At 37.0% G+C, this 72089-nt stretch overlaps 1 protein-coding gene across 1 annotated transcript; it reads right to left on the bottom strand.

Annotated features, from left to right (window-relative positions):
* Positions 1 to 18336: 18336 nt before the first annotated feature.
* LOC120770647 lies at positions 18337 to 54049 on the bottom strand. The gene is made up of 5 exons (XM_040098243.1): positions 53986 to 54049; positions 50580 to 50815; positions 37098 to 37131; positions 33816 to 35069; positions 18337 to 18413 (listed from the first exon to the last, which is right to left on the bottom strand). The coding sequence occupies exons 1-5, from the start codon at positions 54047 to 54049 to the stop codon at positions 18337 to 18339; spliced, it is 1665 nt and encodes a 554-aa protein (XP_039954177.1).
* Between the last annotated feature and the right edge of the window lie 18040 nt (positions 54050 to 72089).

Genomic DNA, 72089 nt, shown 5'->3' with positions numbered 1-72089 from the left:
TCGCCATTTTGTGGGCGTGGCAGTGGGCCGATTTTGCCTATCTTCGAACTTAACCTTCTTATGGAGCCAAGAAATACATGTACTAAGTTTCATTATGATATCTCAATTTTCACACAAGTTAAAGCTTGCACGGACGGACAGACGGACGGACAGACAGACATCAGGATTTCAACTCTACTCGTCTTCCTGTTCACTTTGATATATATAACCCTATATCTGACTCTTTTCGTTTTATGACTTACAAACAACCGTTATGTGAACAAAACTATAATACTCTCCTTAGCAACTTTGTTGCGAGAATACAAAAATTGCATATTAATTGTGGTTAATACTGGACAACCTCGCTGAGTAGTGAAGGCGCCATTATTACGGTAAATGGTTTTATTAAAATATGAAATTTAATATTTCTTTTTACTTAATTTAATATATGTGACCTGATCTACGAAAAGGGGGCTTAGGTGTCAAAAAAAAGGAGAAAAATTAATGAGATAACGAGAAACGGACGATTATTTTTAACAGCTTTTCCCAGAAAACTAGTTTTCGCACGTTAGCCACCTTTTCGTTGACCAGGTCACATATACAACATATATTAACTTTAATGAAATAAGTTCGCTTACCTTAACTAGCCATTTAAGCGGCTGAAGTCGAAAGACTTTACTGCAAAGCCGGGTGCAAAAAACAGCTAACTGTATATCAAGTGCCAACATCAGGCGGCCCGTTAAGGAAAATTGCAACGATAAGAATTAAATATCGCAAGAATACATGACATATGGAAGACATATCGTAAATCCTAACTTAGTCGCTCATTATAATAACGGGTTTTTCAATAAGAGCGCTAGAAACGTTTGTTTAATAAAGCAAGAACGGTTTGGAAAATCATTATGTATGGAACTCGATTTTTTTGCATGACCATCACGGGCACGCTTGCAGAAGTCCAGACGCTGAACCCAATTTTCAAGCATAATTTCGCCGATACTGCTGCAATTTCCGATATTCGTACGAAGTTCATCAATCGACGCTGGCTTGTTGGCATAGACCATAGACTTGACGTAGCCCTACAGGAAATAGTCTAATGTCGTCAAATCGCACGACCGAGGCGGTCAATTGACTGGGACACGTTAACACGTTCACCAAACTTGGTTCTCAATAAATCGAGTATGATATTCGCTGTGTGGCTTGTGGCGCCGTCCTGTTGGAATCACATATTGTCCAAGTCCATATCATACTATTCGGGCCAAAAATATTCGGTTGTCATTAAGGGGTAACAATTCCCATTCACAGTAAAATGCCGGTCTTGATCATCACGGAAGAAGTATCGCCGCCAGCCCATAAACCGCACCAAACCGTAATTTTTTCGAGATGCAATGGTGACTCAAGGAGTACGTACGAATGTATGTTTAAAGGAATGAATAGTTTCATTGATATCCCTACGCGTATATGTTTTATTTAAAACAACTTTTGAAGGGCTCTTATTGAAAAACTGGGTCTTAAAGTTGACTCCACTGACTCCGAATTTCGGTAGTAAATCGACTCGACTCGACTCTAAATTTCGACTCGTTGTTGGATTGTATATCTTTCCATGATGAAATAGCAAATCTTACTGAAGAGAAATGTCAAAAAAGCGCGAAAAAATATGGCGTCGTTTGCTGTCCCCATCGCCCTGCTTTTGTAGCGTCAAGGTATAACTGATGGACTCCACTACCATTTTCAAATTGGTTCAAATTGTGTATTGAGTGAAGCCCTCGTACGTTGTCCCTTAGAAGTCTGGACACGTAACTACCTCCAATTGCGTTGCCAAATTACATCATTATGTGACGCCCAGCAGGTTCTTACTCCCAGGATTACCACTATTTTACCACGACACTTACAACATTTACAATTTAACTGACTTTAGAGCAAGATCGAGGAAATACTTAGTCAATTTTGTAAGAAGGAAAAGCATATCGATAGCGATACAAGAAACCCAACCAAATAGTTGCTCAGATCTCAGTCTTTCGGAACAATCAAATGCGAGAAAATGGTGGCGATGGCGTCATCGATTTCCATACCTATCCGGTGAAATATTGCCGAGATCGAAAAATATAATATATACGTCCGCTCTATTATATATTCCATAACCAGATACCACTCGATTGGTACACCACAATCTTTGGCTCTGGAATATATATATTTGGAATGGTGAAATATATTTTCAATTTGACTTTCTGCACAACGTATGACGAAGTCGACACTAGCATTAAGGGCATTTGTAATGATTTTCTACTGCTAGAGGTAGTCTCATAAATACATAATATCATAAGGCTAGTAAGGCTACCTGTAAATATCGCTTTCTTTATCATCTCGTAATTATTGAAATGTGTATCATATGTATATATGCCTAGTCCTTTCGCTTGGAAGATGCCAGCTGAGTTTGGTAGAAGAAAAGATGAAGAGACGGAAAGATGGAAAAATATCAGAATCCTCGGAATATTCCTCGCAGTCCATTTTGGATACGTCGGTATAATGCGTAATGAATCTAGAGGGTACACTCATCTGAAAGTAACTATTGAAATCTATGCTTGGAAGAACGTAGTCTGATTTATTTAGATTAATATCGAGCTGATTCCGAATTTGGCTATATCCCTAACACGTTGACATTTTCGTAAGAAAACATCTATCGAAAGTAATCCGTATGAAAACGTCTATGAGCAGTTGATGCAAGAACATATAAAACGAATCATTTGGACCTGATTTAACCGTTACGGTAACCTCTACACAAGCTACCCAAAGAAAACAAAGTTTCTTTATTACTTTCATTTCAAAAAAAGGATTTGGCAAGAAGTCGGCTGCACTGAAAACTATTAGGTTTATGGTAAACACTTCAAGCAGTTGCAGGCAAAAGATGCTTCCTGATTTTGCTGAAAATTGACAAACATTTTACTAAGCACTTATAACTTTTCATTTAATAAAGTGACTTCTGTTTCTACTTTTTCCCTTCACTTACGAGAATTTTCTCAACTCTCGAGTGCAGTCAAGCAAACTGTCATTATTTACCCCGTTTTTTTCCAACAGAGGCTGCACTTCTTAATCATATAGCACAAGTATTTCCACCATTTACCTTACCTCTCTCCCGCGCTAAGCTGCTACTCTTATTTATTATTAAGATTTATTAAGTTAACGGTGCTTTTGCATTTAATGCTTTTTTGCACTCTCCCTCTCCACTTCCTCCATTTTTTCTCGAAATAATGAGTGCGCATATGCCATAAATTAGCCTCGCAAGGAAATTGTGAAAACTTAAAGTGTGAGCCGCCTGCTGTTACCGCCACGTCAGTGGGATAGTCCGCATCCAGAAGAAAAGATAAATCCTCATAATTATGCACAAAAATTAAAAACATATTTAAAAAAAAGAGCTGTAAAATGGATCATAAAAAATTTCGCAATTTCTCCTTAACTCAACGAATGCGTTTCTACGTGGCTATTTTCTGTGCAAAAGCTGTTACCTTGGCGATTGAGCAGCGCAGTGAGTCATTAAGTATGTCGATTTGGGTGAATAAAAATAAATTTGAGTGAAAAGCTTTTTTGAATGCATTCAAAGTTGTGAAAAGGGAATAATAATAAAAACTACCAAGTTGAAAGTGAGTACCTAACCACACACACTCACAGAACTTAGTCTCTTGCAACAACTCTCTTCTTTTCTTTCTTAAACTGTGATGTCGGCTAAGGTGTGCGTCTGAAATAAAAAACACTTTTAGCAGAAACACCCATCCTAATTATCGCTGGTTGAAATCTGAGCAGTGGCAAATTTTTTAATTACAAAATCTAGTAAAAAAGAAGTTCTCAGCTCTTGCATTGAGCGAAAGGTTTCATTTAACATAGCTAGAATGTTTCGATTTAGTTTAAACATGTATGTATAAGAACTATCAACCAAGCTCCCGAAGTTTCTGCCAAGTCATTATCGTTTTCTGTAGCCTAGATGCATCAGCTTTAAAGTCTTACTGCGGAATTCTGCAATGAAAATCTTATCTTTACAATCTGCACAATATTACAAGATTTTGAACTCGAGAGGCATGAGTCAGCGATAAATGGCACGAAGCCAGATTTAAGAGGTTAAAAAAGCGGCCGGTAAGTTTTCGATTTTTTAAGTCGGCAAATATTCTTTCGAAATTCTGAACAAACATTGCAAATTTAAATTTCCAAATTCGTAGAAACATGCAAATCCGATATGTTTCTGTAGCGTTTTACAATTTTTTGAGTTTAAAGACTCTTTAGACCTGGACTAATGCGATGTATATCCAGATGTAAGTTGAGAAGTAATCTGAATAAAAAAAACTAAATTCTTAAGAAGTGGAAAGATTCATACTGAGAATCAAAACGATGTTTTTGCTATACGACTATTATTAGCTGTCATCGAGTTTAGATATTCTATTCTAAATAAAAACTATCAAGTTGATTTCAAAACTTGTAGAAACCTGTAGATCTGAGTGAACTTTTGCCACATCGCACAATTTTTTTAGCTAGTTCATACAAAAATGGTAAAGGTAACCACAACGACAACTAATGCAAAAGACTAAAATGAAGTAACTGTTACCGACCGTGTTTATTTCCACGTTCCTCTTTTATACAAGGTGCTTTCCAAAGTAAACAGGACTTTTTGAATCTAGCGCCCCCTGGTAGCGCCATCTATATGTCGACTTGTACGTCAGAATTTGCTATCTTTATCGATTGTCCAGTGAGAATTTCATGATATTTCATTGATCGGAAGTAAAGTTATTACGTTTTAAGTGTCAGTATCTTTGTGTTATCGATGCGAAAATGAGCTCCGAACAAAGTGCTAACATTAAATTTTGTTTTAAAATTGGTAAAACTTTTACCGATGTATGGTATTTTGACCGAACATTTGGGCTTACGAAAGGTGTGTGCACGATTTGTTCCGCGAAGATGAAAGTTGGCGTTTGCTACACGACCGAGAATTACATTTTAACTTTTAACCACTCATCGTATTCACCTTATATGGTACCGTGAGACTTTTTTCTTTTCGGAAAAATGTATTTGCCCATGAAAGGAAAGCGTTATGCAGACGTAGAAGCCATTCCAAATTCTTGCACCGGCATTCTGGCGGCCATACCGGCCAACGAGCTGAAACACTCGTTCGACATGCTTTTGGACAGAGCAAAAAAATTGATTTTGCCGAAAAAAACTATTTGTACTGTTTTTTTTTAAGTCCTGTTTACTTTGGAAAGCACCTTGTATATGAAGCACTTCTATCCACAAAAGCCGAAACTCAACAAATCGGCACGTCACGGAAGATTTTGGCGAACATCCCGCACATCCCCAGATAAGAAAATTGACGAAACTTTGCATTGCATGAGGAACTGAATCAACTAAAGAGCTCCTCCTCTTGATAAGAAAGCTCTTTCAATCAAAAATGACTGCTTAGCTCAAATTCGAGAATTTTTTTTTTCAGCACCTTCACTTTAAACGTTTAAATGTAAATTTATTTCAATGAAAAATACCGCTTAAACGCTTGAGCAGCCTTTGCACTAAAATTAAGCACCACAGGAGGATATACAGCTGGGCTCCACAATGCTTTCGAAGAATAATGTCTTTTTATTAGTGTACACGAATGCATTTGCTTCCGGAATGCATCTCATTAAGGCTCGACAATTAAAGTGTAATGCTGCCATATTAACCGTTTAACGCTTAACTGTAGCGCGAAATGCAAAAGGAAGTAAATGAAAGAGAAAGAGTCAGAAACAGTGTGAATGCGAGCGAGAAAATTGTAGTAAGAAGAGAAAAACAAGAAACAACATTCACTTCGTCTATTCGGACCTTATAATCCTTTTCATAAGTATAAAATATTATTTAGACTAACTTGAATTTGATCGGTTAGTTAGTATGGAAGCTGTATGATCCGATCTGAAAAAATTTCTCAGAGATGGTTTAAGTGCCTCAGCAATAAGACATGTCAAATCTCCTGATGGTATATCTTCACTTCAGAAAGTTTTCCATACGAATGCTTGATTCCAATTGTTCAGTTTGCATGGAAGCTATATCATACAGTAGTCTAATATCGACAGTTCCGACAAATGAGCAGTTTCTTAGAGACAAAAGACATGTTCGAAATTTCAAAATAATATCTCGAAAACTGGGGGACTAGTTCCCGCATATAATGATAGACAGACAGACATATCTAAATCGACACAGCTCGTTACGTTGATCATTTATATATATACATTGTAGAACTTCCGACTTTTCCTACTGGTTATTACAAACTCCTGCCTGTGCAGGGTATAATTTGTAATACAGGACAATCGGGATTTTTTATCTTAAATTTTTATAGCCCAAAGGCATTTTATGGCATCGCTTTGACTTCGGACACATATTCCTCAGAATTGAAGAAAAAATGTACATGAAAAACAAGAAAGGTCAAAGGTTAAAATAGGTATCAATACTTCTTCTCGAGATATTCGGCTTTTTAAGTAAAGCTTTATAGAATTTTCATAGATGGTTTGTAATAAAAAATCTATAAAAATTCCATACAGCCTTACTTAAAAAGCCGAATATCTCGAGAAGTATTAATGATAGCGATTTTGTCCTCGGGCCCAAATTTTCGGGGAATTTGGTTAGGATGTTTCAAAGGAAATTTCATGATGGGATTGAGAAAAATTATTAGTTCAAAAAAAAACCCTAATGTTTACTTATATATAACTGTATATATGTAAATATTTCCATTTAATTTTTACCGCACTCTAGCTTACGGGCAAGGAAATTTGTTAAATATGTAAATAAAAGAAAATCGTGTCAGTTACACTATTTATAATTCAAGAAGGGCTTAACCAATTTGGCTGAATTGGTGGGGAGGTAGCTTAGAATCAGGGTAAGGACATAGCTATAATCATTTGTTCGAAAATCATCTAAGAATCATTTGAAAAATTTAATTATTGAAAAATAGAAAGAAATAAGTAAAAAGTCTTGAACCAGGCAGTTTTTTTAAGGAAGAACCTGTCAAATATATTTAATATCAGAGGCAAAAATAGCATTGATATTCTCCTCGCCAAGGCGTTACGGATATTTTGCTAGATTATGGGCGAAGGACGCAAATGTATTCATAACAAACCAAACGCGATATCTAGCAGAAAAATATAGCAGAATAACTGGAGTATTGATATAAAGGTCTATTATAATTTGAGATATGCAGAAATATTTTCCAAGTATTGCACAGAGCATTGCAATATTTAAACCGGAACGATGAAGTATATGCGTTCAATTTCAAACTGATCCTTCCTAAAAAATAATAAAATTGCTAAATATTGGGAATAGTAGAACAAAACTGCAATCAAATGCGCAGTGCAATGAATTAAAACTAGGTCAGTAATCATTCGATGCATAATATACCACGTGCATTCCAAAAGACTGATGCAATAACCTTGCCAGCTGATTTTTTGTCTTTCCACGCTTGAGAACCGTTTCATAATATGCACTCCACTAGGCTGACTATCAATTGGACTCGGTTGATTTCTCTGGTGCACAGTAGGGTGGGTCGATTTCGGACTTTTTTCGATTCGAGATTTCTAATAGTGCGGAAAAGTTGCCTTAGTACTTCCTGATTCCAATGCAACTTTTTGTTTTGAGATCGGATTGCATCGTCAACCCCAACTCCGGCCTTGAAATTTCGGAAATTCGCCTTAAATCGTGAAATTGTCTACCTAGCGCCTGAAATACGCATCTCATGGCAAAATGTATAAAACAAAAGTTATTTGTCACGTCATTTGCTACCGAAATGATATTTGTGATCATGGCCGTAGGACGCACCGTTCCCGAGATACGAGCGAAAATGCGGCGCGCCACAGCGCAAGGTGAAAATCGGCTTACGGCCCACTTCTTGACGTTGATTTCGCCGAGTGCTATCACTCACATTCATTTACCTACGCCAAAGGATACGTTCGGATAGGTCTCCACACAAATATTTTTTCATCGAGTTCCTTCACTCTTGTCGGTGATTTCGCCGAGGTCTATCACTTACATTCATTTCCCTGCGCCATACGACACGTTCGGACTGGTCTCCACATAAATATTTTTTCAGCGAGTTCCTTCACTCTTGACGTTGATTTCGCCGAATGCTATCACTTATATTCTCTCAACAGAACACAGAACTCAAAATCTCTGTATTTAAATTTAAATTTAGACAGAAATGTCCTGTGTTTGGCATATATTTGTACAATCTCTCTGTGTCCCAGTTACCTACTTACCAGGATGTTCTTTTGTGTTATCAGTTTGAAAGATTTCATATAGTGCGACTCCGCGGCGACAACTAAGAACCTAGGAGTAAAGAGGTTACAGAAATAGTTGCAAAAAAGGTTGAAAATACTTTCAAAAAGTCATCTATTCCGATAGTTTCACACACCAGAGTTGTACAAATGCTCACCACATACCATAAGAAATTTCTGACTCTTAAATAAATGTTTTTAAGGAACCCAATAGGTTTGAGCTCTAAAAGAGACGACTTTGTCTCTTCTGCCGGAAAATTATTTGACATCGCTGCTTGTAAATGCATTTATTTTTCTTCTTGCACCTGTCCAAAGGAAAGGAAAGTTCCTATCATCCATGAACAACCATTTCTCTTGGACCAGAGAACCAGAAGAATTGGTCGCATTGGAAGTGTTGATCTACCTGAAACAAAAAAGATTACAAAGAAAAATGAACGTAAAGGAAAGCTTTCAAAACGTCATTCAACATAAACACTTACCAGAAAAGTATCACCTAGAACACGTGACCATTCAGATCAGCCAGACTCTCATACAGACGACAACAAAGTAGGTGCGTCGCATATGGATTCTTCCAAAAACGATGCTGATGATGAATTTTCTCTTCCATCATCTAAAACCAAACAAAACACACTAGTATTAGAACACACTGCTTCCAAAAACGATGCTGATGATGAATTTTCTCTTCCATCCTCTAAAACCAAACAAAACACACTAGTATTAGAACACTCTGCTTTAGCTGCCCAAAGATTTTGAGCAAGTGATAGAGCAGCGGCCTTGATTTTTTCATCTGCTTTTCTGGATGCCAAAAAAGCAGGTTTGATAACAGAGGATCAGCCTAGCTTTGTCACTGACAAATGCAAGATTGGTCGGGCAAAAAAAAAGTGTTGGAGTTAAGCTCCAAAACACCGAAAGTATTGACTCTGTATATGGGCTGTATTTTTATACTACCGCGACACTGTCAAAGAGGAACATTTTTCTCTTATAGCGGAACCTGGTTGTCATTACTTTGGCCACGTCACCTCTCCTTCCGGGTCAGCTGAGGATGAGACGCAAGCTAAATGGCAACATTTACAAGACAATTCAGTTGATGTGGTGCTGATGGCACCAACACGAACACAGGTTGGAAAGGTGGAATCATTCGGAAACTAGAAGAAAGGTAGGTAGGCCATTACAGTGGGTTGTTTGTCTTCTACATTTCAACGAACTTCCATTTCGTGCTCTTTTCGAACACATAGATGGTGTCTCAAAGAGTCCAAATACATTCTCTGGCGACATGGGTAAACTGCTCCCTGATTGTGAGAAGTTGCCTTTTGTCAAATTTGAAAGTTTTCCATCCCGCCAATTACCTTCTGAGGTTATTAATCCTACCCAAGGTTATCTCTATAAAATATCAGAAGCTGTTATTTCCGGTCAATGTTCCTCAGATTTAGCTTCGATGCATCCAGGTAACATGTGCAAATCTAGCTGGCTCACCTGTGCAAATCGAATTCTGAAATTATACATTTCTACTGACAAACCAACAAAGGAAATAAAGATTTTGGTCAAGTACATACTTACAGTTTACTCACCTTTGTGGTTCTCAATAAGATTCAACAGTTCAATCAAAGATGGCTCGCGCCATCTCTATGCTGCAATTCAAAGGTCGAGATACTTACCTGCTAAACTGCGCAAGGTTGTCGATTCATCCATTCAACAGAATGCTTCCTTTGCTCTTCCAGAAAATATTCTCCTTAGTATGATGACTGACGAACGGATAGAAGTCAGAAAGTTGGCCCTTGACCGTCTTCTGGCAGCCAGAGAAGCAGAGTCTGACACTGTAAATGGAAGGGTTAGATGTAATAAAGTGCCAAAGCTAAATTTCAAAGCTAATAATTATTACGATATGATTAACTGGAAGACTATTACCTTGACTGTTCCACCAGTTCTTTGTTCAGTTTCTAACGAAGAACTTATAAAAGGGCTGTCGGGAGACACTGCAGAGGTATGGAAATTTAGTGAATTCCCTTCTCACACCGTGGCAGTCGAGAGAACCGTCAAACTGGTGACAGAGGCATCTTCTAAAGTTATTGGCCTCATTCTTGTGATCGTTTTATACGCTCTACACTGAAACCTAAGCAACAAGTGCCAAAGTGACGTGACAAATAACTTTTGTTTTATACATTTTGCCATGAGATGCGTATTTCAGGCGCTAGGTAGACAATTTCACGATTTAAGGCGAATTTCCGAAATTTCAAGGCCGGAGTTGAGGTTGAAGATGCAATCCGATCTCAAAACAAAAAGCTGCATTGGAATCAGGAAGTACTAAGGCAACTTTTACGCACTATTAGAAATACCGAATCGAAAAAAGTCCGGAATCGACCCGCTCTAGTGCACAGCCCAAATTCAACAGTAATTTTCCCCCAAAAACCAATGCTATGCAATGCTGCAATGCTATTATATATCTCCTTAACTAATAGTCATAATCTAAATAATAAAAATCATATAGATGGTATTGGTAGTAGTACCTATCTAACAACCGCAGTAAAACATGGACGAGTCCTCTAGTATATATACATATATAAGTTAACTCAAATAGCTCATCCACAGACGGAGAACTCACGCGTGGCTTGAGTAAACACAATTCTTATCCCACGCTAGCCACTGCATTGGTCGCTCGATATTATTAATAGTACAACAGAAGATATTGAGAAGATAAGGAAATTCGTTATCTCACGTCAGCCACTGCATTGGTCGCCTGATGCTATTAATAGTGAAACAATGCAAAGCCACGTAGCTAATAGTAAACATAGGCTCTAGATATACTTTTCTTTAGATTTAAGTTTTAGTTATAAATTGTAGCTCATAAGGTGCAACAGTAGTCCACCAAATTATTATAAAATAAATAATTGAAATAATAAGGATTGTTTAACTTATTTAACTTATATAGTGGGTATTACCACCTTATATAATGTAAGAAATTATTAATCTCGAATTGTTCTTGCTTTCCTTAATTGACTGGCCTACGAAACATGGTTTTATCCTTTCAACCTGCGATAAAGGTTTGTGGTATCTTACAGAGAATATCCCGAAACCACAGTTACTTAGAGAAATCAACTGAGTGAATCAAAATATACTTTCAGCATTAAGACCAGCCAATTTCATTGTACTGGAGTTGAATAGTTGAGACGGTCTAATATAGCAGGCAAGAGGAAGTACTACTTCTATCAACGACTGACCTAGCTGATTTATCATATCTATTACTTCATTCAGTCTCTTTGATTGCACTTTTACGAAGCTTTTTTCAGCTCAATACGATATGTTTTATAATCTAACAGATCTGTAAACATATTTTCTTGTCCCGAAGTTTTAGCTTCCAACCATGTCCGTGGACCCCGAACTCCGACAGACGTTCAGGTAATACAGCAAAGAAAATTGCTAGTTTAAGACAGGCTAAGAAGAAGCCATAAAATCAAATGCGGAATCACTCTTGCCAACGTGTGCTACTTTGGACTGAGTAGTTGGCTAAATCAGTCTCAGACCCCCCCCCCACAATATTACACTTTCACACCACACATATTACATTCATCACATTATCATTCTACACCACATCTTCACTTCACACCACTTCACACCACATCATCATCACATTCCACATCACATGCACACAATACCAACATCACGAATTTTACACACATGAGGACATGGCACAAAAAAGAACAAAAGGGACCGACGAACAAGGCACCAGCCTCTTTTTGATTTCGACCGCGAACTCGGACAGTCACCTTGCGTTCCTCCGGACCTTTTCATAATTTCGTTGCGCATCTTAATTTTACATTGCGAGGTAAGTGCCGCGAGTTTTTGTATAATTATTATCTATGGTCCTTCAAAGCCGTACCGGACGGCACCAGTGGTCAAATTGACAACAGTTTAAAGTGAACAGATTGTGGAAAAAAAAGATTATAATATAAATACACAAATATACATATATTAAATAAAAATTAAACGCGCGGTGGAAAAAGAAAAAAAAAGAAATTTAAATTGAACACAGTGTGAGTGAGAGAAAACAAAAATTATATTATAATTAAACAAATATATAATAAATAAAATTATACGGGAAACAAAAAAAAAAAAGTGAAGTGACAAGAAAAAAAATCAGGAAAAAAAATAAAATTGCACATACATATATTAATGCAATACATAAAAGTGCACAAACAAAAAAAAGTTTGTGAGACGTCAGGTGACAAAACTGTGGACAATACCACCACATACATACATACATATGTATATAGTACATCATACTGTGAAGTGAATATATAAGGGCAAAAGGTGCAGTGAGTGCAGTGACCACAAAACCAAACAAAAAAGAGTGCAACCAACAAACGGGCGCGATAAAACAAAAAACAAAAAAAAACTAAAAACACACAACTAAACGGATAAACAGATAAACGGAAAACGGGCGCGAAATTAAACCAACGAAGTTAAACAACAAAAGTATCAACACGGAGGGCTGGAACGCGATCACAACACCAACAAAAGAGACTGGCACAGAGGAACAGGGAAAGAGAAGAAAAAAAGAGCAGCTGGCCGCTATAAGGAAAGGAGGCAACTGACCGCAAAACAGACATACAAGGAGACATACACCTACTTATCTCCCCTATATCAAAACCAAAAATACCCTTGATGCGAGTCAATGTAAGTGTATCGTTTCCATTTTTTTACACCATATATGTATGTTTGTACTGGTAAACCCCGTTTAAACAGTTCCAAAAAACGGGTACCAGAACGTTAACAAAACGCAAAAACAAAAAATATCGGTATTCTCATTTCTCCTACATCTTAACGGAGAAAACGGAAAAAAACCGATATTCATAAAAAAATACAAATACAATAAAAATTTCACTTAGTACTTGCACTATTTTCCGCAATACCCCTTCTCTGCTTCTTAAAGCAGTAAGCAGGATTGCTTAAACCGTAAGCGAAGGCAGATTTATAAAAACAAAAAGTAACCCTAAAGCGAAAAACAGAAAAAGAATAAAAGATAAAGAACAAAATACAAACATACATACTTATATTATATTCCAATCGCATTTACTTATATACATGTACATATTTATTACATATATATTAAAAAAACAAGTAAGGAAGGGCTAAGTTCGGGTGTCACCGAACATTTTATACTCTCGCATGATAAAGTGATAATCGTGATTTCATTATACGTCATTTACATATTTTTCAAATACCGTATTTTTGTAAAGTTTTATTCCGCTATCATCATTGGTTCCTAATGTACTATATATTATACAGAGAAGGCATCAGATGGAATTCAAAATAGTGTTATATTGGAAGAAGGAGTGGTTGTGAACCGATTTCACCCATACTTCGTACATGTCATCAGGGTGTTAAAAAATATTATATACCGAATTTCATTGAAATCGGTCTAGTAGTTCCTGAGATATGGTTTTTGGTCCATAAGTGGGCGAGGCCACGCCCATTTTCAATTTTTAAAAAACGCCTGGGTGCAGCTTCCTTCTGCAATTTCTTCCGTAAAATTTTGTGTTTCTGACGTTTTTGTTAGTCCGTTAACGCACTTTTAGTGATTTTCAACATAACCTTTGTATGGGAGGTGGGCGTGGTTATTATCCGATTTCTTCCATTTTTGAACTGTATATGGAAATGCCTAAAGAAAACGACTCCATAGAGTTTGGTTGACATAGCTGTAGTAGTTTCCGAGATATGTACAAAAAACTTAGTAGGGGGCGGGGCCACGCCCACTTTTCCAAAACAATTGCGTACAAATATACCCCTCTCTAATGCGATCCTTTGTGCCAAATTTCACTTTAATATCTTTATTTATGGCTTAGTTATGACACTTTATAGGTTTTCGGTTTCCGCCATTTTGTGGGCGTGGCAGTGTGCCGATTTTGCCCATCTTCGAACTTAACCTTCTTATGGAGCCAAGAAATACGTGTACCAAGTTTCATCAAGATATCTCAATTTTTACTCAAGTTACAGCTTGCACGGACGGACGGACAGACGGACGGACGGACAGACGGACGGACGGACAGACAGACATCCGGATTTCAACTCTACTCGTCACCCTGATCACTTTGGTATATATAACCCTATATCTGACTCTTTTTAGTTTTAGGACTTACAAACAACCGTTATGTGAACAAAACTATAATACTCTCCTTAGCAACTTTGTTGCATAAATAGGGGAATATTATGAATACGCAATATCCATATATACGTACAATATATATCGGGTGATTTTTTTGAGGTTAGGATTTTCATGCATTAGTATTTGACAGATCACGTGGGATTTCAGACATGGTGTCAAAGAGAAAGATGCTCAGTATGCTTTGACATTTCATCATGAATAGACTTACTAACGAGCAACGCTTGCAAATCATTGAATTTTATTACCAAAATCAGTGTTCGGTTCGAAATGTGTTTCGCGCTTTACGTCCGATTTATGGTCTACATAATCGACCAAGTGAGCAAACAATTAATGCGATTGTGACCAAGTTTCGCACTCAGTTTACTTTATTGGACATTAAACCAACCACACGAATGCGTACAGTGCGTACAGAAGAGAATATTGCGTCTGTTTCTGAGAGTGTGGCTGAAGACCGTGAAATGTCGATTCGTCGCCGTTCGCAGCAATTGGGTTTGTGTTATTCGACCACATGGAAGATTTTACAGCAAAGATCTTGGTGTAAAACCGTATAAAATACAGCTCGTGCAAGAACTGAAGCCGAACGATCTGCCACAACGTCGAATTTTCAGTGAATGGGCCCTAGAAAAGTTGGCAGAAAATCCGCTTTTTTATCGACAAATTTTGTTCAGCGATGAGGCTCATTTCTGGTTGAATGGCTACGTAAATAAGCAAAATTGCCGTATTTGGGGTGAAGAGCAACCAGAAGCCGTTCAAGAACCGCCCATGCATCCCGAAAAATGCACTGTTTGGTGTGGTTTGTACGCTGGTGGAATCATTGGACCGTATTTTTTCAAAGATGCTGTTGGACGCAACGTTACGCCATGGTGAATGGCGATCGCTATCGTTCGATGCTAACAAACTTTTTGTTGCCAAAAATGGAAGAACTGAACTTGGTTGACATGTGGTTTCAACAAGATGGCGCTACATGCCACACAGCTCGCGATTCTATGGCCATTTTGAGGGAAAACTTCGGAGAACAATTCATCTCAAGAAATGGACCCGTAAGTTATCCACCAAGATCATGCGATTTAACGCCTTTAGATTATTTTTTGTGGGGCTACGTCAAGTCTAAAGTCTACAGAAATAAGCCAGCAACTATTCCAGTTTTTTTGGAAGACAACATTTCCGATCCGAAATTCTGGCTATTCCGGCCGAAATGCTCGAAAAAGTTGCCCAAAATTGGACTTTCCGAATGGACCACCTAAGACGCAGCCGCGGTCAACATTTAAATGAAATTATCTTCAAAAAGTAAATGTCATGAACCAATCTAACGTTTCAAATAAAGGACCGATGAGATTTTGCAAATTTTATGCGTTTTTTTTTTAAAAAAAGTTATCAAGCTCTTAAAAAATCACCCGATACATACGTGCATACGGCACACGATTAGTCTATGTTATTTCTGAGAAGCGGGTAAATTACTGCTAAAGCAAAACGACCAAAAATTACGCGGTCAGAGAACGTATATTTTATAGAGAAGGTCCAACAACGGACAGGCGTGTAAACTGTCAAAAGCTAACAAAATGCGATGGGTGCATTTCACCACAGCTAGCTAAGAAGGAGAAATCTTAACAGTGGCGCGTGAACAGAGCTGAGCATTTAATGAAAATTATGCTCAGAAACATGCATTGCTATTACAGACGTATGTTGGCCTTTTGCTTATATTTTTATATGCTCATATGCCATCATGTTAATTGATGTGATTATCATTTTGCGTATTTCTATGAATATATGTATAATTTATATCATTCTAACTAAATTATGCTTTTTTCAAAACAATATTTGTAGTTAATGTGCAATTAAGAGTTATTTATTAAAATATTTCTTATGTTTGAGAATATATGTATGTATGTATTATAATTTATTTATGTATGTATATGTATATGAGATACTATCATAATATCATAAAAACTTAATATACATGTTAACATGGCAAATGTTAACAATTACTAAATAAACCGTAATCAGCAATAATGAGCAAATCATAGCGGAAATGCATCTTTAGTTGCACAATATTTCCCACAGCAAAAGCCAGACGCTTTCATCAGCATAAATGCTCATTTTTCGGCGTGAAGCGGAAATCCAACACGCGCAACCGAAATAAGCCAATTCGGAGAATCGGCAACAAAGTCAGCAGTTGGCCAGTGCAAGTTAGCTTAGCTTTTAAGTAAATTAATTTTTAAGTTCAGTCTTAGCTCTGTAATGAATCGAACATGTAATAAATAAAATTTTTTTCAAAAGAAATTAACATAAAATTTTTTAACTGGCGCCCAACGTGGGGCCTTCGCTAGTCGCGTTTAGTATCAATACAATTTGCGGGTGTATCCACAAGTCTTGGTTAAAAAGTTTGTGCTGTCGTGATACTCAGCGGCTACCATTAGAAGACAAGGATAATACTTACCACCCCATAGACGGCGAAGGCTTGGGCTAGGACTCAACAGAAGTGCAGGAAAAGAGGCCCCCTAGTCGACAATAGCAAACGGGAAACGCAAGACGTTAGCCGCCTGCCCAGGAGAATGTTCCTGCTACTAGAGTAAGAATTAATTTTAAGAATCAATATTAATATATTCACATACATACATATGTAAAAGAATTTTTAAAATATAAAAAGTGAAACTGTTTAATGTGAAACAAACTATGTTTAAGAAATCTTTAATGCAAAGGTGAACACAATTTAAGAATAGTGAAATAATTTAAGAAAGAGAGCGTAATTCAGAAAAAATAATTGAACTAGACGAGATAATATTATATCGAAAAGCTAACTAAACGTTAACAATTTAGAAAGGAAAGTTTTAACTCAAAACAAAATAAGCTAGGGATAAATTAAATTTCTAAAATAAAAAGTGAATAATAGAAATATATCAATCATGCTAGTTAATCCTGCCAACCTCGTTCGGCCACCAATACTTAATGCACCCCAAGGGCCACCAGCACCTTGTGGTCAGCCTCTTGCCTCTCCTAATTCATTCTCTATGGATGAGTTAACTACCGTGATCGCAGGAATTGTGAACAATGTCTTAAGGACTGAAGGGCGAAACATGGTTCAAGCCGCCCTTAACCCAAATTCCAACTCTTCAAATTTCACGGACATTACCATAGACTCAATACTACTCGGGAATGTCTCTGAATTAGACAAAATACCAGATATGGTACGATGTCTTCGGGAGTTCTCCGGAAATCCGGGAGAATTCACATCTTGGAAAAAAAGCGTGGACAGGATCCTCCAGATATATGAGCCTCAAAGGGGTACCCCAAAATATTATGGCATCTTCAATGTCATTAGAAACAAAATCGTGGGCAATGCCGACATTGCCTTGGAGTCCTATAACACTCCACTGGATTGGAAGGCGATCTCCAGTTGCCTAACATTGCATTACGCGGATAAACGCGACCTTGGTTCCCTTGAGTACCAAATGACCTCTCTCGTACAGGGTAGCAATACAATTCAAGAATTTTACCAAAAGGTATATTTTCATCTCTCACTAATTCTGAGCAAACTGGGATGCATTGAAGTCGGCGCAGAAGCCATGCACCTTCTAACTCGTACGTATAGGGATAAAGCCCTAGACACGTTCGTTCGCGGACTCAAAGGAGATCTACCGAGACTCCTTGGAATGAGGGAACCAGCAGATCTCCCTCAGGCACTCCACTTGTGTCTCAAACTAGAGGATCAAACCTTCAGGTCACATTATGCCTTGAGCATTTATAACAATATCAGCCGGAAACCACAAGAGTTTCGTCCACCACTATCTCCCAGAAGGATGAACAATGAGTTTTACCCCGAATTGGCATACATGCCCCAACCAAGGTTGTACGCAGCCACTCCACATAGACCACCGCAAATGAACTATCAAGTTAAACGCCAGCAACAGGCGCCCAATATGCACAACAGCATTACAATCCACCACCACGTCCTTTGCATAAGCCACAGCCACGTCCAGAACCAATGGACATTGACCCATCACTGCGAACTAGGAATATTAATTATATGAATAGGCCACGTAATAATGACCCTATTAACAAAAGACCTCCTCCTGGCAACCCTCCAGCTCCTGTGCCCCCTAATAAAATCCAAAGGAATTTCCATATAGATTCCGAACAACCCCAAGCTTACTACCCTACCACAACAATTGACAAGCAGACGAACGACAACTCTAGCCATTACGATGACGAATTTTACAGAGACAGAAATGATGAAGGTCAGGACGATAGCTACATAGACACGACTGATCTACATTTTTTAGAATGAGTCACTCTTCGCTGCCCTATGTTGAATGCAGGCTGAAAAGTGGAGATATTGTGAAAATTTAAGTAGATACAGGATCTACGAAAAACTATATACGATCCTCTATCGTGCCCAATCAAATAAATAACGAAAGCATTTTTTTTGCGAAATCCATAGCAGAAGACATCGAAATCAAACAGCATACCTGTCTAAACCTATTTAACTCAGACAAAAAACTGAAATTCTACCTCCTCCCAACTCTGACATCATTCCGTGGTATAATTGGAAATGATAGCCTTAAAGAGCTTGACGCAGTCATCCACGTAAAGAATAACATCATGGAGTTAGAAGGCAATACCAAAATTAAAATCAAGCAGCTAGCTTCAAGATCTGTTAACAAAATATATATTAAGGAAGATAACTTGTCACAAAAACATCAGAAGGAAATTAATAATTTAGTCGAAATTGTTTCTAATCTCTTTACGGAACCAAACGATAAACTTACCTATACCACTAAGGTCATGGGAGAAATCAGAACGCCTCCCGAACCAATTAGCCCCTTGTCAGTAACCCAGCATAGTGACGAGAGCTCATCCGATAACTTAATTTGGCCCCCCCAATTAACGTTTTCAAAAACCAAATCTTCCTAAATGCAGGCCCAATTTCTACCTACCAATTCAAGATAGTATTCCCCACATACCATAGACACGTCATTGAAGAACCGGAATATAACTCAGAAACATTAATAAATCTCCTAAAAAGGTACCTAAACCCCTCCATAATAAATTGCATCAAAACCGACGAAAGAACTATGGGTAAAATTAAAGAAATATACCCGATCCACTTTAGTAACTATAAAACCAGGTTTTCTCGACTCCAAGTCCAGGATGTGACAGACGAACAGCAACAAGAAGAAATAATCATAAATACCCATAAAAGAGCACATAGAAATTCTCGTGAAAACAAACTTCAAATTTTAGAAAATTACTATTTTCCCTCCATGACCAAAACAATAAAAAGAATTATTCAGCAATGCTCAGTTTGCAAAGAAAATAAGTACGACCGCCACCCTACCAAACCAAAACTAGGAGAAACCCCTATTTCACAAATTTTCAAAGTATGCCCAAACCAAAATCCTTCGCTCCAGAGCCGTCGAACACGTTAAGGAACCTCTCCGCGAACTACTGTTTCAATTTGGCGTACCAGAAACAACCAAGAAATAGACAATGAAACGTCTTTGAATTCAGCTTCCATTCGATTTTTATTGGAAGATACCCTAAATATACAAATTTTTAAAACACCACCTTATGCAAGTTCCGTAAATGGTCAAGTAGAGCGATTTCACTCGACCCTCACAGAAATAATGCGCTGTTTAAAAGCAGAGCGAAGTTTCACCTCATTCGCCGAACTCCTCGATAACTCCGTCTACGAGTACAATTTTTCAGTCCATTCCTCCACAAAGAAAAAACCAATAGAGGTATTTTTCGGGAGAAGAATCTCCACAGACCCAAGCCCATTTGAAAGAGCTAGGGAAGAAATTATCTCGGAACTAAAAAATAGACAACTAAAAGATCTTTCCTACCATAATAAAGCCCGTCATCCAATTAAAACATATTACCCTGGAGAAGCAATTTACGTTAGGATAAACAAACGACTAGGAACCAAAATATCTCCAAAATTTCGAAAAGAAATAGTAAAAGAAGACAAAAATTCCACCGTTTTGACAGAATCAGGAAAAGTAGTTCATAAACGCAATATAAAAAATCAAAACTAAAATTTTTGTTTTCAGACTTTTCCTTTTTTACCCAATATTCGCATCAATAGACATTTATGACTACTCCACGGCACAAATAGTTACGATAAATAACGGACTAGTAAAAGTCCAGAATGGAGACTTCAGGCTAATACACATAATCGACCTCAACAAGTACGAACAATTTCTGACGGACATGTACAGATTCACCTCTTCGGACATACCCAAGGACACAATCCTTTATCCCATCCTAAAACACGAATTAACCCAATCTCTTCAAATTTTAGATACAATAAAACCTGTCGAAAGAAGACAGAAAAGATCCATAGATAGTTAGGAACGGCTTGGAAATTCATAGCCGGAAGCCCCGATCACAAGGATCTGGATGTAATAACCAAAAATCTTAATGATATTAATTATAATAATAATAATAAACAAGTACTAATTAACAATATTTTTAACGAAAAAATTAATAAAATTAGCATGATAGTAAATAATCTTCTTAATAACATAAGGAAAGATACTTATATAGAAAACGAAACTATTATAAATTTGCAGAATAGAATAAGATTAATAAAAGAAGAGTTGATTAACATTAAATACGCCATACAGTGGGCAAAGAAAGACATTTTAAATGCATTATTGTTAAATAAAAATGAAATCGAAATTGCGTTAGAAAATTTAGAAAATGACGAAATACCTTTCAAAAATGCTGAAGAAGCACTAGAAATATTAAATATAAATGTAATTAGTCAAAATATGACAATATTTTACTTGGTAAAAATACCATTAACTATTAATGAAAATTTAAAAAAAATGATTATTAGACCAGTTGTTAAGCAAAACCAAATTATAATTAATGTCGAATTTGATAAAATATTAAAGGGTACAAAAGATACCTATGGAATTAAAGAAGTATGTAATAATTATAAGAAAATTGAGATTTGTAAGCAAACTCAACTAGTAAATATAAGTAATAGTAGTTGTATACCTAGAGTAGTAAATAGCCTAAATTCATCTTGAACTTTAACAAACGGCCAACATATCCAACAAATCGAAGAAGTAAAACCCGGCACCATATTACTTAATGGCTTTCAAGGGGTAATAGATGCTGACGGAATGCAGACAAATTTATCAGGGACACACCTTATTAATTTTCATAACTCAACGTTAAAAATAAATCATCAATTTTACATTAATTACGATTTGGTTCCACTGCCGGCAATCCCAGCAGCCCTGCAACCAGCACCAATCGAAAGAAATCGAATTGAATTACTTTCTCTCCAGGCCTTAAAGGAGTTTCACATTGATAACATACGAAGAATAAATCTTCTGAAGACAGCAACGATATCCAATAGCTCCCTTTCACTTGGAGCCGTTGCATCAATCATTCTCGGTATAATATTTTTTCGAAAATTCTGGAGAAAGCACCAAAACAGAATAATCATATCTCCAAGCCTGGACCTTAACCTGATGCTCCCGGCGAATATTGATCTTAAGGAGATCAAAGATCTTTCCAATGATCAAAATACTTACATCAATTTTAACAACCTCCCCTATTTTTGATAGGCTCTCGGGACGATCGCTTTTAAGAGGGGAAGTGTTAACATGGCAAATGTTAACAATTACTAAATAAACCGTAATAGCGGAAATGCATCTTTAGTTGTACAATATTTCCCACAGCAAAAGCCAGACGCTTTTATCAGCATAAAAGCTCATTTTTCGGCGTGAAGCGGAAATCCAACACGCGCAACCGAAATAAGCCAATTCGGAGAATCGGCAACAAAGTCAGCAGTTGGCCAGTGCAACATAGCTTAGCTTTTAAGTAAATTAATTTTTAAGTTCAGTCTTAGCTCTGTAATGAAACGAACAAGTAATAAATAAATTTTTTTTTAAAAGAAATTAACATAAAATTTCTTAACTTACATATTACAATAAGATGTCATTTAATTTTCATACGCATCATCGTAATATCATTTATCATTAAGAAGTGTGCGCGAGTTTTAGGTTTGTTCGAGCGGAGGAATAAAAATGCCAATGATGTTGTTTCTATGACATTATATTTTATTCTCTGATGTTTCAAGTTATGTTCTGCTTATATAACTACTAAAGTGATTACAATTTTCTTAATCTATTTCTTTGTTTTGTTTATTTTCTTATGAAATACAATATTTGTAAAATGTAATCTTATTTTCTATTGAATGCAAACAAACATGTAATCTTATTTTCTATTGAATGCAAACAAACATGACTGTGGGGTTTACCCGATAATGTTTGGGTTATCATTTTAGTCAAACATAAGGACCAAAACATGTTTGTGTACATTTGCATTATGTTCTTTATCTCTACTTGTTATCTTATATTTTTTGTAATGTTTACTTGTTTTTCTTTAATCTTTTATTTTGTCCAATTTATAGTATTTTGTTGTGTGGTGTCTGGTTGGGATGATAGTGTACACATAACTCCTCCCTCTCTTAATGGAAAACTCTCCTGAGTTTGAATAGTATTGTTTTTCATTTTTTTAATTTTACAAGATATTAAAATTATTATTATAATCACAATAATACTTAAAATTGATATTCCAATATGAGAGATATTTTTGTGATATTTTAATTCATTAATTTCTTTTAAGTTTTCTTCGTTTTTAAATACAAGGTCGTTAATTGTAATTTTGTTAGTGAAATTGTGAGTATCATAGTTTGGATAATAGAATCTCTGATTGTATGAAATTTTAGTATTTGAGAATGTTTGGTATAGGGTCTTAATAGTGCAGTTATTATAATGAATCAATGTAGTGTTTTTCAACTTAATTTTTCTGTTGTCGCAGTTCTGGTTTAGTTCTATGCCATTTGCATTTTTTATTAAAATAGTTTCTTCATCATCTAAGTTCACAATTTAATAAGTAGATGCAATGTTTAGAAATTTGTAGTTCATTGAGTGTTTTAGCTTCTTCGAATTTATAAGTGACATTTTTGTATTCAAAAACATTTTCGATTTCTGCTGTTATTTCTTTACCTGCTGTGTTTGGTATAGGAATAATAGTTTTTAATTGTACCGATTGAAATTCTTTTGGGATTTTGACTACGAACATTAACAAATTTTTTTTATATTCCAAGGCGCATAATTTTATATATTGAAGTTTGTTGAGGTCTATGTTGTAATTATAAATTTCTTCATTTGTTAAAATGCTTGGGTGAAAAATACCATTTTTTGCTGAAATAATGTTTTCCTGAATCTGGTTTACTGCGTCTTTGAGAATGTTTATCTTTATTGTTTGTTCATGAAGAATCAATATTTTGTCTGTTCTCTCTTGATACACTAAAGAATTATTTCTTTCGTCTTCAATAATTTGTTTTAATTTTGTAAACGTGTTCGAAAAGAAATTATTAATTTTTATTTGGTGGTCGAGAGCTGTAATTGAATTATGTAAATTTTCATCTACTTTCTTAAGGTGATTTTCAATATCTATTCTATCTCCATCATCCATCGTTCCAAATAGAAATTTATGTACAGAACCTATACCGTTAATTAACCCTCTCTTTTTTCTACTAACTTCTTTTCTTGGGATTAATGTTTTGATTTTACCTCTCAAGATTTCAATTTCATTAGATAGGGTGTAGTAATGTAAATGTGAATATGTTTGCGAGATTTTTGTTATATTATTTAGTATGTAAAGAATTTCGCGAGGGTCAATTATGTGAATTACGAGGTCAGATGATGTAACAATCTGTTTAGTGTTGGTGATAATTTCTGCGTATCCATTGTCGGTATGTATTTCATGTACTTCCAGTTTGGCTGCATTGCTAATTATTACAATTGCTATCATCAATGTTATTTTGAGAGAAGATGTATTTGACCTAAAAATTTGTTTGGACGTTTAATATTTGTCGAATTGAATATTATCTAATGGTAATTTTCTATACCTTGGTTCGTATTTGTGCCGAACTGCTTTATAATTTTTTACGTAACCTTCTTTTTGAGTGTTATTAAACTCTTCTCTATTTCTATTTAGTTTTCCTATGCATTTTTCTTTAGTCTTCTGAATAGTGTCTTTAATCAAATTCTTATCAGTTTTTCCATTTATAACCTCAAGACGTGTGGCTTTAATTGTAGAATGATAAGATTTGTTATACCATTCTATGCTTTGAAATACTTTTTCCGCTGTCGAAAGGCTTGGTTTTTCAATTTCTGGGACTCTAATTCTTTCGGATAGAGTATTATGAAATCTTTCGATATCTGAATTCCCAGTATGACTGTTTGGTTTTGTAAAATGAACTTCTATTTCTTCTTTCCTAAAAAAATCTTTTATGTTAATTGAGTTGAATTCATTATCTAATATTAACATTCTGGGTCTACCTTTGATAGAAAAGAATAATCTAAGCTTTTCTATAATAGTTATACTGTTTCTATCTTCTAGCTGAAATGCCATAGCAAATTTCGCAAATTTGTCTATAAAAGTAAGGAAGTAACATTTTTTATTTATGTATATATCCGCGTGAACTATTTCATTTATATCTGATGGTGTTTTCGTTAATTGAAATTTTGGTTTTAAAGGTTTTCTATCATATTTTGCTCTATTGCAAACGTCGCAATTATTTATATATTTTTGAATCAAAACTTTCAAATTTTTCCAGTATATTAGTTTTTTCAATTTTTCATAATTTTCGTTAATACCTGCATGGCCTGTTTCATTTTTATGATATTGAGCAATTTGTTTATAAACTTGTTCTTCATTTTTCATATCTTTAGCATGGAATTCACATCTAAAAAACTTTACATGTCTATTAAATATTTGAATAAGCTTTTGCTGAACTATATTGTACTGATTATCGGTTAAATAAGAAAAAATACCTACTTTTCCACTATTTATGTGCTTACGACAAAGATCTATGAAATTATTATTTTTTATATCTTCTGCGCTAATAAAAATTTTCTTCGTGTTGCCTAGTTCTTCAGATTCCATAATTTTCTTGTTTGTTAAAATGATTTGTGTATTGAAGCGATTTACAATAGTGTGTAAAATTGGAAAATGATCATTTAGTTCCTCCTCTTGAGAGTGGATTGTAGCATTTGTGCTTATGTTGTCTTCTTCCAATGAATGAATCTCGCTTGTGTTACTATCTATTCTACTTAGAAAATCGGCTACGTTATTTTCCTTTCCTTTCACCTAATTTATATTAATATTGTATTCACCTAGATTAATTAACCATCTTTGCAATCTTGGGTTAATGTCTTTTCCCTTGTTTTTTATTTGGAGCCACTTAAGTGGTTGGTGATCGGTTAAGAGATCAAATGCTCTGCCGTAAATGTATGGTCTATAATATGTCACTGCCCAGACAATAGCTAGTAGTTCTTTTTCTGTAGTGGAATAACTTCTTTCGTGTTTGTTAAGTGTTCTACTAGCATAGCTTATAGGACTGTCCTGGGTTAATACTGCGCCAATTGCAAAGCCACTTGCATCACTTGAAATGCCAAATTTTTTGTTAAAGTCTGGATATTTAAATATTGGTGGGCTCACTAATAGATTTTTAAATTTTTCAAAGGGTGATATGTACTGAGGATCGCGAGTGTTTATTTTAATATCCTTTTTTAAATATTTTGTTAAACCATGTGCTACTTTAGCGTAATCTCTTACAAATTTTGTATAATAACTTGTTATACCTAGGAATGATTTAATTTGCTTTGATGTAGTAGGCAACTTTAGTTTTTCTATGTTTTCGATTTTGCTTAAATTTGGTTGCATCCCTTCTGTTGTTAAAGTGTGACCTAGAAATTCAGTTGTTTTCGCGAAAAATTTGCATGTATATACCTGAATCTTTCAATTATGTTTTCTTAATGCTGAAAATATTTTGTTGATATTTTGGGTATGTTCTTCAATACTTGAACTAAAAATGAAGATGTCGTCTAAATAAACTACACATATCGTGTTGATATATTCCCTAAGAACTGAACTCATTAAACGTTGGAAAGTTGTTGGTCAATTCTTTAGTCCGAAAGGCATTCTTATAAATTCAAAGTGTCCTTGGGTGTTTTTGGTCTATCTTCTTCTTTTATTAATACTTCATGAAAGCCTTTTGCAAGATCTAATGTTGTAAAATACTGAGCTCTTCCAAGTTTGCTGAGTATTGTTTCTATATGAGGTATCGGAAATTTGTCATCTATAGTGACTTCGTTTAGCTTCCTGTAGTCAATAACTATTCTCCATTTTTCTTCATTGAATTGTCTTGCTTTTTCGGTACAATCCAAAGAGGCGAGTTGTACGGGGAATTACTTTCTTTAATTATACCTTGGCGCAACATCTCGTTCATCTGTCTACTAATTTCTTCTTCATGAATTTGGAGATATCTATAAATTTTATTATAAGTTGGTCTACTTGTTTTTGTAACAATTTCATACTGAATTTCATGAGTATGAGAAAGGTTGGTTCTTGGAAAAATAAATCGCTATTTGCGTTTAGAATGTATTCCAATTCTTGCGTTTCTTATTCATTCATGTCACTATTTGATAAAATGTCTAGCAAATTCTCTTTACATTCTGTAAGTATATTAATATCTTCGTAATTGTAAAGGCATGAGTTTATAAATTTAATTTTGTTGCCGTTTATTTCTACCTACTCCTTTTCTAAATTAATTATTGCTTTAATAGGTTTTAAAATATTCTGTCCTATTATAGCATCAAAGTTATTATTTTTTATGTTGGTTAGTTTCCAATGTATATAACTATTTTCATTAAATTCGTTTGGGGTTGGGGTGACTAACTCTTTATTTAGGGACAAATTTTCCATAATGGTGCTAAAGTGTAGATATTTGTTTATCAAGGTCAATGCATTCATAATCTTTTAACACATTATATTTCAATAATGATGTTGTAGACCCTGTGTCAATAAGACATTTAATTTTTGAATTCTTTATGGTCACTTCTATTATCGGTAACGATTGTTTTGGGCTGGCAACCGAAAATTTGCTTGTTCTTGAACGTGATCTATTTCCATCGGTTCGGGGGGGGTTTGTCTTCTTTGGACTGAATTATATCTTCTAGATTGTTGAGAATTATTTTGCCTATTTTGTCCAAAGTTAAATTGTTGATAATTGTCATTTTGGTTAGAATTGATATTAAATTCTCCCTGCTGATTTTGTCCAAATTGAAATTTTTGGAATTTTGCATATGCTGTTTATTATCGAAATTGCCAAAATTGTGAGCCAAAGAATTTCTATTTGAAAAATTTTTACAATTATTTTTTTAATAATTGTTTTGTCTTTTATCAAATTGTATTAGCAAACCTGTCTCTTGAAGAACGCTAAAGCCTCTCTAATGGTGCTTATATTTCTACTAATCACTACACTGCTTAAGTTGGGGTGTATCCCATTTAAAAATGTTTTTAGAATTAAACTTTCGTTGTTAATTGGGGAAAATTCTATAGGCTTTATCCTATCGAATTCATGTTTTAAATTTAGTTTATCTAAAATATCTTTTAAATTTTGGAAATATTGACTTACGTTATAGTTTCGTAGTACAATCGCCTGATTGTAAAGGGTGTGGTACGACTCCTTTACTCCAAAATTCTTTATGAGTTCTTCTCTCATTTGCTGCCATGTTGGTGTAGGTCCCAAAGGCCGGATGACACTTGCTGCTTCTCCTTTAATTTTTGTTTGACGTGTCGCTGCGTTACAAATTCCAACATTGATGGGTTGGGGTTGAATAAAGGAAGGATCATGTCAACTTCCCTGATGAATGATGATAAATCTCTGCCGTCAAAGTCCATGATTCTTGAAGCTTCCTTCAAAATTTGCGATCCTGTCATCTGAAGTGGTTGCTGCTCGCCTGGATTCATTGCTGATGTATCCTCTTTTATTACAACTGAACTTGTTGTTGTTGCTTTGTATGAATTGCACTTCGCTCTTTCTGCGTCTTCTGTGTGTGGGGCATTAATCTTTAATCCCACTCTTCCTGGTAATGTTGATGGGCGGAATGAAGCTATTCTTCGCCTTCACAAATTGTAGTCCTCGGAGTCGCTCTCCGACGTTCCAGATAACTTGTGTAGAAACTTAAATTTCTTAAACTTGGCTATCTGTGCCGACCGACTTTTTATATTTGTATATATAAGAGATCTTTTTAAAATGGGAGCTAATCTTAAGATTTGCTTCCCGTTGCTAAAGCTTACGAAACTTAAAAACTTCAGTTTTTAGTATCGCTCAACTTTGCAGTTTGATCCTACCGACTGCGCCAGTTTTAGGTTTGTTCGAGCGGAGGAATAAAAATGCCAATGATGTTGTTTCTATGACATTATATTTTATTCTCTGATGTTTCAAGTTATGTTCTGCTTATATAACTACTAAAGTGATTACAATTTTCTTAATCTATTTCTTTGTTTTGTTTATTTTCTTATGAAATACAATATTTGTAAAATGTAATCTTATTTTCTATTGAATGCAAACAAACATGACTGTGGGGTTTACCTGATAGTATGCGTTTGGGTTTATGAATACAATATTTGTAAATGTAATCTTATTTTCTATGTGAATGCAAACAAACACTTGTTTTGTAGGGTTTACCCGATAATGTTTGGGTTATCATTATAGTCAAACATAAGGATCCAAAACATGTTTGTATACATTTGCATTATGTTCTTTATCTCTACTTGTTATCTTATATTTTTTGTAATGTTTACTTGTTTTTCTTTAATCTTTTATTTTGTCCAATTTATAGTATTTTGTTGTGTGGTGTCTGGTTGGGATGATAGTGTACACATAACTCGCGCACTTCTCTATATGTTTGTACATGCATATGTGTACGACATTGCCGAACAAATAATGTATACCAACCAACATACAAATATGAGTACACATGTAAATATGTGCGCATGACATTCCCACACAAATAATGCATACACAACATACATACTTATACATACGTTAACATGTAGATACATATGTCACCCGCAAAAACTACGAATATTGTTCTACAAAAACAACAATGGTTTCAAATAGCATCAGAAGCGTCACAAGTCAATATGGCAGCCAAGTCGATGCCCAAATTTGTAGAAAAATACACAACAACAATATTTTCATTCATGAACGCAAGCGCACTTTCAACAGGCAAACTTGCTTCATTCATAAAAACAAATACCATTACATCTCCCCGATCATGGCTTTGCCGTCAAGCGTCTTTTCGCGACGATGGCAAAAGCTAACAAGTAGGGAAGGGCTAAGTTCGGGTGTCACCGAACATTTTATACTCTCGCATGATAAAGTGATAATCGAGATTTCATTATACGTCATTTATATATTTTTCAAATACCGTATTTTTGTAAAGTTTTATTCCGCTATCATCATTGGTTCCTAATGTATACATATATTATACAGAGAAGGCATCAGATGGAATTCAAAATAGCGTTATATAGAAAAAAGGCGTGGTTCTTAACCGATTTCACCCATTTTTCGTACATGTCATCAGGGTGTTAAGAAAATGTTACATACCGAATTTCATTGAAATCGGTTTAGTAGTTCCCGAGATATGGTTTTTGGTCCATAAGTGGGCGAGGCCACGCCCATTTTCAATTTTTAAAAAAAGCCTGGGTGCAGCTTCCTTCTGCCACTTCTTCCGTAAAATTTAGTGTTTCTGACGTTTTTCGTTAGTCGGTTAACGCACTTTTAGTGATTTTCAACATAACCTTTGTATGGGAGGTGGGCGTGGTTATTATCCGATTTCTTCCATTTTTGAACTGTACATGGAAATGCCTGAAGAAAACGACTCTGTAGAGTTTGGTTGACATAGCTATAGTAGTTTTCGAGATATGTACAAAAAACTTAGTAGGGGGCGGGGCCACGCCCACTTTTCCAAAAAAATTACGTCCAAATATGCCCCTCCCTAATGCGATCCTTTTGCCAAATTTCACTTTAATATCTTTATTTATGGCTTAGTTATGACACTTTATAGGTTTTCGGTTTCCGCCATTTTGTGGGCGTGGCAGTTGGCCGATTTTGCCCATCTTCGAACTTAACCTTCTTATGGAGCCAAGGAATACGTGTACCAAGTTTCATCATGATATCTCAATTTTTACTCAAGTTACAGCTTGCACGGGCGGACGGACAGACGGACGGACAGACGGACGGACAGACAGACGGACGGACAGACAGACATCCGGATTTCGACTCTACTCGTCGCCCTGATCACTTTGGTATATATAACCCTATATCTGACTCTTTTAGTTTTAGGACTTACAAACAACCGTTATGTGAACAAAACTATAATACTCTCGTTAGCAACATTGTTGCGAGAGTATAAAAATATACATTTAGTGCATATGTATATGTATGAGCTTGGAAAAAAAGGCTTTTAACCTTAGTGCATCTAAATTTATGAAAATTTGAGAAAAAGATGTAAATTATTGTAGCCCGGTCGTATTTGATTATATTATGTTAAGTTATTTAAAATGAATTTTGATGATTTTTTGATTTTTTTTTTCTTAATCAGATGGATTCACCAGCGCTTTTTGATGACACCTATTTGGAGGAATGCCCGACAACTTCTTCGACTCCCGTAAAAGGTTAATTTTATTGATTTATTATTATTTAAAATTAACAATTTAAAGATTTTGTATAAAATGTATAAGCAAGTTTAAAGTGTTAAAAATTATAATGCAGAATTAAGAAATTGTCCATTTGAAATGGAAATTTCTCACACGACTTTAATATATAAAAAGTCATTGAATTTCACTTGCTTTTTTAAAAACAAATGTTGCACTTAAACAAGATGGAAACAACATTTGTGTTTAAAAAAGCTAAGCTCAGTTGCAAAGCTAAAAAGGAAAAAAATAAGAAGAAGAAAAAAGTACCTGAAAATACAACAAGATAAACCTGAAAATAGAAGAAAGAGCTGAAAATAAAAAAACCTGAAAATAGAATAAAATGCTAAATATTAAAAAAAGTAAATACGTATTTTCAATGAATTCATTACTCACCCAAAAGTAAGATGTTCTTAAATCAAACGGTCTTGACTTGCAACTTACTTTAGTTTTTATAATCTCGCAACAATGTTGCTAACGAGAGTATTATAGTTTTGTTCACATAACGGTTGTTTGTAAGTCCTAAAACTAAAAGAGTCAGATATAGGGTTATATATACCAAAGTGATCAGGGCGACGAGTAGAGTCGAAATCCGGATGTCTGTCTGTCCGTCCGTCTGTCCGTCCGTCCGTGCAAGCTGTAACTTGAGTAAAAATTGAGATATCATGATGAAACTTGGTACACGTATTCCTTGGCTCCATAAGAAGGTTAAGTTCGAAGATGGGCCAAATCGACCTACTGCCACGCCCACAAAATGGCGGAAACCGAAAACCTATAAAGTGTCATAACTAAGCCATAAATAAAGATATTAAAGTGAAATTTGGCACAAAGGATCGCATTAGGGAGGGGCATATTTGGACCCAATTGTTTTGGAAAAGTGGGCGTGGCCCCGCCCCCTACTAAGATTTTTGTACATATCTCGGAAACTACTATAGCTATGTCAACCAAACTCTACAGAGTCGTTTTCTTCAGGCATTTTCATATACAGTTCAAAAATGGAAGAAATCGGATAATAACCACGCCCACCTCCCATACAAAGGTTATGTTGAAAATCACTAAAAGTGCGTTAACCGACTCATAAAAAACGTCAGAAACACTAAATTTTACGGAAGAAGTGGCAGAAGGAAGCTGCATCCAGGCCTTTTTTAAAAATTGAAAATGGGCGTGGCGCCGCCCACTTATGGACCAAGAACCATATCTCAGGAACTACTAGACCGATTTCAATGAAATTCGGTATATAATGTTTTCTTAACACCCTGATGACATGTACGAAATATGGGTGAAATCGGTTCACAACCACGCCTTCTTCTAATATAAAGATTGTTGAAAAAGCTACGCCAATAGAAGAAAATAGAAGAAAAAGCTGAAAATAAAAAAACCTGTAAATAGAATAAAATGCTAAAGATTACAAAAAGTAAATACGTATTTTCAATGAATTCATTACTCACCCAAAAGTAAGATGTTCTTAAATCAAACGGTCTTCACTTGCAACTTACTTTAGTTTTTTTAGTTTAGCATCGCGCTTCCGATGTCGTTCATTATTAATTTCTTCTTTTACTAACCATTTCGAGTTTTTGAATAAAAGTACCGTTACCAAGTATTCTAACAACTTAATTTTATGAGTAAAACACTCATCGGTTGGGTCAAACCACTCAGGAAAAACATTATCCGTTTTTTCTTTAATAGCGGACAACATCAGACATCGAACATTTGAACTGTGAGCATATTTGTTGAAAAGGTTGACGTACCATATCGTCTGCAGTCGGCACACTTCGAAGACCCTATCAGTTGGATTGACTAGCCTTAAATCCGCGTCATCCTTATAGTTTTTCGCTTTGATTAGGGCCTCCGAATAAAGTGATAAATCACTTTGTGTCTTCGTCATTGCCTTAGCGCATTTTTCGCAATGGATTTTACACAAAATTTTTTGGTAAATACCATAGCCAGTGTAATACCGCTTGATATGGACTTCAGCTGTGCCGTCCTCTTGAACAAAATTTTCGTCTGGAATAGTAAACGATTCCAGGTCGAGTTGCTCAGATTCGTGTTCAACTCCCTGTACTTCTAGATGACGATCTTCGGGGCTTAAGTTCCAATCTAAATTTATGTCGTCATCATCCTCACAATTAGCACCCTTATTTTGAAACTTTTGCCTCAAAATGTTTATCGAAATTAAACGACCTACTATATATTGTATCTCATTGGCAGACGGATGGGTATTGATACCCTGGCTATTCATTTTCCCAAGGAATATAAAACTTAATTCCTTTTGATCCCTAAATAACTCTTGGCTCAACTGAATCATTCCAACAATTGTGGAACAGAACCCACCTATACACCTACTTTGAGCAATGCTCGGAAGTTTGATTGATTTGAAATAATTAATGTATTCATAGAGGCATTGGACCTTCCCGGAGTCGTTCTTAATAATGGATATTTTAAGGGATTTTTTGAAACAAAATTTTTGCAGTCTAGATCATCGAACAGATCATTCATTTTTTAACAAATAACTGCGTAGGCTTTGCACGTTTTAATATACATATATTGGTCGGAGCCGAATAAATTTTGGCTATCGGCCGTTTCTATGCCAGCCGCAACCGAATTTCTCAGAACTTGGGTTGCACGTTTTACGGACATTTTTTCAAAAACGCTAGGATATACGTGGGCCTCTGTGAGTTTTGGACATATCTTGAAACATGTATTGTCCTGATCTATTGAGTCAAGTTTTTTTATAACTTTAAAGCTGGCTATTCCATCTGGAGTTGAAATATCATATTTCATAAATGTGTTTCGGATGGACTTAAAAAGATGGCAATAGTCATATAAACAACATATCTTGGAACCTTCGTGCAAATAAAAGGGTTTTTCTTCAGAAATATTTAAATTATTCATAACTGAAATATTAGCGGGCCCTTGATCACAGACTAAAGCTTTTACGTTTAGACCAATCGACTTTAGTGCTGTGATGTTCTTATTCAAAATTTCAAGTAATTTGAATGTAGGAAGTCCACTTTTGGAAATATAATATGAAAACACATATTTCCAATTGGAACTCAACCCTTTTATCATGAAAAAACAACACTTACTACCTAATTTCATTTCACGATGGCCTTCCCCATAATCCACAAACCCGTCAATAACATCCCTAACTCTATTGTATGTTAGGTCGGTCTTAATTGATATTTCATCAAATAGTAGAACGCAATTTCGTTCTAAAACGGACATTTTTTTTGTAATTTTTTCTAAATTTCCCAAGACATTGGCATCGAACCCAGGGACAACATACTTTATGGGGCGCCATCGCAATAGAGAGCTCTTGCTTGGTAAAGCGAAACCTAAATCGTCACGCATAAAATAATATGATTTATTGGACATGTAATTAATGTTTTGTGCCAATGCCCTTTCATCGTCACTGAAAATAGTGCGCTTCGCGACGATCATCCTAGCGAATGTTACAGCATCTTTGCTTGAATTTACATCCGCAACTATTGCACATTTACTAAGGTCTTGATACCTTTTTTCCAAATCTTTAATAATATCCTCCAACTCTTTGATCTTCTTATTCAATTTAAGCGCATTACTTTGATAGTAACGTGCCGATCGAGCAAATCGTTCACGACTATCTAATGCATAGCCTACGTCGTCATTTTGGGGTTCTAATTCTAATCTTCTTTGTTCTAAAATTGAATATGTCTCGAATTCCCTCAAAGTTATGTCGTCCTTCTCTTCTTTACTTCCTACAGCTACCTCAGGACAACCATAAGTTTTAGAAACGGGCGGGCACACCCAAATTGAGTCAGCACTAGATGAGCTACGACTTAGTGCTGAACCTAATCTGAAACAGGGAAAAGCCCCAGGCAATAGTTTGAATTTGGTAACGTACTGCGAATCGAAATGGTTACGACAAATAAAAAGACTATCGGAAGGCGACACAACTAAGCTGCAAGCCTCTGCCCAACTTTCTCGAACATCTTTCTCTTTAGGAAATTTGTAGAGCGTTTTCTGCCTGTTAACGCAATTCGAAATGCAGCATCTTCGAACCGGCAATTGAGTCGTCCACAAATGCTTAGGGGGTTCGTCGTATCCTATTTATATACATAAAAAAATTTTAAAGAAATTCCAATATGTACATATATGTATATATAAAATTCATTAAAATTTAAATATAATTTTAATCAAATTTAACCCACTGTTTCCAGTTTGATAAATTTTAAACAATTTTATAAGTATAATTAAATTTTAATTAGAAAAATATTAACCTTTAACTTATGACGTGGTAGTAAATTTTACACCTTGTGTTTTGATTTTCTCATAACTTCGCTCCATTTCGCTCTCATAACTTTATACTCTCAGTACTCTCATATTTTTTTCCACTCTTATTGTCAGTATTGTTTCGCTCGTGGCAACGAAGAGTAACACGGAAAAATTAAAGTATAGGTGTAAAATTTATCACACGTCGTCATTAGTGAAATTTTTGGATAGAAAATATTTTACTACCACATCTTAGTTACCGTAAGTATCTCATAGAAAAAAAACCACTACACATCAACGTTAGTGTAGCTTTTTTATGAAAAATGTTAGCAAACAACTTTTCATAAAATAGCCCTTAAATGTTAAGTAAATTGTAATATAAAATTTCAATTATATAGTGAAAAATGGCACATTCAAAAAAAATAAACACAGAGGAGATTACCAGAATTTCGGGAGATGATGACTTCTACGATGACGAAATTTATGATAATGTAAGTGAATTCGATGACGAAGACATCGATCCAAATTTTTGCACTGAGACTTGCAGTGACAAGTGGAAGATTTAGTATTGGGTTCTGATTCTCTTCCAGAGCCTGTTGTGGAGAAAGCGGTTACTTCACAGTCAAGCAAATTATGTTACATATGTCCTAATAAATTAAAAAGAAAAACAAAACATACATGCTTAGAATGTAAAAAACCCATGTGTATGGCTTGTAGCAAACGCTTGTGTATTAATTGTACGAATACTGAATATGATGAGTAATAATTAAGTTAACCAAATACTGCCTGTTATTTTCTAAACTATGACAGTCATAAGAATGTTCCTTTTTTATATTAATTTATACGTAATAGGCTATGAAAAAATGCCATTTAATTTGCTGTTAAGTTTTTATTTTTTTTCATATGTACGAGTTACGGAGTACCTCTATTTTTTGCTTGTAAAAAAGGCTTCTAAAATAAACGACACATATTTCAAAAAAATACAAAGAGTTTAAAATTTTCTTTCCAAATACTGTAATTAGAATTAATTTAAATCAGTTTGATGAAATTTGTAAGTATTATAATAAAAAAATCCCTAATAAATTTTAACAATCAAAATGGTGTAAAATTTACTACTACCTCTAAATCTACGTTTCGAAATTTGACCTCATAAGTTAAAGGTTAAATATCTATGTTCAAATATATTGAACATACTGTACATTGCATATATTGGACATGAAATGCATTATCATGCAAAACAATGTTTGTAAATGTACGCACATGAACACAACATACATACTTATGTATGTTAAAACAATAGGCAACATAAACATTCACACATGCAGGCGCGGATCAACGGGGTAAAGTTAAAAGTAATACATTATTTCCATCATAAGTGACACTCCGCGAAGAAAAAGACTTTGAGTTACAAGCACAAAATTATATAGTTCCCTCCTTTTATGAATTTTTTCTTAAATTTTTCCTTTTTTTGAATTTTGAAAGCATAAGCATATTCTTTATATATGTATGCATGTATATAGAAAAATATTTATTCTTATTTATAAATTGTAGTTGAATCATACATACATATGTATGTATGTACATACACATATATCGCTCATTTACATGGACACATGATTTTTATGTCTAACACGAGATATTTTACGATAAAAATTACTTTATATTTTTCACAAACAACGTTTATGCCAAAGAAAATATTTTACTACACTTCACTACTTTATTGAATAAACTTATGCTGGTTTCCATATTCTAAAAACAACTTATGACACTTTTCATGTAAATGAGCGATATGTACAAGAACTTAACAAGTACAAAATAAAACTTACATATGCACATTTTAGATTTAAAAAAACATCACTTACCAAGGTTTAGGGTGGGCACAGCCTGTGCCTTCAACTTTGTTCGAAGTGCTTAATGTAAACAAATGCATTGTGGGTGGGTAAATCCTGCGATGGTGGGATGCGTAAATTTTCCACCCACTTCAGGAGCTCCTCCTCTCTTTTAGGGAATGAGAAGAATCTTCCGGAAGATTCTGTCTCACACTCGCGAACGCGACACTTCCTAACTGTAGCCATTTTTAATTAAAATTATTTAAAATTTACTTAAAACACTTAGAAAACGAATTGGCGACCGAGCTAAACTTTTCTCGACGAAATTCTATAAGAACTAAAATTCCGTTGACGATTTCTTTTTCAACTTTCATTTTTGGCGCAATTTCCCCACCCAAATATATTAGGATTAGAAGGAATCCAACTACTTGCATATACATACATATCGTCACCTGAAATGCAAAATAACGTAACATCACTTTTCGTAGGTTTACAGGAGAAGCAAAAAACCGTATAAAAACAAAACCACTAGAGAATTGAAACAAAATTTTCAAATCTGAATTAACATGAACCTTAATTATATTTTAGAAAAAAAATAATGGAAAAATTAAGCAAATTTTATAGTAGGTGTCTTATATAATATTTCATGCTAAAAAATGAGGATAATGTTTAATTATTATTTATTAAATAGCTAATTATTCAAAAGGTATATTATCATAAAAGTAATAACAGTCTGCTGGAATTAAAGCTTCTAGGTCCTGCAGATGTTGCCATTTTTTCTTAGTTATTGTTAAACATTGCAAAAGAATAGGCTGCTGAATTCCTAAAAAAGCACGGGTCTGATTACTTAGAACATGGAGTCGCTAAACCGAGCTCTAGCGGCTCCTGCTCTACCCATATACCGAGGGAGTTGTGGGTGGGAAGAAGCCGTTGGAGAAAAGGGACAGAGAGCTTCTTCACGGATGGGTCAAAGGTCCACTGCCAGGAGCTCTCTATCAACTCCAGTTTCTCCAACTTCTTAAGTATTGCAGTGTCTTCCAGGCCTAGACTGGAGCCATTAAGGTAGCAGTAGATTTACTACTCCGGAGTGCAGCCTCCTTCAGAGGAGTGACCAGAGCGGCGATTCCAGCCTTGAACTCATTAACAATGAGAGAATTCAGAGCTGATCGAAGACCTAACCTTGCTTTCAATAGCATCGAGTGCCTTTGTGATAAGAATAATTTGAGTGCCAGACCACAGCGGAATCGCAGGAAACATGAGCTAGCAAGAAGAGGCACCCTAGAACCGCTATCGGTAGAATGGGATCGGATCTGTGCTCCCGTATCCTAATCTTTTACTGCTGGGCCACAATTTTTACACACGCTGTTGAAAAAGTCTTTTGTCCCAAGAACGTTCGCATGAGATCTAGTGATCTCTTTGCCCTCAGTAAGGCAGCCTTTCCCTAGTTTTGGGGCTTGTAACACGCTATCGCCCTATTGGCTTCCACGCAGTAAGGCTGGGAATCCTACCAGATGCCATCTACACAAGCTGTATGGAAGAAGATTAGGTGGAAGCAACTCAACACTTCCTTCTTGGCTGTCTTGCGTTAGGAAGGTCAGGACTTAATCACTTGGGGGCGCATACCTTCAGACATCCCACCGAACTGGGGGAAAGTGTTTTGTTAATTTATTAGTTCGAACACAGGAGTTCTTCTTTTCTATGGCCTCACAAAGGACTACATATATGTTCACCTTCCACGTTCGATCAACGATGTAGCCTAAACTAACCAAAGCACATTGAACTTAAGCACTAAAAATAAACATAAACAATAAATGAAGGCTAACTTCGATATAAAAAAAAAAACACTCTGTTATATGTATTTACATACTTGAGTGATGATACGTTATTTGGTTTAACGAAATCAAGCTACGTTTTTTTGAATTTTTAATATAGCTTGGGTATTTTTGATCACAGAAGCTTAAAATTTGCGACACATATGTAATATGATGTGGCGAATCGTAATCAGTAAAAAACTCAATTTTGAATTTTTTGATGATACGTTATTTTGTATTTCAGGTGACGATATGTACATACATAGAATACAAAAACTTTTCCAACCAACCAGAAAACACCTGCATATAAATATATATGTTTATATTAGCTTTAACGTACATTGGCTCTCTTTTATATATATTAACATATTTTTTCCCATTGGCTCTAATAACTACTCAGTTCTGTTATTGTCGTGCCCCTGATGTTAAGTGGTGAAATGCGCTAATAATTTTCTGTGGTGAAATGCACTCATCCAAAACAGGTAATATCCCAAAATTGAAATATCCCTAAATTCTCGGCGTCGTGAACATTCTCTATAATATACGTTCTCTGACGCGGTTTAATACATTAATTCACCACACTTACGATACATAAATATCGCTTTAAAGTCCGCATTGGCATACATCTCGCAATACCCCTTGTTCTTTGGCCGACAAAAACAAGCAGGATTGCATATAAAACGTTATACATACATAAGTATACATATGTATATGTATGTACAAAGTGCAGTGATCTCTAAAAAATTCACCTATAGGTATACCCTATAGGACATTCGGACATACATAAAACAAATATATACATGTATAGAAAAATAAAACAAATAAAATATTTCCGGTCAACAACAAATAATTAAATCAAAATATAAGGATATTCTGCATATGGGTAATATTTTACTTGAAAACTCTTATTTACTTAAAAGAGTTTACGTCTAATCATATACATAAATATATACATATATGTACATATAAACGAAAATATTATTTGATTCTCGGTTTATCAAAAACCCATCGGTTTTATTGATTTTTTTGAAATTCTTGTATACAAAAGAGTCTTCTATTCAACATTTAATATACGAAATATTTTCAAAACATCTACAAGTCTAGTTTTCACTAAGACGTTTTGATTTATTACATACATCTTTTAAATGAGCTCAGACTCAAAGGAATCTAAAACAACTCAGTTGCTAAAAGTTCCAAAAATGATTTCAGACGAAAAAAGTCCGTGTACACCGGCAGAAGCTACACGCTCAAAGCAAGGTGCTACAAAAGTAAAGAGGGGTAAAGACATTTCTTATACAAAATTCATTGCTGAGAGTGACAGTTTGATACGATACTGCACTCGATTTCATCTTCGCCGATTCAAGACAATTCTGAATCGGTCTTAGAAATCAAAAAAGATAATTTAGATAATTTTTGGACGCGTCTCCAAGCGGCATATGACGCAATCGTAGAATCTGACGACTCAGATCTACCAGAAAATTTTAAATCCTCCAAGTATGAACACTGCCTAGACCAGTTCAAAGACACAAAAGGAATGATTTCTGATCAACTAAAGCTATTAAGAGCAATTGCACCTACTCCACAACGGAGAGTAGAGCTGCCACAAAGACAAGCCCAAGAGGTAAGTTCAGACATTCACCTTAAAGTGCCAGTATGCGACACAGATATATTTCACGGTGGTTATGAACAGTGGCCGTCCTTTCGGGACATGTTTACAGCTGTGTACATAAACCATCAAAAATTATCACAAGCGCAGAAATTGTATCACCTCAGATACAAAACCAAAGGTCAGGCAGGCGTAATAGTCAAACAGTTCGCTTTCAATAACGAAAATTTTAATTTTGCTTGGGAAGCTCTAAAAGCACGTTATGAAAACGAGAGAATATTGGTCGACAAACAGGTGACGATATTAATGAATTTACCAAAAATTCAGAAAGAAACAAGTGAAGAGTTCATAAAGCTTCAATCCACTGTTTCAAATTGTTTGTCGGTTTTATCGACACAGAATATTCCCACAGATAATTGGGACCCCATTCTGGTAAATATATGCACAGCTGCATTACCAGAAAAATCGTTACTTTTATGGGAGCAATCGCTCTCATCGCGAAGAAAGTGCCCAACGTGGCAGCAAATGAAAGAATTTCTTACTACCCAATATCAAGTCCTGATCCAGGAACCGTGGCTAACTGGCAACGGAATATCTGGACTGAGGACGAAGAGCCATAAGCTGCTGGTGGCCAAGGATGCAGGTAGAAATAGAGCCTGTATGCTGGCCAGAAACGAACTAACGGTATTTATTTTACCTAATTTCAGCAACGCTGACGTAGTTACAGTAAAGCTAGAGTGCGACACCGGGAATATCTGGCTAGTCTCTGCGTACATGCCTCACGACGATGAGGTGGAGCCGCCTTCTGCATTACTGAGGAGGACCTTGGCGGAAGCGTCCCGGAATGGTGCCGGTGTTATCATCGGCTCGGACGCCAACTCGCGGCATTCAATCTTGGGGAGCTCGGATACCAACACTAGAGGTGAGTCGCTTTTTGATTTTATTGTTAGCGAAAATCTTCGCATCTGTAATAGGGGAAATTCTCCTACCTTCGTGACCGCAGGTAGAGAGGAGGTCCTCGACCTCACCCTTGCCTCACACGGGATTGTTCCGCTGATCTCGAACTGGAGGGTTCTCGATCAGAGGTATATCGGGTTTAGTCTTGACGGAGAGGGTCCGCCTAGAAAATCTTTCAGAAATCCCAGAAACACGGACTGGGAAGGTTACCGCAGAAGGCTCCGGCAAACTCCCCCGCACCGGGGGTGGGCGAGCTGCCCACCGCCGATGTGGTGGACGGGTGGGTCGAAGCTTTCAGCTCGGCGTGCAACACTGCACTGGAGAGCTCCTGTCCATTGAAAACACCGAAGGGCAGAGGGAAACCTCAATGGTGGACTGTGGAGCTCTCGGAAATTAGGGCGTCCTGTAGGCGCTTATTTAACAAGGCCCGTAGGAGTGGGCTACCTTATGATTGGGTCCTGTATAAAACAGGACTCTTAATATACAAGTCCGAGCTGAGAAGGGCTAAGAGGATCTCGTGGAAGAGCTTCTGCGAAAAAGTGGAAGGCTGTCACGAGTCTTCTAGATTCAGGGAATCCCTGTGTCCCTGGGGTATCTTAGGGATGTAAATGGGAAGTGGGCGCTGAGCAGTGAAGAAACTCTACAGATGCTCCTTGATGCTCACTTCCCGAGTAACACGTCCTCTATGGAGGTATCTCTCGGAGCATTGCATGCTGACTACACAGCCTTTGTCGACCTTCTGGATGAGCGTCACTTGACTTGGACGATCAATTCGTTTAAACCGTTCAAGTCCCCGGGACCGGACGGCATCATACCAGCGCAGCTGCAGCAGGCTGTTAAGGTATCATGCGGCTGGTTGGCACCGATCTATGCGAACTGCATCAGATTAGGGTACATTCCGGGTCCTGGAGACGAGTCAGAGTGACGTTCATCCCGAAGGCTGGCAAGGGCTCCCACGTTACGGCCAAGGATTTCGGGCCCATCAGTCTCTCCTCTTTTTTATTAAAAACTTTGGAGAGACCGCTGGACTGGTATCTGAGAAGGCGCATTCCGAGGGACTATCTATCAGGAGCGCAACATGCGTATCGTAAAGGAAGGTCAGTGGACACTGCCTTGCACACTATCGTGTCTTGGCTTGAAGAAGCAATTGAGGCTAAGGACTTCGCAGTTGGGACCTTCCACTAAAAAGAAAAGATTAAATTTTATAAAAGTTAGTATTTTATAAATAACTCTTACTTCAAAATTGTCCCCTGTTTCATCAACTTCTAACTCTGCCTCCCATTCGAAATCAGAAAAATTTTCATTTGTCATAGCATTTGACGTAGTCGGCAATTGATATTCAGCAACATCTGGAATCTTTAAAAGAGAAATAACTTCTATTGGAAGTTGCAAATTTTTTTTTGCTGAATGACGGTTCTTTAGACTAATACTGGATAAGAATGGTTTAGAAGAATCCATGGCTCAGTTAAAAACATCAGATATATTGTGTTCTCTAGAGTCTTTTCGTGCATGCTCAATGCGATCCTTTTTATAGAATTTGTTTCTCGCCTCAGAAGCACTTTCTCCAGCGCATCCAAGAGGCACGATTGAGGCTTGTACTATTTGTGAAGAATGTGCTAAAATTTTATGCAACGTAGTTGACATTGGGTACCATTCGTAATATTGAAAATATATTTCGGCAGTTCTATAACAAAAAATCTTCAAGTTTTCGACACTTAACTCAAATTTACAAGAAATTGCAATTAGTATGACTTGTAAGTGTTTTAAAAACTCGATGTTAACGTTTGTTATTGAAGCAAATAATTCCAGATTTGAAAATGCTTTTCGCGCCGTATTGCCGTCGTTTGTTGATCCACTTCCGTTACTTTTCGGCTAATGGACATGAAGACCCATTTTCTCCCAGAATTGTTGTTGAATTTCACTTTTTCTTTGTTGTATTAGTAATTTGTCCTCAGCATTTCGAATTTGCCATTTTTTAATATGAAGTCTATATGAAAGATTCAGAACAAATTCTAGGCATCGAATCCAAGCTTAGGCCATATTTTAATGAATTTGGTTTTGGCTGAAACACGAATGAGCTTAAATCTTTTATTGACAAAAACTGCTTCGGATTTCCATCACATATTGGGCACAACTGAGAAGACTTTGTTTCCATAAGTACGTTCAAAACTTTTCCATCAATTAAAGTCATTATAAATTCATATTTTACTGATATTTTTCTACCATTTAAAAAATATTCTAAGGGCTCAAGGTTTTTTATTTGCATATCCAGATTGTTTTTTTCTTTCAATATACATATGTTCCTTCGTTTCCTTAATAAATTCAATTTTAAGTGGTCGGCAAAAACGAACAGATTGAGGTGTACGATTAATCCAAACGGTTTCATGATGCGACGTGATTAATTTTAGTGGTATAACTGATGTCACAAATAGCGAGTTATCTAAACTTTCTGGGGTATTGCTGCTGAATATTTGTTTAAAAGAACTTTGTCCTGTGGAATCGTCGAAACCATAACTTAAAACCAATCTGACATCACTCAGCTCATCTATTTGCATCAAAACTTCTTCTTGGTATGACAAAATTTTTGTTGCTGTATGGTTAACCAAGCTCTGCAGAGGAATTTGTGCTGATGATTCCGTTACCGATAGTCCATCAGGTGGGCATTGCAGTTTGCACTCTTGAATTTTTTGGTAATGTGGATAAATATCGCAGTTTCGTGACTTGCTCATTGCCCGAATGTTTATGTACTGTTGCTTTGTTAAATTATTTTCTATCAAAAATAGTAATGCTTCCTCGTGGGATAGTGGTAATGGTTTTTTGTCATTGGAGGTTAAAGTTTTTCTCATTTTTGTAGCCCTAGATGGAGATGAAGCTGCTGCCTTTAAAACAAAGTTTAAATCATTTGCTGTTGATACTTAAGCTGATATTGAAGCAGCATGGACCAATAATTTTGTATCGTGACCCTGTACGGACGATACTTCGGAAGCAAATTCTCGTTTTTGCCTCGCACTTCCCTCGCTGTATCCAACATGAGGGCGACCTCTTTTGTTTGCGACATCACTCTCAGAAATTTTAAATTCAGTCACATTTGATAGCCATAAACTTTCGTTGTTCTCAAATTTCTTCGGACATCTTTGGTTCTTCTTCCACTTTTGGGTAGTTAATTTTCTTTTTGATTGATGCCATACATTCGTCATCCACATTGCTATTAAATTTCTTGAAAATCCAGTTGACAAAAATAGTAGCATTTCGGTTATTATCTAACCAAAATTTAACTATATCCGTATTTTTTATTTTTACGCAATCTTAAAAGGAAAATATAAATAATTTAGAGCAGCTGGGCTGCAGTTGGCTGCAGTTGAAATTACAACCACATCAAAGTACACATCATTACCTTTCTCCACATATATATTGTTCAACAAATACGTCCCAATAAACAAAGTACTACTCCAAGAAACACGAGGTCAATAACCAAAACTCCACAGTAAATACGACACACTTTGATGCAACAAAAAATTTACAATAACAACATTTTTATGAAACTTATTAACAATATGTTTTTTACATACCTGAATTAATATTTTCCATTTTATAAAAATTGTATACAATTATAATATTTTGTTAAACAATGGATTAAATGTTAGGCACTATAAAGGTGAATGTCAGAAAACAAAACAAACCAAAAAAACTACAACTTTTACAGCTTAGCTTTAAGATATGGGTTGCCACCTGACACTAATTTTTGTATTTTTGAGTATCTCAAAATGTTTATTACAAATGCCTCAAAAACCATTCATTTGACCTATGTATAGTGCTATGTAGTAATCTGACGACGGAGGCTTTTCTCGCAGCATTTGCTCGCTTCGTCGCTCGACGTGGCTACCCATCAAAGATCATGAGCGATAATGGCAAAACGTTCTTTGGAGTTCAACGAGCCGCAGAAAAGCAATTTGTGGATTTCCTAAAACAAGTGTCACCCGACATCGTACAAAAGTACGACCCTCAAGGTATCAATTGGCAATTTATACCCCCCAGCGCTCCTCGAATGGGCGGTTTATGGGAATCCGCTGTAAAAAGCTTCAAATCCCATTTCGAACGGGTAGCTGGAAATTATAAATTCAATTACGAAGAGTTCACGACGTTATTAAATCGAATTGAAGCCGTTCTCAATTCACGGCCACTCACAGTACTATCGCAAGATCCCTCATATTTCACCGCCTTAACTCCAGGGCATTTTCTAAAAGGAGCACCCATCCTGGCCATTCCCGAGCCAGGCGTTGAGTCGCTATCCCTATTAAATCGATGGGAACGAATTAAAATTCTCCATCATGATTTCAGCCGCCGATTGAAGGACGACTACATAAAGGATCTCCACAAAAGATACCGCTGCAAGACTCCTGAACAAGCGCCTAAACTTGGAGACTGTGTCCTCATTCACTATGATTGTCTACCCCCCACCGAGTGGTGGCTTGGCCGCATAGAAAAGCTACATTAGGGCTCCGACGGTCACATACGAATCGTTGATCTCCGTACACAAAACGGAACGCTAACCAGACCGCTCGTGAAGCTATGCTTTCTACCAACTTCCGATGAAGAGACCGGCATAGTAGCAGCCGTAGCATCGGTCAAGAGCTGGGCATGAGTCATCAAAAATTCATTTCAATTTCAATAAAAAAAAAATTCAATAAAAATACCGCAAGACTTTTTTGACAACCCATTATATTCACTCCAATATGGTTTGAGCCCTTCACTGAAGTTGAGATACGAGCTTGAAGAAAGCGACTTAGTGACAAAAAAGTCTTCCTTTCAACTATAACAGTTCCTGAGAACTCCACCTATTCGAGGTCTGGTATAATCGGGAACTTACCGAGAATCAGCTTTGTTGATTACATAAATGTGTACTCCTCGAAATGTGTACTAGTTACCAACGCCACGCAGGGTGTTGCTAGCATTACATATAAATGAGTGTTCAACTTGACGAGGTGAGTCGATTTACACATGTCCCTCTGTCTGCATATACGTGAACTAGTACACCATCAGATTTTGAGATATCGATCTGAAATTTTCAACGCGTCATTTTCATCGCAATAAGGTGCCAGTTTGTTGGAACCGTCGATGTTGGACCTCTACTGGATATAACTGCCGTACAATTTGACCGATTCAAATCAAGATATTCAAATGGAAAACTTTTTTGGCAAGATATCTTCACAGAATGTGGTATACATTATTGGCCAAGGCAAAGGTTTTATCCTTTATTCATTAACCTTAATCTTCAACCTGCTTCTGGAGAAAATAGTTCGAGCTGCAGAACTAAACAGAGAAGGTACCTTCTTCTATAAGAGTGTACAGCTGCTGGCGTATGCCGACGATATTGATATCATCGGCCTCAACACCCGCGCCGTTAGTTCTGATTTCTCCAGGCTGGACAAGGATAAATGGGTCTGGCAGTGAGCGAGGGCAAAACGAAATATCTCCTGTCATCAAACAAACAGTCGTCGACTCGCGACTTGGCTCTCACGTCGCTGTTGACAGTCATAACTTTGAAGTTGTAGATAATTTCGTCTATTTAGGAATCAGCATTAATACCACCAACAATGTCAGCCTGGAAATCCAACGCAGGATTGCTCTTGCCAACAGGTGCTACTTCGGACTGAGTAGGCAATTGAAAAGTAAAGTCCTCTCTCGACGAAAAAAAGCTAAACTCTATAAGTCGCTCATAATTCCCGTCCTGCTATATGGTGCAGAGGCTTGGGCGATGACAGCAACCGATGAGTCGACGTTACAAGTTTTCGAGAGAAAAATTCTGCAAAAGATTTATGGTCCTTTGCGCATTGGCCACGGTGAATATCGCATTCGATGGAACGATGAGCTGTACGAGATATACGACGACATTGACATAGTTCAGCGAATTAAAAGATAGCGGCTACGCTGGCTAGGTCATGTTGTCCGGATGGACGAAAACACTCCAGCTCTGAAAGTATTCGAGGCAGTACCCGCCAGGGGAAGCAGAGGAAGAGGAAGACCTCCACTCCGTTGGAAGGACCAAGTGGAGAAGGACCTGGCTTCGCTTGGAAAATCCAATTGGCGGCACGTAGCGAAAAGAAGAAACGACTGGCGCGCTGTTGTTAACTCGGCTATAACGGTACAATATCCCTCTACATTTCATTTTCTTGCGGAAGCGTTCTCACTTTTTGTTATTGTTTTCGGTAGCGCGCTAGACATAGTGGTACTTAATTTCCCTACTTAGCACCGTCAAGGCGACGACTTGACCGAGGGTCATTAATAAAGCAATATTAGGTGAGAAATTCCTTACCGCTGACGCGCCTCTCAACTTGTAACTGTTGTTTTTATTTATATTAATTTTCATCAGTTATTGTCCGCAACCTAGTCGCTTGCTACAATAAAATGCTAAGTAGGAACTAAAATATTCGTTAGGTTTAGTGACGCTGGCTTCTCTGGCAGCTTATCCGCTCGCGGCTGCCGTGTTTGATGAGGTTATTACTTTGCAAATAAACTAAAGCCAACATAACTTATGATAAGCAAATTGATAAGCTAAGCCGAAATGAAGTCAGTAGTAACGCAGTTCATTTCGGCCGAGCCAAATAAATGAGACCAAAATTGGTGAATAACGAATTAGTATTTGCTGAAGCTGACAAGAAGTTTTTGAACCGAATTCGGAACGATAATCGGTTGGGGAAATAAATAGTTAAAATACATGAGGCAAAGAAATGCAAAATACTCACAGGAGAGCGCCGCTCTTTTATAAGAAAGGTCTAATGGTCACAGACAGACCTTCTTTCTTTTGTTATTTTACATTTCCTCTTTGATATGTGCAAAGTCAGATGAGTCAAAGCGATCGTCACTCACTTGTTCATGCCCACTTTTTTAATATGTATATTAAGCTTAGACGCTTCAACAATTACCATAAAAGTCGGTTTTAAAATAACATTTCCCAATCAAATCAGCACAACATCTTTAACTCAATATTTTTCGGAGACGTACATTTTGCATTTGAACTGAAAAATTTATATGTGAAAGACTGATGGTTATACCGAATTGACGCTTCCTATATCACAACGGATGATTTTCTGACCTTCGACATCTATAGTTTGAGATAATGGGCATTTTTTAATGATTTGTATTCCAAATTGTTGGAGTTTAATCTTGCCAGAAGTAATCTTGTGAGATTAATATACATATTTTTGTAATAATATGGTCATAACTGTAAAGTTTTGTGTAAATTTGACCCATTAAAGTAGACCAAGTATCCGCAAGATCTTTGATCTTCTTTATAAGTTAGGGCTTCTTACTAGACCTATATCTTCTCCTGATATAATTTCAAAGAAGAAAGAGCTATTGATAACATAGTTTCAAGCTGCAAGAAACAGGACTTTCAAAGGCTACTTACTAATCGCAAAAATCCAGAGAAATTCTTGCGCCGACTATAAACTCAGATATTTATCTTGTTAGTGCTCTGGAGAGAGCTGTCACCTTTACTAATGGACTAGTTTTGAAATAATTTGAGAATCAGGCCAGGCCCGTAGCCAGCTTTTCATTTCGGGGGGGGCTGAAGTAAAAACATATATAAACTTTAAATTTTCTGTTTATTAAAAAAAAAACAATATAAATTCATATACATATTACTTAAATTATTTGGTAGTTGTAACTTAAATAAGTAATATTTTTCTTTTCTTCTTGTTTGCCATATCATTAATTACTTCATCTGGATCTATTTTAATATCCCAGTGCACTGCAATAACAGCAAGTGCACTCAGCCGCTCATTGCTCATCACACTGCGTGGTAAAGTTTTTATTCTTTTTAAGGTTGAAAAAGTTCTTTCAACGGAAGCGGTCGTCACTGGAAGAGTTGCTAAAATTGTAAGCAGGTAGTGAATATTTTTAAAATACGTTGCATCGCAATGTTGCAGTAATTTCAACACTTCTATGGTTGGATCTATTGTTGATAAGCTGGCACACCACAATCGATACTCTGATTTTAATGCTGTCATTGATATTTGCTCCTCAAAGTAAATAGTTAAATTTTTTAATTCTTCGGCATTATCAATTGCATCAAAACCTGGGAGTAGAATTTGAAATGACGAGAGTATATCCTCATTCACTAATAAACGTTCTGTCATGTTTTGAATCAGAGCATCAACGCATGGAATAAATATTGTAACTCTGAAGTGGCTTTCAGGGGTTGTGCAATGTGGATTAGCACGAGTAGTTTGACGCGAAGTCACTCTAGGCACTACAAGATCTGTGTCAAAAAGATCTTTAGACATTTGTGATGCTGTTTGGAAAATATCGTTGAAAAAACCATCCGCTGTTTCTCTTATCTGGTGCAGAGTTCTTATTAATTCTTTGGCTCGGTTCATTGCTGATACAAAATCCATAGATTTTTCTTGGAGTTGCACAGACAGTGGCAGCGTTAAGCTGAACAATTGCTCACAGACGAATAGACTAATCAAAAAATCGCTTTTCTCTACCGCTGCTAAGAAGGCTGACGCTTTAGACGAAATGGACCATGTCTTACTCGAAATTATTTCCAAACTTAGTACAATGAATTTGAAAAGCTCCACAAAGCTTATAATACTTTCATGCCTTTCTATAAACCTTGTTTCACAAAGGCGAATAAGTCGTCTTTTTTTGCTTTCTGGTGCGTGCTTCTGTATAACGTCCTGGAAAGTTGTGTTTGCATTTGAATGGTTTCTAAATAAATTTGCTATTTCATTGACAATACCAAGGCAGTTCCGTATTGAAGGTAATGACATAGTATTAGAAAGCGCAAGGTTCAATCGGTGACTAGCGCAATGAACATATCGTGCTTTTGGATACAGTTGTCTTATCCTGGTTTGCACTCCACTTAAATGCCCTGACATGTTTGCTGCTCCGTCATATCCCTGTCCAACCAACTTCGCCATATCAAGATGGAGATCTGTACAACGCTTAAGTATGACTTTTGATAAGTTTTCAGAAGACTGATCGGTAATTGGAATAAAGCCCACAAAATCTTCACGAAGTGCTGGATATTTGGATGAGAAGTCTACATACATACCGTAGACATAACGAAAGTTGCTCTTTACCTGCAACATCCATTGTTTCATCACCAAGAATGCTAAAACACTTTGCGCTATTTACTTTATTAATTATTTTGTTTGTCACAATATTAGCGCCAGTCTCGAGAATCTCATTTTGAATATCTGGACTTAAATATTTGGCATTCTTAGCACTATTCGCGATTTGAGCTCTCAAATTTTCATCGCCAGCATCCAATCTGAAGCGTAATAGGGCTCTAAATTTTCCATCCTTCTGTTCAGGCCGAGTTAATGACAGCGCGCCGCTATCATGGTTGCCTCTTAAAGGAAGTTCTTGCTCTGCGCAAAAAAGGATTGTTTCAATAATAGGTTTGAGAGCATTTCTATTTTCTTCTACTTCCTTTGCGCGCTGCATATCCAATCGAGACCTTATCTCTTGTTTGCTAGATAGCACATTTAAGAATGAAGTGGCCTTTTGAACACATTCTAAATGGTATATGTTTTGCTTGTGTTTATTAAAATTCTCTTTTGCATTCTTCCATTTTCGATAGCCAGTTACAAAATGTCCAGGATTTTGATGCCCACCTTTTCCCACACCTTCGTGAAAAAATAACCAACAAGGCTTACAAAAAACGCTGTCTCCACTTTTAGAGTAGGCAAGCCAAGCGAAATCTCCATCTGTAATCCACTTCTTTTGAAAACATCTTTTTTGCGATTTTGTTTCTGTAGCTGGAAATTCAAATGGTTCTTTTGGAAGCAATGTCGATGTGAGAATATTTTTTTTTGTTGTGTCGTCTAAAGACTTGTTATTTGCCTTAGCAATGTCAAACTGATCCGCTTGCCAAATATCAAGACTCTCTTCAGATTGGAATGCATCAACCATGTTTTTTTCAGGAGTTTGATTTAAACTGTCATGCTGATCTAGATATGTATTAACAAAAAAATTTGAAAATCTTTAATTTATTATTTTGTTTGCATTCTTTTTTACCTTTCTCAGTGACATCAACTAAAGAACTTGAACTACACACATTTGTAGTGCTTGAATTTTCCAAAACAACATCTAGAAATATTTAAACAAATAGACAAAAAACAACATAGAAGAAAAACATAAAACCATAATCACAACAAACACATGTATGAACTTAAACAGCGTAATTTGATTTACTACAAAAACTAGTTAAATTTGTCAACACTTTTCTTAATAATTTATGCACATACATTTATTATTATTTCTTATTGTTATTTGTTATTTACATACATAAATAACATACTGGTAGTTTGTTTAAATTCAGTGACTTGGATTATGTTAGATTAACATAATCAATAATTTCTCCTGAAATCAACCATAATCACTCTTAATATGCATTGCCAAATTTAACTGGGTTTTTAGGAAGTAGATTTAGAGTTAAATTTTAGCACTGACCACTTTGCTTTGGTTTTTTAAAAAAAGATGAAATAGTTTTTTGATTTTTTGATCGCTTCATCTTTTTGGTTTAGTTTTTATTTATTTTTTAATCTTATTTTTCGACACTTCTTTACACTTGCATAAAACTTTCAATAATGAACCAGCCAAACAAGTGAGATACCTACACATAACATGTATATGCTCAAAATAACGGTATTTTGTAGTATGGCGCCGAATTGCATAGTATGACACTCCAGATTTTGTTGTTGCTTTTTTGTATACATATATATGCCAATGATCTAAAACAGTCGTGTGCAAGCCTCAATACTACTACACGTTTTCGCTGCCAAGTACGCTGAACAAATTTGTATGTTTGTTGTAGAACAACAGCAACAAGCGCCGATTCTTTGTCTAGACCTAGCGTACGTGTTCAGTCGCTTTCGTGTTTGTGTAATATTTTTCGCAGTAGCAGAATTATCGCTCAAACACTAGTGTTTGGTATTTTATTGCGTCTTTCGCAATTGAGCATCACTGATCTAAAATACTCACTACATAAATTGAATGTAAATGTTTTATTTGGCGCGTGCCATATGTTTTGTATTTCGCATAGATCTTAACGCTGACGAAACGGCGACAGTCAGTCACCGTCTAGTGTAGTTGCGTACGACTGTTATAGGTTTGAGCTGAGTTGTGTATAAGAGTTTCAAAAGATTCAGTCAGTGATAAATCTTTTTTATTTGCGATTTATTTAAAAAATTTCCTTATTTCGAAAGTTGGCGTTTGCTACACGACCAAGAATCACATTTTAACCATTAACCACTCACCGTATTCACCTGATATGGCACCGTGAGACTTCTTCCGGAAAAATGCATTTGCTCATGAAAGGAAAGCGTTATACAGACGTAGAGGCCATTCAAAAGGCTTTCACCCGCATCCTGGTGTCCATACCGGCCAACGAGCTAAAACACCGTGCGACATGCTTTTGGACCGTGCAAAGAGCTGTATTGAAGCAGAAGAAGACTATTTTGAATAAAGTAAATTGTTTTTGCCGAAAAAAGCATTTGTTCTGTTTTTTTAAAGTTCTGTAAATTGTCACAGTTTAATTTGTGGTCGTTATTTTGTATGCTAAATAGTTATTGTCGGTCCGGCTTGAGACGGAAGAGATAAACACAGTCAACACAACACAAATAACAGCACAAATAATGTTAGAAATAAAATAAAATAAAAATGTTGCACAGCAAACAAGGGAAAATGTGCGACGAGTTGTTGTAAAAATAGTGACGCGTTGAGCAGCTGCCGCCTTGACTGCAATAAACTCGGTCGCACTGCTACAATTTCGATAAAATCTCTGCGTGCAGACAAAATTGGTAGAATGCAGCACAGAATGTTCAGTTGTACCGGGCCGCAAGTAACCCAACGGTAATAAAAAGTATAAACTAGAGAAATAGATAAAAGAAGCTTTTTCCTTCCGTCCAAATGTTTCAATATCATCTTCCTACTGCAGATTTAACAAGTTGTGTTCTCTACAATATGTGGCCTTACCGCGTGAAAAACAATGAAAAGAGTCCAGTTAGAATACATATCATTGTGGCTATGTAATCCTTGCTATGAGTTAGTGGTTCAGTGGACTTGCATTTCACTCTGTCAGATACTTTCGCAAACCCACAAAACCTACGCTTACAGAGCTCGCCAGAGGCGTTATCAGCGAGCTTAAGGCCTGTATTAGAGTTCTGCTATCGGAAAATATTCATGGTAACTTACTCATCAGTTTTTTCAGTTTGAGAAAAATGACAACAGCTGCAGTAGCAAACTACAGAAGCACTAAGGTCTTGAGACAGTTCAGTTTCAAAAGTGAGAAAATTAACTCCCATAAAACGTTCTTGGAAACTTAAGTGTATACAACGGGAACATGCTAAGATATTTTTAACAACTACTTGATATTTGCTAACTACTACGAAAATACAGCTTTATTTAACAATTTTTTAAGATCAGAAAACATTCCGCCAATAGTGTTTGGGAGCGCGAGTACGAGTTAGTTCAGGACGGGTTTGTGCGAATGGATCCAATTGTGGTGGAAACTGGGTGCTGCCTCAAAGATTTTTACCTTGCATATTCCTTACAGACTTGCAGCCCAAACCAGCCTCAAATTCAGAGAACTCAGTTCCCATTTCGGACACACGTTTTCTAAATGGGCCTGTACTAAACCTAGCATATCTCGACATATATATTGCATGCGTGCATTTGGCATTTCCCAAACCATCCGCTGCAACCAGCAAAGCTACTGCCGCTGCTGCTCAGGCTCCAGCTGCTGAGTGCCTCCAACACTTTTTGGCACTACATAAAACACACACGCATTGTGGTGAAAAAATAATGTTTATGTGACTGCTCCAAAGATGCTAAAGTGTGTGACGTTTGAAAAAAGAAGAGTGGAACACAGCACAGCTCCAAAAGCAGCTAGCAAAATCATCAACTTACTGCAGTCACAACAAAAATAGTGCCACAGAAGTATCATGACAGTCACAAATCAAGTGCGCAGCCATGAAATGCATAAAAATAAAACACCGAAAAAGTAGCTAAGCATCTTTACGAATACAACCGCTAAGTATGCAATTGGTGAGTAAGAAATGATTGTGATCTAAATATATTTTGTATTCTAAAAGTGCATAAAACTTGGAGAAAATTCAAAAGTAAATAATCGAAATAATGGTATTGAATTGAAAAGAAGGAAGTATTACGTAGAAGACAATTGCAGTTGCGAGAAGCAAGTGAAGTTTTACACTTTTTGGTTATTGCTGTTGTTGTTATATTTTTAGTTTTTGATAATTTGGTAGTCCACCACGACTTTGCGAAGTACTCCAATGGCTGAGTAAGAACATAATGGCTTCGACCATAAGAAATGGCAATAAAAAGAGTTTAAGTCTTACAAGTTAAGAACAAGGCAATAGTAGCTTTGGCGTCCGTAAAATTCGGTTAGGATGGCTACGCAAGTGACTGCTTAGATCGATTTGAATAATTCAACCTTCACCCATAGCTTTCATGAGCTTGGCAATGCTTATAATAATTTGCAACTTTATATCGCTGTTGTGAAATCTTTTCTCTAAGTTCAAATTTTAAATGATTGTAATTCAAAGGGAAGCTCCACCCGGTTTTGAGTTACATATATCCTGGAGAATAGGAGATACCTATATTCAAGACAAAAAATGTTACCTACATACAAATTCTTCTGCTCCTTCAGTGACTGAACGATTTTTTTAACAACCATTCCACCTTGCTGAAGCTGAGCTGATAGACCATAACCCGTTATGAATCTGTCCCAGTCAGACATATTCGACCGACGTGGATCGAAAGTTTTTCGAACAGTCAAATGGGCGCTTATCTCTTGTTAGGTTTTATTTGAACTCCTTTTAGCTTCAGCATTTCTTTGTACCGCTATTAGTTATCGAACTACCGATAAATCTATATTGACAGTATCCTATTTACAGTAAATAAAGTATTCTCATTGATCTTTCAATAAACATTTCAGCAAAATAAAAGCCAGATGCTTCAAATGTTCGGAAACTCATTGTTTGGACTCAACAGCCTATAGCCTGGTACGTAAGTCTTGATCTCAAATTACAAGCTCAGTTATGAAAGAAGGAAAAGCTTATCTTGTCTCAATGAAAGATCCAACGACTCGCTTGTAGCCTTTGCATTTGGTTTTAAAAAATTTTTATGCCCTTTATTTCATACCACAAAAGAGATCTCTTCTATCTGAATGGCAGAGAGATTGTTATTGTTGTTGCTCTTGGTTAGAGCCATCGATCACTAATAGAGTGAAGTTCTACGGAGAATGTGTTCGAAGGCCAAAATTTGTACACCGTCTGGAATGAAAGATTAGATTAAGTTAGGTCATAGAATTGATCCAAAATAAAATAAAGCAACAAAAAAACAGCCGATGAATCTAGTACTATGATAAAACTATAATAAGACTTTGTTCAAAATTTTAGTATTCTTAAAATATTTATCAAAAACTATGTCGTCGCCCTAAAAGTAATCCTTATTGTTAAAGTCAATTTCCGGAATAACCCTCAATGAGCGTAGCGATTCAATTGACTAAAACGGCTTACCCGTAACGGTCGTTTGAGTTTTCTGAATAGCCAGAAGTCACATGAAGTTAAACGGTTTTGATTGAAAATTTTGGTTGAAGACTGGCGAAAAACTCACGAAGAATAAATGCAGTTTGCGAAGGTAAATTATCGTGCAAAAAGGAAGAGTTGTCGGCCTATAATTCCGGCCCCTTTCAACGAATAGCTCCCGAATAACGGCGCATAACACTCAAATAGTACTCACTTGTTGACAGTTTAGTCGATCGGAAGTAATTCGGAGTGCAACAGACCTCGACAATCGAATAAAACTGTCAAACGGAACCTTACTTTTCGACTCACCTTGATGCCACAACATTTGGCCGATTGATCTCTGTTTCCGGTTCGTAGGCATAGATCCAAGAGTCATTACCAATAGCGCGAGGCCATTTTTTTTTTTCGAAAACAAATGCCTAATTTTGGAACCAATCGGGATTTCACTTTCCTTAGGCCCAAAATGATCTTTCAAAATGGTTCCGATAACCCAACGTTACTAGTAAGATCTCTGACTGTTAATCGACGATTCTAAAGCAGCAATTCCTTTATTTTATTGACGTGTTTAGTTGATATCGATGGCCGTCAAAGACGTCGTTTGTCGTCAACTCTTTGAATAATTTATACCAATCAAAAACATTTGCTGGCGACGGACATAATCACAGAAGGCCTTTTCCAACATTCTGAAGGTGTCGGCAACAGAAATTATGTTTCGTATGCAAAAATTAATAGAACTTTTTTGTTGAATCATTTCCCTCGTCGTAAAAATCGTCGAATGCACTTGAAGTGACAGTTGGCACAGCTGTCACTGACAGAATAAGAACCTAGAAAAAAATATTTCGACAAGTGGGTTTTTCGCGCGAAGTTTAATTTAAAAAATTTTACTAATTTTGCCCACAATAGTACTTGGAAAGGTATTAAATTACACATAGTTTAAACTCCTAAAAGTGTGTCACGAGATAATAGATCCACGAAACGTTTTGAATTTACCACATAGGTTGTAGCGGCTAACCCGGTTGATTCAATCGCAATAGATTTAGCTTTATATTTTGAAAATTTGTAATAAGAAGCAGTGATTTGCAATCTTCAGTTGAGCAGATACCGGGCAAACTTATTATTATTTTTTTTTGGTTTCCACATATCTTTTTATTTATTGAATCTGCTTTTTTTGTTTTTAAAAGCCTAACAATAAGTTATAAAAATCTTAAATCTAATTAAAATCCACTAGATATGCCTCAAGCAAATGATTGAGCTGTTTTTGGTGATACATTGCTCCTTAGTAAGGCGGGCATATTATCTCTTCTTTTAAGGCGTGTTTGATTGCAGGAATGTACCAAAGCGCATTTAGCCAAAGGGTTTGGGTGATCATGGAGTTTAGATATATATTTCAATTTGGTTGCTTCTCTACTTCTTTCTTTTACCATAGAAATACCAAGGTCTTTATGGATATTTTCATTACGCATGCACCATGGCGAACACGTGATTGATCTTAAGCATTTTGATTGGAACCTTTGAATTATGTCTATATTAGTTGCACAGGTCGTACCCTACAGTTGAATGCCATACAACCAAATCAGCTTTATGACCATTATATAAAAGCACTTTGTTGTCTAGACTAAGTTTGGAGTTTTTATTTAATAGCCAATTTAAATTTGCAGCCTTTTTTATCTTCATGCAAGTTATTTTACTCGCTATGTGTTTTCTCCACGTAAGTCTTCTATCGAGGTGAATACTCAAGATAAGCATACTTCATTCGCTTGGGGTACTAAAAATATTATTAATTTTTACTTCCGGACACATTTTTGGTCTAAGCAAAAATGTAACATGCTTACACTTTTGTTCATTAACATTTATACGCCAGTTGGCTAGCCATTCTTCGACAAACCTTAGGTGCTCGGCTAGTATTCTTGATGCTATTATGTGGCATTTGTTATATCGTCATCCGGTGATTTTTTTGAGGTTAGGTACGCCAGCCCTTATCTGTCTTTCTATCAGATATGAAATCTCCACTTTTACCATAAATTTTCTATTTTCATGCATTAAGTATTTGACAGATCACGTGGGATTTCAGACATGGTGTCAAAGAGAAAGATGCTCAGTATGCTTTGACATTTCATCATGAATAGACTTACTAACGAGCAACGCTTGCAAATCATTGAATTTTATTACCAAAATCAGTGTTCGGTTCGAAATGTGTTTCGCGCTTTACGTCCGCTTTTTATCGACAAATTTTGTTCAGCGATGAGGCTCATTTCTGGTTGAATGGCTACGTAAATAAGCAAAATTGCCGATGCTAACAAACTTTTGTTGCCAAAAATGGAAGAACTGAACTTGGTTGACATGTGGTTTCAACAAGATGGCGCTACATGCCACACAGCTCGCGATTCTATGGCCATTTTGAGGGAAAACTTCGGAGAACAATTCATCTCAAGAAATGGACCCGTAAGTTGGCCACCAAGATCATGCGATTTAACGCCTTTAGACTATTTTTTGTGGGGCTACGTCAAGTCTAAAGTCTACAGAAATAAGCCAGCAACTATTCCAGCTTTGGAAGACAACATTTCCGAAGAAATTCGAGCTATTCCGGCCGAAATGCTCGAAAAAGTTGCCCAAAATTAGACTTTCCGAATGGACCACCTAAGACGCAGCCGCGGTCAACATTTAAATGAAATTATCTTCAAAAAGTAAATGTCATGAACCAATCTAACGTTTCAAATAAAGAACCGATGAGATTTTGCAAATTTTATGCGTTTTTTTTTAAAAAAAAGTTATCAAGCTCTTAAAAAATCACCCGATATAACAGGCCTTCATGAAACATCTTATCCAATGCCTGAGCCACGTCTGGAAATATAGCTGAACAGTACTCTCTGTGCTCAAATGCTTCTCTTATTTCGTTAGTAATTATATTTACTTGCTCTATTGTGTTATGTTTTACGCGAAACCCGAATTGGTGTGTTGGTCTTACATTCGTTTCATGGATGAAAAGACACATCTTTGATAGTAACACTTTTTCAAATATTTTAGAAAGACAGGGTAGAAGACTGATTGGTCTATATTATGTTGTGTTAAGTCTTTCCCAGGTTTATCTATCAAGATAATCTGTGGCTTTTTCCATGAAATTCGATAGTATCTGAAACTAAAAAATGCATTTAAGAGTAAAGAGAGCACCTTTACAGCAATATTTGGTAACTCAATTAGCGTTTTTGAGGTAATATTATCATGTCCTGGCGACTTTTTTAGGTTAAGTTCTTTTATTATTCTAGTAATTTCAGAAGTATGTGAAGTCCTAACAGACACATGCGACTCTGTTTGCGGTATTAGGCAAGGTTGGCAACTCAAAGTTGTTCTTTGGGGAATTGGGTTGAAATACCTTTTCTAGGTGATTTGCAAAAGCAATTTGCTTTATCCTCATCAATACGTGCCCAATTACCATTCAACTGTCTTAGAGGCATGTTGGAAACTACTGGTGGCTTGAAAGATTTTTGGGCTTTCCAAAGGGAGTTTTTGCTTGCTAGACTTGGACACAATTTTTTTTATATAATTTTCTGTGTTGTGTTCTTTTCATGTTTAAGCTTTTTTTAACTTTCGTACAGCAGATTTCAGTTGAAGCAGAGTTGAAGGGGAGCGATTTAACTGCCATTCGCCTTAGCCTCGCCTTTTTCTCATTTACAAGTTTCTCTATTTCATTATTTGTGATCTTTCTAAAAACCAACTGGTTTATTGTTTTTCTTTCTGTTGCCAGTACAGCTGCATATTTTCATCTTATATTTTGTCAATGTCTCTTTCTGTATTTATTTTGTAAATCAATATTGATATGGCTGCTGATATACTTTCTATACTTCAACCAGTTAGTTTTATATGATGTTAGAGAAACTTTTGGCCCAATTATCATGGGCTGTTCGTATAACTTTATTATATACAGGAGAATGATCAGATGATAAGTCTGTACATGTGTCAGCTGTCATAAGTGATCTATCTATATTTTTGACTACAGCAAAATCTATTAAGTCTGGTATTTTTCTTCTATCACTGGGCCAGTATGTCGGCTTACCAGAGATATTATATCCAGCTTATTATGCTTATTCATAATAGTGTGATACAACTGTCGTCCTTTCGGGATTAATAAGACGTGAGCCCCAGTACGTATGTTTTGCGTTGTAATCTCCACCTGCTAGAAATCTTTGACCCAGTGTTCCAAAAAGTCTTTAAACTCCATTTCTGTAGTTTTAAACGAGGTGGGACAGTATATAGCCTGTAAGGTTTAAGTCACAACCCCGATTTTTGAGTGATATTGTTGTAGTTTGTAACTGTGGAGTAGCATGAGATTCTAGGCATAGTGGTTTAAACGATTTCTAATCAACACTGCCGTGCCACCATGCGCTTTTCCATCCGGATGATTTGTAACATATAGCCTAAATCCTGGTATACTGAAATTATTTTTATTTGTTAGATGAGTTTCTGAAATAAGCATTACATCTATATTCTTTTCAGACAGAAATCTGATAATCTCTAATTTATGTTGATTAACACCGTTAGCATTCCATATACAGATATTTAGGAAGCCTCCATTTTTTACTTAATAAATTTTGCAGCATTTGATTTTTGAGATTTTATTAAATCCTGGATCATGTTTTGCATGGTGGACATAAATTGTGTCATGCACTGTGTAAGATTTATAATCATAGTTTCAATACCTCCATTTGGAGGATTTTGGTGGCTGTTGCATTTGCACAGTGTTGCTCTTTCACCACATTTGCATAGCTTCCTTGCATATAATTATTGTTAGAAGTAATGGGATTTGATCTTTTTTTCTGAGGTTGCTATAATTTCATTACGGGGTGTTTGTAACATTTGGTTACGACGTGTTTGAATGCCCTGTGACAACTTTGATTTCAAATCGTTATATACAGGGCAACCTCTGTAGTTAGCAGTGTGATTTCCTCCGCAATTGCTGCAGCATTTTATTTAATTCTTCTTTCTTAAGGGTGCATTTTGAAGTGGGATGTAAATCACCACATACCACACAAACACTGCGTAGAGTGCAATATGATTTAGTATGCCCATATTCTTGGCAGTTAGTACATTGTACCGGGTCGTTTCTTTTATGTGGTTCTTCCACAGTTACTTCATGATGCAGCAAATATTTAAGATTATATATAGGATGGGTCATGTTTTTTTAAGTTGATTCGAATTAAGTAAACAGTTCAATTTTTAAACATTGGCTGCAGTACTTTGTTTCTATTAAATATATTTACAACAGTTTTAATACTAAAACCGGGCATTCTTCCAGTGCTTCATTGACTTCACTGGAGTCTACGGCGGACTCTATACCCTTGATTACAACAACTAGGCCCTTAGAGCTCTTCAAAGTTGATACGAATAATAATTTTTGTTTTTATTTGACAAAAATTTAACGATTTCCATGAAACTTTTTCAGTGTAGGTCTGAATTTTTGTTTCGTCTATATTGCCTTTTTCAAAGGCACTATATGAAAATTGTTAGTACCTACAATTTTGCTTAATTCAGCAACGAGAGCATTACTGCTACGCTCGCGCAAATATATTGGGGTGGTTTGGCATTAACGACTGTGGTGGTACCTTCGCATCGTCGTCTGAACCATTGCTTAGTATGGCAAATCTGTTGCACATTTAGGATTTCTGGCTTTTTACTATTTGGCGTGCCTGGTTGAAATTTTTTGGTATTGACCGCTGATTTAACTGGACTTAGTTTCCTTTTTACGTTAATATAGCGATCAATACCAGTCTGAACAGACGGCCCTTTTTTGCTTGGTACATTCTCACCTTGCATTTTGTTTTCCTTCACTGTCCGTGTGCTTGCTGGTACTTGCATACTGTTTAGCTGTCGGCGCATTTGTTGTTGCCCGTTTGCTGTTCTCTGCTGCTTCTGCTGACTGCGCTTGCTTACTTGCTCTTTCGGCTGATCGCTGCGATGATGAGTCATCGCCGTTAATTTTGTTTTTGCCAGGAGTTGCTGTTGTTTACTCGACAAAGCTAAAGTAGGCATTTAAAGAATGCCTACGGCCTTGTTGGTGAGGCTGAGTAGCACTCATTTTTGATTGTTGATTATTTTTCTTTTTTTGGTTTTACTTTTTGTTTCGTACACAATTTGTTTATGTTTAAATATAACAACTTGTGTGCACTGTTAGCTATTTGTTTATTTTTTGTTTTTTTTTTTTTTAATTTTTGCTTTTATGCGTTTTAATCACAGAATTCACGGAGCGAAACACATCCGTACACTTGAACACTGTGATTATAGCCGAGTTAACAACAGCGCGCCAGTCGTTTCTTCTTTTCGCTACGTGGCGCCAATTGGATATTCCAAGCGTAGCCAGGTCCTTCTCCACTTAGTCCTTCCAACGGAGTGGAGGTCTTCCTCTTTCTCTGCTTCCCCCGGCGGGTACAGCGTCGAATACTTTCAGAGCTGGAGTGTTTTCGTCCATTCGGGCAACATGACCTAGCCAGCGTAGCTGCTGTCTTTCAATTCGCTGAACTATGTCAATGTCGTCATATATCTCGTACAGCTCATCGCTCCATCGAAGGCGATATTCGCCGTGGCCAATGCGCAAAGGACCATAAATCATTCGCAGAACTTTTCTCTCGAAAACTCGCAACGTCGACTCATCCGTTGTTGTCATCGTCCATGCCTCTGCACCATAGGGTTTGGTTTTTGTTCGTCGGGAGAGGACTTTGCTTTTCAATTGCCTACTCAGTCCGAAGTAGCACCTGTTGGCAAGAGTTATCCTGCGTTGGATTTCCAGGTCGACATTGTTTGTGGTGTTTACGCTGGTTCCATGATAGAATTATCTACAACTTCAAAGTTATGACTGTCAACAGTGACGTGAGTGCCAAGTCGCGAGTGCAACGAATGTTTGTTTGATGACAGGAGATATTTCGTCTTGCCCTCGTTCACTGCCAGACCCATTTCTTTTGCTTCCTTGTCCAGTCTGGAGAAAGCAAAACTAACGGCGCGGGTGTTGAGGCCGATGATATCAATATCATCGGCATACGCCAGCAGCTGTACACTCTTATAAAAGATGGTAACTTCTCTATTTAGTTCTGCAGCTCGAACTATTTTCTCCAGAAGCAGGTTGAAGAAATCGCACGATAGGGAATCACCTCGTCTGAAACCTCGTTTGGTATCGAACGGCTCGGAGAGGTCCTTCCCGATTCTGACGGAGCTTTTCGTGTTACTCAACGTCAGTTTACACAGCCGTATTAGTTTTGCGGGGATACCAAATTCAGACATCGCGGCATAAAGGCAGCTCCTTTTCGTGCTGTCGAATGCAGCTTTGAAATCGACGAAGGGGTGATGTGTGTCGATTCTTCTTTCACGGGTCTTTTCCAAGATTTGGCGCATGGTGAATATCTGGTCGGTTGTTGATTTTCCAGGTCGAAAGCCACACTGATAAGGTCCAATCAGTTTGTTGACGGTGGGCTTTAATCTTTCACACAATACGCTCGATAGAACCTTATATGCTATGTTGAGGAGGCTAATCCCACGATAGTTGGCGCAGATTGTGGGGTCTCCTTTTTTATGGATTGGGCATAGCACACTTAAATTCCAATCGTTGGGCATGCTTTCGTGTGACCATATCTTACAAAGAAGCTGATGCATGCTTCCTATCAGTTCTTCGCCGCCGTGTTTGAATAGCTCGGCCGGCAATCCGTCGGCCCCTGCCGCTTTATTGTTCTTCAGGCGGGCAATTGCTATTGCGTCTCGCGTCCCTCTTCAACTCTCGGTATCTATCCCATCCCGCACGTGTAGTGGTCGATCGTAACGTTGCGAGGTAGGCTGCCTGTTTTCTCTCCGCTGCGACACGGCACTCCTCGTCGTACCAGCTGTTCTTTTGCACTTTCCGAAAACCAATGGTTTCGGTTGCAGCTGTACGTAAGAAGTTTGAAATGCCGTCCCACAGTTCCCTTATACCGAGTTGTTGACGAGTGCTCTCAGAGAACAGGAGTGCAAGCCGAGTAGAAAATCGTTCGGCTGTCTGTTGTGATTGCAGCTTCTCGACGTCGAACCTTCCTTGTGTTTGGTGGCGTGCGTTTTTTGCTGCACAGAGGCGGGTGCGCATCTTTACTGCAACAAGATAGTGGTCCGAGTCGATGTTAGGACCTCGGAGCGCACGCACATCTAGAACACTGGAGACGTGTCTTCCGTCTATCACAACATTATCATATGGCTGGTAATTTTTCGATCCGGAGACAGCCAGGTAGCTTGATGAATTTTTTTATGCTGGAATCTAGTACTACAGATAACCATATTTCGGACCCCAGCGAAGTCGGTCAGCCTCAACCCATTTGGGGATGTTTCGTCGTGGAGGCCGAATTTACCGACCGTAGTGTCAAATATACCTTCTTTGTCCACCCTGGCGTTAAAGTCGTCAAGCATGATTCTGACATCGTGGCGGGGGCAGCTCTCATAAACGCGCTCCAAGCGCTCATAGAAGGCATCTTTGGTCACATCGTCCTTCTCTTCCGTCGGGGCGTGGGCGCAAATCAGCGACATGTTGAAGAACATCGCTTTGATGTGGATTGTGACCAGACGTTCATTCACCGGAGTAAATGATAGTACTCGGCGACGGAGTCTCTCTCCCGCCACGAATTGAACACCAAACTTGCGCTCCTTTATATGGCCACTGTAGTAAATGTCACAAGGACCTATTCGTCTCGTCCCTTGTCCCGTCCATCGTATTTCGTAGACGGCGGTGATGTCAGCTTTTAATTTCGCGAGGACATCCACTAGCTGGGCAGCAGCACCTCCCAATTAAGGGACCGGACATTCCAGGTGCATGCCCTAATATCCTTATTTCGATTGCCATGGTCGTCATCAAAAGGGGGGTTTCTCTCGGGAGGCTGTTGGTAATTTTTCATTGGTTGTCCCAAACCATTTTGTTTTTTTTATAGTAGGGGGAAGCATCGAAAGCTGGAGTGCGGAACTTTAATCCGCTAAACCTAACCTACTCCCAACTCAAGGCTCTCCCTCGGAACCACCGATTAAGTCTCAGTTTTGTCATTTTGGATGCTGACGCTTCGCTGACAGCTTTCCAATTATCAGTCGACTGACACATGAGTGTCGTCAAATTAGCGACCGTAAAACCACCACCGAGTGTGGTTTTTGGTTTTTCCCTTGTATTTGAAAATCGAGGGCAATAGAATGGTACATGCTCAGAGTCTTCTATATGCTCTGTACATGTCGGACAGTTCGGACGAATGTCATTATGGAATCTGAAAAGGTAGCTTCTAAAGCACCCATGTCCACTAAGTATTTGAGTCAGATATAAGTCTAGGTCTCCATGTCGTCTGTCTATCCACGAGTGGATGTCCGGTATCAGTCGGTGGGTCCAACGCCCTTTAGATGAGAAATTCCACCGCTCCTGCCACATTTTAATGCTTTTGTTCCTCTCCTCTGTCTTTGCCGATACTGTTTTAGGCGCTGATAGATGATATAAACGCTCGAGTTCATCTCCCTGGATGTCAATGGGCAGCATGCTGGCTAATACTTCAGCAGCGTCGGTTGATGTTGTCCGGAAAGCACTTATTGCTCGAATTGCAGAAAGCCTATGCACGGCAATTATTTGTTTAGCATACGCTTTTATATCCATTGCCTGTATCCATACTGGTGCTGCGTACAGTATTACGGAGCTCATTGCTTTCGCCATTAAGAATGGGCTGGAACGCACACAGCCTGTATTGGTCATCATTCTCGATAGAGCATTGTAAATTTTGCTTTACTGGAGGAATACTCCAGGTGTTCTTTAAATTTTAATTTAGAATCTAATATTACTCCCAGATATTTCAGCTGCGGCTGCGAAGTAATCTCGCACTCCCCTATGGTGAGCTCTATTTGTTCTTCTACCTTCCTGGTGCTTATGAGCAAAACTTTGCTCCGCCAGTTCCGGACTCACAGAAGAGAACCAATGCCGTAGACCATTTAAGCACTCATTGCATTTGTTTCTTAGGTCCGCTAATTGTTTGGCCGCTGCTACCACCATGAGATCGTCCGCATACGCTATTAGCTTCACGTCTGTTGGTTGCTGTCTTTTTACCATCCCGTCATACATGAGGTTCCATAATAGTGGGCCTAACACTGACTCTTGGGGTACTCCACTCCAGATAGAGTAGCTCTTGGTACCTTCGTCTGCATAAAAAAGCAGCCTTCTGTTTTTAAAATAGCTCAATATAATATTTATTAGGTATGCAGGAGCGCGTATTTCATCCAGGGCTTTGATTATGTGTGCCCATTTTGCTGAGTTGAACGCTTTCTTGACATCCAGGGTAATCAGCGCGCAGTACTTTTTTGTGCCACCTTTCCATCTTTTGCCACTTACTGCGCATTTCGCAGTATTAACGACTTCTCGTAGTGCGTCAATAGTGGATCTTTTTCATAAAGCCGTATTGTCTCTCTGATAGTCCGCCGGCTTTCTGGATTGCTAACTCAAAGCGGTTTCTTATTATATTTTCGTACACTTTACATTTTAGCGAATAGTTGAGGCTTTGAGCTTATAGCTTCCTTCAGGGCCCTGTTGGGTATACCATCCAATCCAGGCGCTTTGGTGTTTATGATTTTCTTAGCTATGGCCAATAGCTCTTCTCCCGTGACTAACGTTGGTGAAACTGCAGCTTCGTTTCGTCGCTTAGCATGGGAAATCTGGTGGTGTCTCGGGAACAATGTTTCGACGACTTTTCCCATAAAAGAGGCATCTTTAGGTTGCTGCTGCTTATTTTTAAATCTCGACATACAGATTTTGTAAGCAGTTCCCAAAGGGTCAATGTTTGCATCCTCACAGAGCTTCTCAAAACATGATTTTTTGCTCCGGGTAATTGCCGACTTTAGGAGCTAAACACGTCCGTACACTTGAACACTGTGTTACAAACCAATTATTATTATTGACAAGATTATTCCACCTTTCCTCCTGCCAGCTTTACATTTTACAGCACCGCGTGTAAATCGATTGATAATACATATTCACTCAGTAGTTCGAAAAACTTCTTATGATTCTCTCTAGACCATAAAGATGTCGCAGTCACAAAAATTATGATTGTTGATCAGCGCTTGCTGAAATCACTAAGTAATATGGAAGAATCTTGAAGCTATTGCTAATGAGGTCATGCATTACTTGACTAGTCAGCGAGCTGGTATTCCGAAACTAAAGTATATGGAGAGCCCCAACAAAAGTCTCCACCACCTGCTTTCCTCATCGGTCGTCATGAAACACAAATACTTTGCAGCAAAAGTTTAGGATTTCCACCGGTTTTGTACAAGTATACAACCCTAAGGATAACAGTAGCATATCTCAGAAGAATAATACCACAGTTCCTACGTAACTTTGCTTAATACTAGTATGTAGTACATTGCCGCTAGTGTCAGCACTTGTTTTAGTGGATATATAAAACTATTATGTAAGAATTCTTCGTGTACAAGTTTCTAATGATGAATCTAAAAAGAAAATTGCATGTAAAATTGAATTTTATTAAAAAGTTCCGCAACGACACAACTCACAAGGAAGAATACAACGGTAACAACAAAAACAAACACTATCATTTGTTTCACAAGAGCGAACAGCGTGCAAATTTCAAGAAATACTTGTATAGAGAAACCGCACTCGCGCAAACAAAGCACACATGCATAGAAATTGAAAATGAAAATGGTATAGAGTGGCCTGCTGCTAAAGAATCACTTCAGTTTATTTACGAGTACATAGAAGGAACTCCAACTCAAGAAGTAAGTAAATAAATAGGAGAAATAAAAGCGAGTAAAGTGGCATACATAAACATATACTCACACAAACACACTTTCATAAACATACTCACACCCCCCGTGCAGGGATAAAGCAATGCAGATGTTGGTATTTGATATTAATATTTTTGCAGTACTGCTGAATTTTCGCATAAAAATTTATATGAAATTAAATAGTAAGGAGATGAGAAAATAAGTGAGCGAAATCATATTAAAGTTTGGTACGTACTAATCTATATAATGTTATTTGCAATATACTCAGGCCAAATCCTCAATAGAAGTAGATAATTTGCTTTGAAGCGTAGAAAACTGAAAGTATTTAAGCCAGTTGAAGCTCTTGACGATTCAAATGATTGATTACATAACATTCTCGGAAGCCTTCAGAGTTTTTTAGAATCTTTCAGGTAACAAGTATTTTTATGATTCTATAATAGTGCATGCAGGTTGCAACTATCTCTGGCTAAGAACACTTCTACATGAAATTTGATTAAGTACACTTTCGTCGAAGCTTATACTATATATTATTTTGAAATGTAAGTCCAGAAACATAACATAGAATTTTGATAGAAAAGTTATTCCTTATAAAAGTAAAATTCTTAGAAAATGGTTATATTGAATTAAAAAATTTTACTATTCAGTTTTTGAAATTTAAAATTTTTGAGATTTTAACAAAGAAATTTTTTTTCACTTTGCAAATATTTGATCATTTTCAATGAATTTGATCAGATAATATCCACCTGAGAGTTGTCTTTTCAAAAGCATTCAAAAAAGTTTAAAAAATTTCAAAGCTTTCTAAAAGCTCTTAGAGCGAGCCAAAAGCTCTTTGAAGATAAGACAGGCAGAAAAATGTGAGTACGAAGAGCACGAGATGCTGGCTAACATGAGTACAGCCCGAAAATTTTATCAGAAGGCAAGTCTATCATAGACAAGATTAAATTTGTTAGATATAGTTGATTAATAAATCGACCCATCACCTTTTTGTCAATTTCAAAGCCGCTTTTTGACAAAAGCTGCCCATTTGACACCATTTCTAAAGTTGATATCTTTGCAAAACTCATACTGTTAGATCGGAAGCAAGCTGTACTCAACATTTTCTCATCAGCTCCGTCAAAGTCAGAAAGAACCTCACCGTACCTTTCAATATCAGGCAAGATTTATAGCGAGGCAGGGGATTTCATCTTGTGCGCCTTCTTCAATAAAATGCGAGAAAATGTAATAGGCGCCGATTTTTCTGAAAGTATCATGCTTCTGGGGTGACCAGTTGGTATTAACATCGTTGGTCTTAACAACGGAGCCGTCAGCGCAGCCTTTTCCAACTTTTCCAACTACGACAAGACGCGTTAGCGATGAATATCGAAGAAGATGGAAATACGAACTGCATATCTCTACGCGACATGAATATAGTTAAGCACATAAAAATCCAATGAAAGCGCTGGTTTGGCCATGTTGTCCAGATGGAAGATAAAGTCCCATCGATTTAAGACACATGGGTGAATACAGCCAATGGAAAGACCATGTCAGGACAAGAAGGTTGAGAACACCGGTCCATTGTGATACATAAATCTTCTATCTAATAGATCATAAGGCCCTTAAAATTGTCAAACGCTTTGAGCCTATCACAAATTTGTTAATGCGACTAATTATTATCAGTTTTAAAAAACGCTACTTATGTCTCTGGTTTGCCATATTTGCAAGGGCTGGACAATAAAGTGCCTGCATAAGTTTCCGCTTACCCTCCTCCATACAACTTTGACAACTGCGTTCGTAAGATTTTTAGTCTCCACCGCATGATTGCTTATTGGACAACCCTTTATGAAGGCTAAGTGAACTTCTTTCTCTCAGTATTTGACCTCCATGAAACTCAAGCTCGCTATTTACTTTTACCTTATAAACAGGTTTCTGAAGAATTCAGATGGGAATACGTAAGTGTAAACTCGTCATTAACCGTTTGAGAAGTACACATATTCGTTGGAAAACGGTTGAGGATAGAAATAGATGTATAAAAGTATGCCACGAATAACTGAATTATAAAATTTGAAGTGAGCAAATGATAAAAGAGAAGGTATACATTTCAGAACAATTTTATTTTAAAAAGGCGATACTACTTTTAGAGCGCAATGAAAATTTCGGCATTGTTTCGCTTAAACACAAGGGCAAATAATTACAATCAGCATAGCATAGCGTAGCCAATTTCATTATTTACTCCAAAAATCGTAGCATACTTTGTGACGCGAGTTAATACCAGTATCAACGACACTTATACACATGTATATGAGAAACGCTGATAAAGCCAGTTCTGCCATAATTAATTAAACAAGAGTATCAAACACAAGGCTTTGAACTCATACCACATCATACCCGAATGCGAGACATGCATAGGCCGTATGATTATCACTTGTTTACAACAAATAATAAAATTAAACTTTAGACCTAAGCCACAAGACATGAATATGTTTTCAGCTTAACGAATAATATATAACCCATAGCATAATACGAAAATATTTTTTAACCATTCATAAGTATATGAATTACCTCGCGTGTAGCCGTTTTTACGCATTCAACACACAACATGCAGCAACAGCAATCTCACACATACATTTTGTCCCGGCGCACCATATTGAATGCAGCATAGGTGAAATAAAATAAAAAACAATGTTAAAAATTATAAAAAGTAGAAAACAATTGAGTAAATAAACACGTTAAAATTTTCACCCACGCGGTTGAAATTTATTCGAAAACAATTTTATTTAATTTTGGAATATGAACCTCAAAGCAAAAATTACGTTAAATTCAACTCCACCGAAGCTATAAGACCCTTCACAAATATAAAAAAATTAGTTACCACCACTTATCTCGTCAAATCAAAAAGTTATTCATGCAAGCATTCAGATCGTTCAGTTTATATGGCAGCTTCATGCTATAGTAGTCCGATATCAGCGATTCCGACTACAGGAAAAAAGAAATTGCGCCTAATTTCAGATCCATATTTCGAAAGTGGAGAACTAGTGTATTCGTCCAGCACACAATGAAGAAAATATAACTGCCGTAGCTTTCCCGTTGGTAGGTCTTGGATCCTACGGGATCACGCATCCCAGCTAAGCTCTAAGCTAAAGGGGGGGTTGGCGGTCGAGGTCGCGGATAGCCGGACGGCCTGTAGTAGCAGGTTAGTTGCGAAATAAGTTACAACGAATAAGCAACCCCCGACGATGAGAGGCAGGAATGGAGGATGCGGTATAAAAGCCAGCCATGCCGATGAAACTCCTGCGACAGAGGCGAGTAGTTACCACCTCTCTAATATAGGTGACCGATCAAAATCCAGGCGCGACGGACTCAAAGTGAGCGGCTTCCGTTAGGTGCGGCTGTAAATAAGACCGGTTCATACCGGAGCGCACTGGGAGACCCATGAAGCATCACCAGCTGTTTTCACTTGTGGTTGGAGAGATTGATATGAGTCAGCTCTGCCGAAGTGTCAGCCACGATGTGAATCAGTAACCAGCCCCTTCGGGCCCTGGTCAGGAAGTGTACATTGGGCGCAGAACTAGTAGACTGCGTTGCTCCGGGCGAGCGCCGGTTCGTCCGAGTTTACCGGAACCGGTAAAGCGTAGGACAGGCCTCAGGGAACTGGGGTAGGGGCATAGCCCCCGAGGGTATACCCGTTCCTGTCCTTTTCGGCCCGCCCCCCTGCACACGATGTTCTGGTTAAACTGATAAATGCAGACAATAAATGAAAAAACAAACAACAACAACAATAGCAGCAACAAGCTTAGCGGTGTCACGAGTCAATGTACGATGTCAGGAGTAGACCCCTTTAAAAAAGCCTCGCGTTTGGCTAGATCGCCAGTGAAGGTGCTCTCCGCACAAAGACCAGTGAGGTCGAAATCATCACTTCCAACGCTGCAGAAGAACACCCCGATATTGGAAGAAGCACAGTCGCAACGTGATCATATGAATAAACTTGGAGATATGATACAAAAGCTAACAGATATGATACATCCGCCACAGCGCACTATCAACAATCCCATGAGGGAACTGTTTAGCGAAATATCGAAGCTCTACACCCGTGCACAAGAAGACCATATTCGACAAAGGGAAGCTAACCTAGGAAGAAGAGTAGCTATGGAGCAGATGACTGCTGAAGTCACACCGAAAAGATCACGTGAAGACAAGCAGATAAAACGACGAACCCCTCCAAAAAGGACTAAAACAACACATGACGAACTAATTGTGAAAGCAGGAGAAAGTCGAAATCTTGGGGGAGGAGAAAAGGACGCGACAAGGGAAGATATCTGGATCACGATACCAAGTAAAGCCCAAAAAAATAAAAACAAGAAGA

This window comes from Bactrocera tryoni, chromosome 3 (genome assembly GCF_016617805.1).
Source record: "Bactrocera tryoni isolate S06 chromosome 3, CSIRO_BtryS06_freeze2, whole genome shotgun sequence".
Taxonomy (NCBI): Eukaryota; Metazoa; Arthropoda; class Insecta; order Diptera; family Tephritidae; genus Bactrocera; species Bactrocera tryoni.
The sequence above is the reverse complement of the archived record's forward strand: the minus strand, read 5'-3'. Positions and strand labels throughout refer to the sequence as shown.

What these genes read in the sequence shown, in the direction of transcription:
- LOC120770647 (XM_040098243.1), bottom strand. Translation starts at nt 54,049, where the DNA reads ATGGGAACTGAGTTCTCTGAATTTGAGGCTGGTTTGGGCTGCAAGTCT. An exon ending in GTCTGTAAGGAATATGCAAG is followed by an intron (nt 50,816 to 53,985) that starts GTAAAAATCTTT and finishes TTTTTTGCGCAG; the next exon opens with AGCAAGAACTTCCTTTAAGA. An exon ending in CAAACAAAATAATTAATAAA is followed by an intron (nt 37,132 to 50,579) that starts GTAAATAGCGCA and finishes CTTCGAACAAAG; the next exon opens with TTGAAGGCACAGGCTGTGCC.